Genomic DNA, 72,089 nt, shown 5'->3' with positions numbered 1-72,089 from the left:
TTTTAGTTGGTGCAGAGAGTGAGTTAAACATGATAATTTCACTTCAGAACTGAGTCTGTGGGAATATATTCAATTCACAGACGGCATACAATCATTTTCTTGCTGATGTTCTGCTCTGTTAAGGCGCCTCCAGCAATGTCAAATTTGATAGTGTTCCACTCTCCAAAGCATGGGCAGAGTGATTGGGATAAGACAAGGCAAAGCTCTGAATGTGCTATGGAGACAGACAGAAGTAGAAATAGTTTGGTTTTGGTATAGTCAGGGTGCCTCATTCTGTGGTTCCGACACAGATCGTAACTCAAAAGTGGGATGCAATAGCACTGTGTCAGGGATTATTTTGTTTCGCTGTTGGAAGGCCATTTGTTGATCAAGAGCTTGGTAACTGTAAAGTGAAGCTAATGGTATATTTTTTTTTTAAATTTTTAACCTATAATGAAAAAGCATTTTTCATTTAATGAATACATGCTTAGCAATAATTACCAAATTTTTACATCACTAAAAAATAGACCATTACGTAACTGAAAGTAAAATTCAACATTTGTGACATAGCAATTTTCTGTGTGCACAGAAAATCAGTGCCATTTTGCTAGAAATAGAAAAAAAAAATTAATGATTAGGGCCTTTTACTACATTTCAAGCAGAGCTGAACAGGAAATGTTTGTTGTTTGCTGCCATATGAAAATGCAGTGGCTGCAACTATCTTTTGCTGAGCCTTGCATACGATGTGTATGCGCATGAGTGTGCAATCTTGAAATAACTACAGCCTTTTTCTATTTTTCTTAGTCTAATAGCATGAGAATTTAATGAATTATGCTTCTTTCAGATATTTAAACTATTTCCTGATAGTGTTGATAGCACTGATTATTCACTTAATGAGTTTGAGTGGCACTGTTCATAAAATCATAAAATAGTTTGGGTTGGAAGAGACTTTTAAAGGTCATCTAGTCCAATCTCCCTGCAAGGAGCAGGGACATCTTCAATTAGATCAGGTTCATCCAGCCTGGCCTTGAATATTTCCAGGAATGGGGCATCTACCATCTCTCTGGGCAACCTGTTTCAGTGTTCCATCACCCTCATTGTAAAACATTTTCCTTATGTCCAGTCTGAATCTACCTCCTTCTATTTTAAAACCATTACCCCTCATCCTATCACGGCAGGCCCTACTAAAGAGGGACCTACAACTTCCCTTCAGGTATGTGTAGGAATAAGTATACTCTTTTTTTTTTTTCTTTTTTCTGACTAATTATAATGATAGCTTTGACACATGTAAGGGTAAGTTTAGGAGGGATTGATTCTCCGTGCAGATTCTGGAGTTACAACGTACAGGGACAAGAGTCTTGTAGTATTGTGTATTTGGTTTGAGAAATACCACAGGAGTTAACTGATTACAGGAGAAGTTTAAGAGTATTTTTTTTTTTGTGCAGAAAAGAACAGAAACGAGAAAGAGTGCCTTGACATTTACATAAGAAAAAAAAAAGATGGAGGAATTACCGTCATATAATATCTCAGAACAGAACTGAAGGATGAATGTATTTCCTTTTAGCAGTCTGAGTGCTAAAATGTATTCCTAAATATATACTGACCTTATGAAATCAAAATGTGAAAGTTTACAATTGGGCTGTGTTCTGGGACATGCTATACTGCCTTGAGCTTACTTTACACCTTCACACAGGTTAAATTTGCACTTCCATCCTGTTGTTTATGTCCTGAGCCTTTTACATGGCAGGTCATTTTTATAGCAGCAACAACTTCTCAACTGGTGAACATGCACTGTTTTATATGTATGTACATCATACAGAACTCAGCCAACAAGTGTGATTTTGGCCAAGTAAGGAAAGGACCTCCTTTGACAGTAAAAGTTCTTTGCTGTCATTCCAAGGAATTAGTTCTGTGAGTTTTTTACTCAATTATTTTTCATACTACTTTCATGTAGTATGAAAAATGTACATAGGTCCTCAACTATGTACATATATTGGAGAGTACGCTAATCTGCAGTAGACACTGTAAAGCTTATGGGCAGCAACTTCTCAGTTTTCAGTCACTCCATGGATGTACATGCCAGGGTAATGTGATCAAATAATGAGCCATTCATCATCAGAGACCTTTGGGTCTGTTCATATAATTAAGGTTTTGGAAGTGGGTAACCTTTTCATTTTTCACTGCAAGGAGTTTTTTTCCTAAGTAAGGAGGAAAAAAAAAGAAAATCTTGCCTGTCACGTTTTACATCTATTGGCACACTGTAAAATAAATTTCTTGAAGCAGTGCTGACAGGTATGTTATTGATAAGGTTGCAGTAGTAGTTTGGTAGCACTGATAGACTAGTTTGTTTACATGTTTAGCCTCTGGATTGATTTTCACATGAGTCACACAACTAGAGGATATTTCTTCATAGAAATTGAGAAATTTCAGTTCTGGATACTGGCACGTAGACTACAAGAAAAGTTGCCTTTGTAATGGTGAGTGAAATACTCTCAGAGCTCAATCTGCTGGATTCAAAATTGATGCAAGTTACAAATTTTACACATAAATGGAAGGCATAGTGAGGTATTCAGGAAGTTCAAGCTGCATATCCATCAGCATACAAAACTAATGATGATAAATTCAGTTGAAACACTGTTCTTTGATTTTCTGGAAAATTTGTGGAAAAGGCATTTATATTTACTAAGAATCTTTACTAAATGGTAATGATACTTGCTTTTGTAGATTTACAGTGACAGCATATATTAAAGGAATGTCACACCTACAACTTGACTTTCTAGTCTTTGCAGAATGAGGTTTATCAAACAAAAAGCCCACAATAAGAGAAAGAGCAATGTAACAGATAATAGCCTGGGATTGAATACTATGCCTTCTTCCATGCCAGTTGTGTATAGGTTACTTAAAAGTAGACTGACAAGGACTTGGTAATTTGGATGTGGAATTAGAAGTCCTGAGTACGGTACCTAGTCTCTGTGCACATAACAGACACTAGAAGTTGCCTGCTTTGCTATTAGCATTCAAAAGGAGTACATTTGAAAAGGATGCTTTCTCTGAGGCTGTCAGGACATAGCTACACAAGTTCAGTAGTTAGAACGTTCTACTGTTTGGGTACTTGCATTGTAACCTTTCCTGTAACCTTTCAAGAAAGGAGAAGTGCCATTTTGTTCCCTTAAAAAAAAAAAGGAGAGATTTAAGGCAATATTGATGTCTTCTTAGTCTGGTAGGTCAGCAGTTAGGTTTTGCCAGGAAGTGTAAGATCTGGGTTAAATACTTCCTTTACACTGGAGTTTTTAAACCTGCATGTCTAACTGCACAAGATATTATGTTAGTCAGGCTTGTCAGATGTCTGGTTCCTCTTGTTGCAGCTGCGTTACTGTGGAAAAGAAAGATCACTGAGTCAAAGGAAAGATCCCTGTAATGCAGTGATCAAGATACTTAAGAGTTTCTGTGAGTTACTTCACGGACTGATTGTTAATTTGAAGTTAAATAGTCATCGGATAAAATGCAAAGCCACTCCTCAGAGATATTTATACAGCCATTTCCACTGCTTGCCTATTTCATTGGAAGGGTCCGTGAATCTTTTTATTGAGACTTATCAGGTGCTTGTAAACAAAAAGAGAACTTTATATGGATTAAACTTAAACAACAAAATCAATCTCTTTTTAAAGCCACAAGGCTAAAGGCCAGAGATAAAATAGTTTGTACTACGCATATGTTACATGGAGGTTGCAGTAAGCCAGTCTCTATTAGAAAGAGTATAATTTCAGGGCAAATGTCAACAGAGATTAAGATTCAATGGAACTGAATGGGAAGTTGTTCAGTGGAAGGAATTTTTCTTGGTGGATCCACTTTGTGAGCTTCCCATAGGCAGTTTTATCACACTGTCCTCTCATCAAAATGTTTATGAGGCTTTCTCATCTGCAAATTTAAATTATTTGTTGTGTGTTCCAAAGCTTTATTTTATACCATGCACTAGTATAAAATACAGTGCATTTTTGGCTGTTTTAAGGAAAATATCCTTCTTTTTTCTTTTTCTTTTCTTTAGCATTGGAGATAAAATCAACCAAGTCCTGTATTTAGCTATTGTTGGAAAGTACAGTATTCTCTGAAATACAATTTGAGTTTCTGCATTGGCTAAACAAAGTGTACTGGCAAGACTGAAAGCTCAAAACATGAATCTGTAGTGGCTAAGATCAGAAACAAGTTTCTACTTCACAGTTGTGATATATAAATTTTACTTCTGATTAAGAGGCTCATAGGAACATGTAATGTATTTACTAAGGAACTGTGTATGTAAAGTGTTTGGAAATACTTTCATTCATATTTTCCTTTATGCAAATCCAATTTATTTGATACAAATTAAATATTAGCCTCCAGAGATGTACTACATAAATTCATAGTATTAGTATTCTAACTCGGAAATTTAGAGGAATAAAACATGATAAAAGATAAGCCAATCTGAAATACATTTTTTATTATATACCACACTGAATTTTGAAAGTATGAATTTTCTTACAATAACGGTTAATGATTCACCATGATACTAAAATTGTATGATGCTATGTATTTGTCAATTGAGTGGAAAGTTATACTACATTTCTGATAAATATTAAACTGAGGCTTTGTTAATTGTTTTACATAAGACACAATATTTTAATTCAGGTAACAGTTTGAGAAGAACATTTTTAAAATACGTACATCCCACCCTTTGAGGAACAACACTTATGCATGTATATCAGACACAAACTGTCTTACACATGAAAATTTTCTGAATTTGTGACTTCCTGAATCAGCTATAAATCTGATCTTCATTAGATCAGTATCTTGCACAAAAAGGTCCAGTGATGATGATATTTTTCCCACCAGTTTTTTTCACTCACCACCATTTGAAGAAAACTTGTTGGAGATTAGAAGAGTACAGTTCTTCTTTTATTCATGTGAAAGAACATGCTCAAAAATGTTTGACTTTTTGTAATTCTTTTGAGGGATCATTATTTGGAAATGCCAATTTTCAAAGGTATTTTCCAGGTTATTCTCAAAACAGCTATTGTTCCAAAGCCAGACTTTCCTCTAATTTTTCATACACCAATAAAAAATGCCTATATTCTGAAATAGTTTAGATTTTTGTTTATGAGTCCCTTGAAAATATCAACAGTATTTCAGTGTAAACAAATGTTTCACTTTCATTTTTTTTCTCATCTGGGTGGGTGACAGGGGTGTGGACAAGTGAGCAAGACAGATTAATTTTCTGTGGTTTTGTAATCTATGTCTTGGATCTTTGACCTATGTGCAGTCTAGAAATAGTAATTCCAATTTAATTGGGTACCTACTTCTAAGAAGTACAAAGCAGACAACAAGAAAAAGAACCTTTGTTCCTCAAAAGTAGGGTTTTTACAGTTGTGAAGCTTTTTTTTTTTCTGTTTATTTAGTTCTTCCTTTCTTTGTTCACTGACAAAACACTGCACACAAGATATTTTTGTTATGAAAAATGATTTGAGTATTAGAAGTAATGTTTCCAAGAGAGCTGTAGAATTAGTAGTATATTTAACTAAAAGAATACTAATATAACTAAAACAAAATTAACATAACCATATTGACTTGCAGAGCATGAAGAAGTACATAAGGAGATTGGTAGAATATTAGAAATTTGATCCCTATATGTATATCCATTTTTTAAAAAAGTAAAAAAAAAAAATTAACCATAAATTATCAGTTAGTTTTAAATAAGTCTTTTTTCTTTTTACAATAGAAGACAATAATTTTTGTTTAAGAACTGTAAGGATGCTGTTGTAGATGAAAGAAGAAATGGGCTAAACAGAAACAATCACTTGAAATTTACATTTCTCTAATGAATACCTATTTACTCTTATGAGAATGTTTTATTAGTAAAAATATTTATTACTAATATTATTTATTATTAAAATTAAAAAAAAATCTTTCAAAATGTTGCCAGAATGTTTTATGGCAAAAATTAAGGTCTTAAGATTATGTAGTAGAGAAATATTTACTGAACAGTATTTGTTTATTTGTCTATCCATGTAGAAAATACTTTGAAACGGCTGATTTCTGTAACGTTGTATAAACAATTAGTTTATTTGAAGTACGATGGATTGCTTAAAAACATTGTCCAAGACATTTCAAATGTATTTTGGATTACATGTAACAGAAAGTTATGCTGCCAGGCTCTGCATTTTGATGGTCTGTGTGAAATATCTAGTAAAAACTAGATGCATTTTTAGTATATTATGCAAAAAAAACCCAAACCCACAATGATACAAACTAAAGAAAAACACCCTAACACCCCCCCCCCATCCCCCAAGCTATAATGTAAATAAGAACACAAATATTTCCATACAGAATTTAGAGTGTTCAGGTGTATCAGTCTTCAAATGTGAGTGCGCCACTCAATTCAGTGAACAGAGGAAGTAATGAGCCCTGGGGTTGTATGGCTTTAAATCTCACAGATTAATTTAGTAATCTAAATTTATCAGCCTTTCCTCATTAACTATTCCTTAGTACGACCCTACTTAACAGAGTAGTGTATTCTTGAGATACTAAGACAGAACATCAAAGAAGGCAAATTTAGAAATGGCCTGACAACTAAACAAAATCCCCAATGTGATCATCACTCAGTACTTTTCATTGTCTTAATCGTTAATATGTGGAAAGTATTATTTGAAAGATAGAACTCTATTTCTGAATTAATGTGGAGTTACAGACATTTTCTTAGACTAACCTGAGATACTCACGTGACATTACACTTGTTTTTAACTGAACACAGCAAATAATCCAGACTGATGTGGATATGAAACTGTCTCGGTCCAGTAAACACAAAGAAAGGGTCGTAACACTCCATTTATCATCTATACTTGCTTGAGAGGCTGGATAGTTTTTTTCCTGGTTCTATCTTTCAGGTTAATTAAAAAAATAACAAAGAAAATTCAAAATAGTCAGTCAGCTTTCTAATATAGACCAACTTCAGGTAGTCTGAACTATAAAATTAAAGAAAAATGTTTTGAAATTACAACTATTCTGCATACAAATCTCAGTTACCTATAGGCACTTTGTTCCCATGTGGTAGTATGGAAAGCACTAACTTGCTTAGACATCAAATTCAGTTATCTATTTCTTTGTAACTAATTATTCAAATTCTCCAAAAACATTGCCTCATTTTTTCAACGCTATTCTCTCAGTAGTGAGCTTTTCCCACACTGACAACTTTTTCAAACAGATCAGCTATTTGATATTTTTTTGCTATGAAACTTTATTTAGGGAAATGCCCATCGCAATAAACAGCTACTGAAGCTCCATCTGATGGGTAGATGAGGAGCTCGGGCTTGGCAGACAAGTTCTGGGACAGCCCCATTTTGTGATTTTTTTTTTTCCACAGAACAAAAACTTAAGAACTTGCAGGATCAGTGAAACCTGGTTAACTGTCCTGTAAGAATTCCATTATCCTGACTGTGACCAGAATCATTAAACCTCAGTGCTTATAGGAAGCTTTCATTCAACAGGAGTCATCTGATGGGGAAGGACAGGGAGATGTCTTGCTATGGTGGGGCACACTGATTTTTTTTTTCCCCCAAGATCTGAGGTTATATTATTATTGCTTTGTTTCATTTTCTGAAGGCAAGGAGGAGATGGGAAAAATTCAGATACATAACGTAAATTCTCTTAGAATTTAGAAACTGATTGTAGAAAAAGTTCTGAACTTCCGCTAGTTCTTCTTATTAATCAGTGTCTCAGCAGTGTACTCAAATATGTTTTTCTTTTCTAATTGTTTTTATTTATATTCACTTACTAAATTCAAGCAAAACAATCTCAATTGCATCACAATCACCTACTCAGCACAGTGCTAACATGTTATACAGCAGATACACCATCTCCAGTTACAGTACAGTTATTATCAATAGCTGGTAAATAATAGAGATCTTAATTTTGGATTAATTTCCTTTTTTTTAAGGAGGAATTTAGAGAATGGAGAAATGTCTTCCCTTCTGATTAATTTCTGGCGCCCTACTGGGAAGGGGGAACATTCCGTATAACATTAAAAACCTGTAAATTCATCACACCATATCTGATTGTGGTATTTTTTCTAGGAGACACACGGAGAAGAAGGTCAATGTAGCTTTTTAATAAATGATTATTGAGAAAATAGTACAATAGTCACTTTCCAATCTTCAAAGAGTTTTTTTCTGATCAAGGATACTGTGAATTGGTTGATTTGTTTACCTAGCTCAGTTTCTCTGCTTAGCATGAATACAAAGCTGCTTTGAGTGTTTTGAAAAGCTCTTCAGCATAATTATTATGAACATCATTGATCTGCTAGTCTCCTGGAGTTTCTTGTATTTCACTAGTTTTCCTATATGTAATACTTCAGTGACAGACATGTTTTTGACACCGAAGTTTTAGGTTTTACCCTGACATACATAATTAATAAAACATGAATCAAATTATTGATGTGTCACCCTATAGCCGTCTGTATAGTTGGGTTTTCCTAACAATTAAAAGCTTACTATAACACATAAATTAAAAAAAATCTTAAAGTTTTTCTATGTTATGCTAAATTTTCCTTTTTGTCTGCAGCCAGAGATTTCTACCCTCTTGTTAGTTGTACCTCCTTCCTGTAGTTTTGCAAGTTTACTTATTTTATCTGCAGAGAAACCAGAAATGAATTCAAATCAGTTACTTTCTGCTACAATTGCTTAAGCCATTTCTTGTCTTACTACTGTGTGCTAAGGAGAAAGAAGAGTTCAGCTAGGCAAATATTTTTTACAAACAAAGGGTCTAGTGACCTTCACCAGTTTCTGAAAATGAAGGAAGCAAATGGGTACTTACAGAAGAGGAATGAGCAAGCCCAAGCATCATGTGGGCCATGTCTCCTACTAGAAATTCTTCAGAGTTCAGCTGTTTCAGACATGCACAAATAAAAATCTCAGTTATGGATAACAGTCCAGGATCTAGATAGGTTTGCGAAGCCTGTAGTCCACATTTCCCTGCCTCCCCCTTAATTTATTCTGTGAGCCTATGAAGCTTTTAAAGAAGTAGTTTGGAAGACTAGAGAGAGAGGCAAAAGTGTTCTTTCATAAGTATTAAGAGGATATTTCAAAGAATGAGCATCAATAACAGAAGAATTGTCCACCTCAAAAGGATTAAGTTGTTTTCTTTGGAGTTAGGCTTACTCTTACAATATCACTTTCAGTAGTTACTTCTGAATCTGAGTGTAGATTTCCATTTTCAATAGTAAGATGTATTCAGATCCTGCTGGCTGAAGAGGAAGGGCCATCCATATTTTTACCTATATTTAGCAAACTTGATTAAACTTTAGATTCACAGCTTCATCATCAAAGATGAAAAAAACCCAGTTCAATCAGGTAATTCCTCCTGAAGGGGATAGTGAGTTGTCATACAACAAAACCTGATATCATAGTGAAGATGCTGTTTCCAAGATGTTATTCAAGTATTCCAAAAGCTAATCCTCCCAACAAACAACAACCCACAGTGATTTCTGCTACTTGGGAGGGAGCCAGGTATCAGGAATCACCCATCATCATCATCCCCACATTATATAGTGAGCATGATGTCACCTGGTATGGAATAGCTCTTTGGCCAATTTGGGTAAATTATCCCAGCTATGTACCCCAGACACAGGTGCCACCAGCTGCAGTTCCTCTCCCAGCTCAGGAGAAAAGTAACTCTATCCTAGCCAGAACCAGGACAATCTACTAGAATATTAACAATACTGTCAGCATGACATTATCTATCATAATATTAATGATGCTCTCAGTACTGTAAGTCATTCATAAGATGGAAGAAAAAAGGCAAAAAGAAAGTGGATGAATCCCTAAAGGTACTTTGATGTAAGCAGAATGAGAGAAAATTGGTGGGATAACTCAGATGACTGGAGTGTTAGTTAAAATTATATAAGTAGGACTGGCATAGGTAAGGAGAAGTGCTGTTTCCTTGCCTACTTAAGGTATTCATAGCAGACATGAACCTGAGAATTGAGCAGTCCTTATCTTCTATAGGATCCTTTATATACTTCAAATTTTGAAGCTACATTTATTTTACATATATTTGGACCTCTTTCTCTGAAACTGAGACAGTAGAGTAATTTAGCATAGACTACTTTCTTAAATGTATTTGCATATAAACTTCATCTGTTTTCTTCAGACTTATTTAACCTTTTTTATGATGTTGTACAAGGGGTATTAATAAATAAGAAAAAGAGCAATAATCAAAGCAAAAGAAACTGTATAAACAACTTGGCCTCCATGCTAGTCAGTGAAGAAATACGCAAGAACAATAGCCTGTATCTCCTCCGAACTGTGCTTTATGGTAAAATGTTGCATGGAATTTTATGTTTTTTTCTCCAAGATCTTCAGTTTCTCTATAACGTTTTTACTTTGACAACAACTATGGCACTTCTTAAACTTATTTTGTTTTCAGAGACCATCGTCCAAATTACTTAGAACATCCTGAAGATTTCTCACATTCCAAAATGAAAATGGAGAGGAAATCCCAGAAAACATTAAGTGTTAATATTTGGTAAATGGCATTATCAGTTATTTCTTTTTATAAATTAGACACGAAGACTAGGAATTTTTTACATCCCTTCAAAGCGATGTCCAGGTTTAAGACCAAATGACTGTGCAGAGGCCTAATGGACTCAGATACCAAAACACTTTTATCACAGAAATATGCATGGTTTAGGAAAAAAAAATGGGTAAATGGGCATGCCAGTTTGAGCCATGCAGGGCACGAGGGCCTGTGGAGTCCCTAGAATGTCTCTTGATTCTCTCTCTCCACTGTGGACACCATTAGTTATGGGACTGGGTAGAGAATACCCAGTTCCTGCCTGACCTGTTCAAATTAATTTGGCTCCTAACAGCTGGCACTTGCTGTTGTTGTCGCTGGAGGTCAAATTCTGCCCCTCTTAAAGATTCTCACCATCACAACTTTCACAGTGATTGATTGACAGGTTCTTTATGCTCAAGAAACTCATTTGCTCTTGTAGTTAAACTACTCCTTTATCCAATACAGCTAATTAATATGCTAATACTGTTGTCAGACAGGCCCAACACGTACCAACTGCCACAAGAAATTAATACATTTCAAGACAATTGAGAAAGAAGCTTCAAAATTGTCCATAATAGGTGCTACTCTCTCTATATAAATTCCAATATTTGATTCATTATGGCTGATGCCAGCATCTAGACTTTGAATACTTACTCAAAATACTGTTTATTTGACTAGGGTGATCTTGTAAGATTTTCTTATCCCATAAAATGAATTAGTACAAAGAACATATCTTCTAGTAATATCCTGAAAGTTCTTTCTTAAGACAAGACTAAATATAGTCATGCAAAAATAAACACATTCACCTAATTGCAAACACACAGAGAAATATAAATATAATATTACCTGATAAATGTGGCTTAGGTCTTATCTAGCAGAAGGAGAAGTCGGACTTATTTAATTAATTACTATATTGAAGAAATTATAGAAAATATTAAAAAAAATCTTCCCATTTTTGTAAGATGGAGAAGAAAATCAGTTTGTTTTGTTTTTTGTTTGTTTGTACGTTTGTTTGTTTTTCAGGACTATGACGTGCTTAGAAAGAATTACCTGGTGCTGAACTATGCAGGCAAAGATACAGAAGGTATCATCTCCCTAATTTTTTTTTATTTCACTCCTGTGACAAAATAAATCTAACCCTACAGTGTGAGAGAGCCAATACAGAGCTTGGCTAACTACTACGTCTTTTCTGTAACAGTCCACACAGACAAAGCCTCACTATTGTCAGACCGTACATAATAGATAGAACTTCTTCATTTTAAAAAATTAATCCAATTTGTTTTGTGTCCTATATGACTTTTCTAATTTTTAATACTCTGTGCACTAATCCATCAATACTTTATTTGCAGAGTAGATTGTTATTATTTATCAAGGTTTTATCCAATAGTAAACATACATATTTATTTATTTATGTGGACACATTTAATACACTCTTTTGATCACAATAATGCACTTGCCCACCAGCTTATCTAAGGTCCTGTCTATCTCTGGTAACTAGCTCTTCTGTGGCTAATGTTTGTGAATTGTGACAAGGTTTCTGTTATCTTTGGAAGATGGTTCTGTGTACCAGCAGCATTTGCTTTGGTTCATATTGTGTATCCGCCTTAGATTTCATCACCCGGATTCCTTTCAAATTAAATTAAACATACATAGAATGTATGTTTTGTAAGGGTATGCTGAAGGAGAGTGGCTCCTTCTTTAGGGATATCTGTTCAAGGACTTTTTAAATGAAAAAAAAATAGGATAATATGTGAAGGAGGAAGCTGTGAACAAGAACATACAGGAACACAAACCTGACCAACAAATGGTAAAGGAGGCAGTGAAGAGAATCAAACCTGGTCAGTCACATTAATTGATGAGGATATGTGGGAGAGTCATTTATTCCAGTAAGCCTGTCTGATCAAGGACCTTGTAAATGGGGATTATAAGAAAGGGAGAAATAAAACAACAAAACCCAAAACAAACAAAAAAAGCCTCCCCCTCAGGCCCCCCCCCTTCCACTGATAAAATGAACATGGAGAAAATGACAATAAACAAACCTCACCATTCACAGTAATTGACAGGCTATCAAGAAACTACAGATGTCACTTCCAGAAAGGTCAGCTTGGACTTTGCAACTGGTAAAATCATAAACCAGAGGTAATCCCAGATACCCAGCTGGGAGGGGGTGAGGAAATCAATAGAGCTGTGCAAACCCGTGGATGATGTACAGGAATAAAGAGAGCAGGGAGGAACAAAGGGTAGTAGGCAGAAACAGGTGAAGCGTTCTGGCTCAGCCCTGCATCTGATCACTGCAGTCTGTCCTATCTTCTAATTACATTTTTTCTCAACTATCTCTCTGTGTCATCTCACTCTCTGTCCTGTGTGTTTAAGTGCTGCAAGGACTAAATGCCAGCTACTGATGGGATCTATGTGAGTGGAATTGGTACCAGCTACTGGAGACAAACTAGGGGTGTAGGCACCCCTGGCCTGTCATGTCAGTTAGTGCAGCAAGTACAAGTCTTTGTCACCAGTCACTGGGGCAGGAGCAGTGTATGTCCTGAAAAACAACTACTGGGGGGGACCAGGGTGGATGAGGTAAGTGAGGGGCTCTGCATCAACAGCTGTAGCAGGACCGTGGGTCACAGCTGGCTGGCTGCCTGCTGTGGAGGTGTCCGAATCTCACCCAAATACGCTGTGCATGTGTATTTACTGCAGACCTGGCTGGCTGTACTTAGATTTTATGTGAATCCTCTGTGTAGGTGCTGTTGATGGCAGTGCTTTGTCTGTGGCAGTCCTTGTGACCAGCCATGTCACACAAGGCCTGTGTCTCCATGTATCTCTGGGATACATGCTCAGATTCACTACTAATTGAACCCGCAAACTGGAAAGAAGCAGTTGTGTCCCTCAGCCTAAGCAAAGACCCCAGTCATCAGGGCACTGGGCTGGACTCCAGTGGCTGGGCACAAGGAGTCCTCGCCAGAGCTGCTGGAGGAGGCAGCCCAGCTCTTAACATCCCTTAACATGTTTCATGTTTTCCAGCCGCTAATTGGTGTTTGGTCTATGGAGTAACATGAGAGCTAGCCTGAAATAAATCTGCCAACATCAGCATAGCATGAATCTCATGTCCTTGCACTGAAGATTTCTCTTCATAGGTCTGCTCCCATTGAACTGCATACTTGCTAGTGTTAAAAAAAAAGCCTTAAGTGTACAGCTTTTTCAATTACATATATATTAATATTTGAATAAGATATCAGACAGACCTTTCTCTTGGCTAGATAGATAAGTCTATATCTCTTTATGAAATAGAAAGTCTTACTTTATTGTATAATCTCCTTTAGTTATTTAAAACACATCCACACTGTGATCAAGAATATATTTCTATTTCAGTGTGGTATTTGTTTGCTGTGATGAGAAAATACTGATGAATAGATTGAAAGTCTAACCTAAAGTTAGGCAAAAGTTCTCAATTATTTACTATCCTTCAACTAAATGTTTTCTCCTTTTTTGTGTAAACTGTTGGCCTTAGATCCAACACCTTTCTGCAGAAAAGTGTCACCAGTTGATTCAAAGGTTTGATTCAGTGTGGTTGAATCTAGCATCTAAACTCGATTGGTTATCAAAGTAACTATTCCCTGCATTAGACTGAATTGTAGAAAAATTAAATTCTTATTTAGATATCTTCCTACACAGAAATGTTGCTAAATAATTCTGTTACTTGCATATGGAATGTGTAACAAGCAGTATGCAGACCAAGTTATACTTGTTCTTCTCTCTTTACAGAAGAAAACATACATGACAATAGCACAATTTGCACTACTGTGGAGATATGCCTGCAGAGATAGGTCAAGTAGTAAGATATAAAGTATTTAAACTTGTTAAGAATAATAAAAATAAATACTTCAGCACAGAAAGGAAAAAAAAGGCCTTCAATAAGACAAGAAGAACTATTAGAGGAGCATGGGATAGAAACAAGGGGAGGATTTGAAGCTGGAGAAGAACGATGGTAAAATAAATTGAAGAAATTATTAGACTCTAGAAAATCATAACTGAGGAATGGAAAGTGGGGAGTAATGGAAAAGATACACAAGTATTGCTCTCATAGAAATAAACTAAAAATAGTATGATTAATAAAAAGTAATAAAAAGCAGATGTTTGTTATGCTTCTGTTAGATGCTGTAGGGGTCTAATCTTACACTTTTCTGCAACAAAAGAATGTTAGTATTATTTAATAGGTTATTTACAACTATATAAAGACACAAGGAAATGATGGATCAATACATATGAATAGTTATTATTTCAGTAGTAAATTACAATACGATCTGTATTAAAATAGTTTATACATGTTTTCATTTGTGATATTATGCAGGTGAATTTACTCCTGTTTGTGTGTTACTTAGCTAGAATGTTTAGAAGACCTCCTGAGATTTTCCTTAATTTTCCCTTTATGTTAAAATTTTAATTATAGCAGGTTTCTGGCAGTCTCTTGTGGAAACCTTGTGAATATCTTGTCAATTGAATGCTTTAAGAAATTTAAGTAGCCTAGAAGCTAGCAGGTTTTGTTTTTATTTGTATAGTTTGTTTTCATTATATTTGGCAAAAAATATATTTTATCATGCCAAACTTTGTAGAGAAACACTACTTTGCTTCTTCACTTATTACTTCAGTGAAAGCTATTCTGTCTTTTTATATAGGTAGGTCCTGGGAATAACTATATGATTTGATGCTTACTGTAGCCTCTTCTGTAAAAATTAAGACTTTGATAGCAGCCAGATTCTCTGGAAAACAAGTAATAATTAGGATAGAGAGGGAGATATCTCAATAAAATTTGTTACAAGTTTGGCCTTTATGTATTGCTAAAGATGCTGACAATTTCTTCAGGGAATAATAACACCCCAGAAAGAATGAATTTTTTTGGGTGGGGAAAGTGTTTTAGAGAGCTTTTTACCTACTTGAATATCATGACTGAGGAAGTTTTAAATACAAAAGTTTATCCTTTATAGATAGTATGAAAAACAAAGTAAAGAAAGGGAAAGGGAAAAATATTTAGTAAAAAAAAAAAAAAGAAATTAAAAGTAAGTGGGGAAACAGCAAGAAAGTAAAAAAGGAAAGCAAGGAATGATTGTATTTCAAAGATTAAGGTATTACTGGCCTATCGTGTATATTTTTTTTACTTTGTCCTACATCTAGTAATTTATTCTTTGATATAATGATTTATTGATTCCTATCTTGCTCATTAAACATCTTAATTTTAAACTTCACTATGCTGCAGATGTCTTGCTGAGATATTCTCATCATTATTTAGCCTCCCATTTAAAATGCACAAATTGTTTACAGGATACACTTTTTTATTACTCTCAGTGATTTGGTTGATGGTACACCATTGCTAATTCATGCAAGAAGTCTACAATTATCCAGATATCTTCTCATTTAATACTTAATGATTGATCATAGTCACTTAGAGATTTAGAGCACTGTAAAGCAGCTGAATAGGAGTAATATCCTCCACTTAAGAGAACTTGGGATAAAGAACATAAATACATTGTTGGTATTTGCATATACAGATACAACCATCAATATTTACACACACCTACAGAACTGAGGCAAATTTGTTCAAATCAGTTAATAGTAAAAATAATTCAAATATCTTTGCAGGGTTTTTTTCAGGTTTTTTTTTTTTTTTTTTTTTGAATTCTGCATTATAGAATCATAGAATAGTTAGGATTGGAAGGGACCGTCAAAGGTCATCTAGTCCAATCCCCCTGCAAGGAGCAGGGGCATCCCTGACTAGATCAGGTTGCTCAGAGCCTCATCCAGCCTGGCCTTGAATGTTTCCAGGGATGGGGCATCCACCATCTCTCTGGGCAACCTGTTCCAGTGCTCTACAACCCTCAATGTCAGTCATTGTATTTACAGTGTGCATTTACTTTCTACTTCTGACTAGGATTAGTGTTGTAATAACTTTAACAGTAAAGACTTTCATGTTAAAAACAAAAAAAAATCAGTGAAGTGGGGGAAGAAAGAAGACCAATTTGTCACTTGCATGGTTGGCTTTAGATCTCAAAATGTTTATTTTTGGTATTTCCCTTCTCTACTTTTAAACTCAGTCTAATTCTCAGAAATTATGGAAATCAGATTTTGTTTACTAAACCTTTCAATACAACTAGAAAAGAGTCCCTCTAAGAAAGCATGAGTCTCAATATTTAAGAGTTTCCCAATCTCTTCTTGCAGATGGGTATGATGAACTCTCACTTTGCCTATTTTCTTTTCCTGTGGTCTATACATTACCTCTGTGGCTGCACTTTTGTCACATGGGGAGTATGCTAAAAGAATATCTTACAGACTTGTAGCCTATTTTGTATGTATGTACTTATATCTGTAAAAGTATATATGCTTTTATAATGCATGCTTTATATTTGGTTTTTTTTTACATTTTCTTTATGTCTCTCAGAGCTAGAATAACACATCCACAGGAGTTTAATTCACCAATAGAAGTGCTTTATTCTCCAAGATGTAACATTTCACAGAATCACAGAACGGCTGAGGTTGGAAGGGACTTCTGGAGGTCATCTTGGCCAACATCCCCTGCTCAAGTAGGGTCACCTACAGCCAGTTGCCTAGAATCATGTCCAGACAGCTTTTGAGTGTCTCCAAGGATGGAGACTCCACAAGCTCTGTGAGCAACTTGTGCCAACACTCAGTTACTCTAACAGTAAAAGTGTTTCCTGGCGTTCAGATGAAACCTCTTATGTTTTGTTTGTGCTCACTGGCTCTTGTCCTGTCACTGGGCACCACTGAAAAAAACCTTTAACTCAGTAAATGTGCACTATAATACAATGATGAAGTTTTTATTCTAAAGGTATTTTTCTTGAAGTAAAAGAGAAAGATACACCTTTCTTCTACCTGTAATGTCAATAATCACAGTAGTGAATTCTTGGAAATTAAAGGTATCAATTCAGGAAATCATTCCCATTCAGAAAAGCATTGAAACATAGATTATTTCTCATTGGTACAAATGAGGCTTATGTGCACATTGACACTTAAACAAAAATCTAAGAGCTTTCTTGAGAAGGACATGAATGTAAAGCTATGCTAATGTTTTCCTGAACTATAGGAATGAGTAGAGCCATTATTAACTACTAAATTAGTGCTTAAGAATTTATATGTAACTTTCAGAGTCATCAGAGTTGTTTTAAAAAGAAATTTAAAAAGCTATTTCATACATAGCATAAAAGTAGCTTATATAAATTCTACCATTACAGGTGTAAATTAAAGAGAAAAAGATTCCCACTTTCTGTGACACACCAATTAATAGCAGTTTCTGCTGCTTCAGATCTATGTTCAGCCATAGCTCATATATTCTACTGTCTGTACTAATTCATTAGTAGGAGTGAGTAACGGGGCTATTTCAATAAAAATGCAATATATAAAAAAACAAATAATACTTACCTAACTGCCTACATACAAGTACCCCACAGTGCAGCACGAGACTCATGAAATTAAATTCTATTTAATGAAAAGCTCAGTCAAACAAATCAGTTTTAAATTCATTCAAAAATGGCTGGTTTGTGTCACTGTATTTGATATTAGGATATAATGAAGATGAGATGCATAACAGCTAAATGGCTTAGCACTTAACGAGCTCAATAAGAACTTTTGCATTACTAAAAACTGTTCTCTAGCTTACGATAGTCAACAAGAAGAATGTGCTACTTGGATAATAAGAGCTAAATTGGAAGCAGTGTAGGATTTGCAGTTTCAAAGCACCACTTGCAGTAATTTTTAAAACTTGTGTTGACAATTTAGTCAGACATTTTTGCAAGAATTCATGTCCACAGGCTATTAAATGTAATCAAAGTTTTAGTATAAGTATTTATGGTGAAAAATAGACATTTCTGCAGCCTTTTTCTGTATGAAGTTACTTGATCTGAGGTTAAATAACTGGCTTCATTTTCTGTCATTGAACTGTTTCCCTAACTGTGTTTTGTACACAGAAAATACAGACTGTAATTCTAACTGTATAAAGCTTAAAGAAATGGGCTTGATACTACTTCCCTAGACAGCTCTAGAGCTAGGATCTGCGTTCCAGGTGTGTAGCCTGAGAAAAATCTTCATATCTATGTTTTAATGCAAAATTATAATATATCCTGTTAGCTTTAAGAGTGGTAGCCTAATTTTTTTTTTTTCAAAAATCCTTTTTTTTTTTACCTTGTACAAACTTAGTGAGGCTTACAAACTCTTTCAAGTTACAATCTTTCTAATTGGTCTTTTCTCCAGATACTTGACGGCAGCTCAGCTCATGCTGGTGGGCCCAGCATGAACAGCTCTGTACACTGCCCATAGATTTGAATTTTGAGTTCCGCTTCATCTCTGTCTGACATGTATCTCTCACTTTCTCCTGTATTCCTTGTATTATTTTGGATTTATTGTCAAAACATCTGTCCAGTATGTACTTCCTTTATCTTTCAGTTTGGACTAGATAGCATCGTTTGCTTAGTGAATTTTAATGGCTTTGACAATTCTTAATTCCAGAGTTGTTTGCTTTTCATTATTCTTACTTTAAGTGTCAAGATGCCACCCAGAAGGCAATGTCTTTTAGTAATCTATTACCTCCATTATTTCCAGACTGTCAGACTGGAATTTCAGCTTCTATCATGCCTAAATAGATCAGCAAACTTTCTTTTTTTTTTTACATAATTAACAATATTTGTGTGGTTCTTTGTGCAAGAATTGCTATTCTCATTGCTATAACACCTTTCAGTAATACCCTCTGGTATGAGACAATGGAGATGTCTTTTGACAGCAATATTTTCAGCTTGAAGATACATAGTATAGCGCTACTTAAGTTTCCTTTTCTTGTCCTCCACATTTATGAAGCTTCACTTCTAGTTCATTGTTAGCTAAACAACTCCTAGCAGTCAGAACTTTTTTTTCATTTTCTTTTTTTTTTTTTCTTTCCACTTCATTTTCCTTACCTCTGTCAATTATGTCACTCTGTGTAGATTGATTGAAGTATAACAACTCAAGTCAAAGAAATCTAAGTTTAAAAAGCAAAATGGCAATAGGCAATTTTAAAACAACATTTAAAAAACAACATTTTAAAATTTGTCAGTAAATTATTTAATCTCTAAAAGCCACATATATTGATATTTCTCAATATCATTGTTTTCTCTTTTCCAAATTACTCACCAATAATGTAGTAGCAGATAATAGTATAACTAAGCTGCTAATATGATATTAGTCAAGCTACAGTCTAGGAATCATCTTAAAGTTCTAAATACAAATAGGTCAAAATTGCCATATCAAAACCTAATATAAGGTAGAAATCTCATCTGTGATTACCACAGAAGTTATGCAAAGTGGGAAATAAAAAGTATTTTATTGGAACTATTGAAATGATAAAAAATAATTGCTCAGTTGCTGGTTTAAGAGATTTATGTTACCCTTGATCTAAAAGGGACATTACACCAGCATTGCTATGCTGAGAATAATTTATGAATTTGCGTTGATTTATGAACTTAAATACTACATGCCTGGACTTCCCCCAGAAGTCACATTACAAAACTGAACAGATAAGAAAAAACAAAACACTTTATCTGACCAGCAGTTACATGGCTAACAATTCGCAACAATTTAAATTGAGAAAAGCTGAGGGACCTCAAAAAAAAAAACAAAACAAAACAAACCCAACAAACAAGCACACACTCATCCGTTTCAGGAAATAAGCCTACTTTAGCTGCCTGCTAGTTCTTGGGTTTTGTAGAGTTTTATCTATGTTTTTTCACAGCATGTGGTTTTTTTACTATAAATTTTACAGGAAATTACAAACACTTCAGCAATGAGGGTAAATGAGACCCTGCATATCTGAGACAAAAAAAAAAAAGTTCAGTGTATTGAAAGAGGCTCAAATACTAAAGTGATAGAAAATATACTTGCCCACATAATTGTGCAATTAAAGTGTAGAACTAATATCTACAAGAAGCTGTTGAAACAGACAACACAGTCAAATCTTTTAATTTTTTACTAGTTGGCTATTCAGAATAATTAATTGCATTTTTGGAAGAGGTATTAACTAGCCTTTAAGATATCAATTTTTTTTTGTTGTTCTGTTTTACTATTAAAACAAATCAGCATAACAGTGAGGTTATCAACAGATTTATTTGTTGGAAACAAAGCATTGAATTAGATGAGTACAGAATTTTATCTAGCATGGTAATAACTTTGTTCCTGTTGTTCGTACATGGCTCTTAAGTTTAAGACATACTAAGAATGTTCATAAGGCATAAGACATAAAACTGGCAGAAATAAATCTTTTTCCATCTTAGCTTTCTAACAATGTTGATTTTCCCTGTCTATGTTTAGAGTGAAAAACTCAAGATTACCTCTATTCTCTTAATAGTTTTCAGCAAAAGTAGCTTCTGTCAATTGCTACATGTTTATAATGATTGTGAAATCCTTAATGGTAATTAAGTGACTTTATAACCTCCTAAAAATAAAAATAAGTTTTTTGAGCATTAGGATGTAGGTATCTGTACGCGGTTCGTAGGATTCCTATGCACAAAGTTCACCCAGCATATGATATTTAAAAGCACAACAGTATTTATTGCTCTATTATAGCCTTGCATAAGCAGTTCCGAGCATAAGCAGTTACAGTTCCTAGCATAAGCAGTTAGCAGCGTATTGTTTTCTCTTTATGAGAGTCTTACCACCCCAACTAAGCCAGAGACACCGCTGAGCAGGAGGATGATGATCAGCAGGGTCAGAGCAGAGAAGGGAGGTAGGCGCAGCACCTTCAGGGCGTCCCCTGTTGTTCGTAGAGTGTGCTCTGGGTCCTTTCTCTCTCCCTCTGCTCTGAGCCGCCTCTGTTTATACCCTCAACAGATTCAGTGGCAGAGTACTGACCAGGTGTTGGTGCACACGTGGCCAGCGCATGCAACAAGGCCTGCCAAGTACGTGCGCCGCTGGCTAACAGCAGTTCCCGGATAGCAGCAACATCCTGCTCAATAACAACCCTCCTCGTTCCCCTCTCTGAGATAACAACCCTCCTAGCTCCCCTTTCCAAGGTCGCGTTCTCACAGCTGTGTGCAGCTTGTAATTTCCCACAGTGGCCCTACATGGACCATCACCAAAATCCCTCACACAGTATCTCAGCAGATTCTTGCATATATGCTTCCATGTATATATAGAAACACATACACAGAAGTACATAAGTAAATATACATAGATACAGATGTATATGGAGAGCCAGAGGGACTGAAAATCAGAATATGTGAGCTAGGAGCTCTACTGTAGACCCTCAAAAGCTATCTCTTACCAAATAATTTCATAGATATTTTGCAGTTTTGACATCCAGCAACATAATCTTTGGGGAGGGCGTACTTGATTAGCATAAGTCTCTCAAGTTATGTTAAAATGCAAGAGGAAGATGTTATTCTCTGCTAGGTAGGTCATGTAGCTGGATAAACTTCTCCTGTTGCACGTTTCTTCTACAAAAAGAAAACTGTTATTCAGAACTGAGAATTTCATAGAACAATTCTCATACCAAAATTATTTTAAATACTTCATCTTTCTGAGTGCCAGGACCACGATTATAAAGTTCAGAAACTATGTACAAGAAAGAGCTGTAGCTAAAACTCAAGGGGCATTCTATGGATATTTCCTCTTCTGTTTAGAATCTTTTTCCAATCTAAATTGTCCTCTTCAGATGGCCTGCTCTGTACTCTGGTTTTTACAGACAGCAAATTCTAAACGTCAGGTCATAACTTCTTAACAGGATCACTTCATTTATCAGCTTCCTACTTCAGTATTAGAAAAAGAATGTCTCCTCCTAGTAGGTTCTGAAGTTATGTGCTATATACAGTAAAAGGGCACACAGTATTCAGAGAAATTTTTGTGGGCAGTTTTTGGAAAGTCTGTCATCTTGGTTTGATTTTTATTGTGTGTGGGGTTAATTTCTAAACAGTAATTCACAGCATCAGAGTGCTGTGGAATCAGTGTGATTGTCATATCAATGTCAGTAGCATGAAGCAACATTACTCTGTATATTGGCTATGTGTAGAAGGAAAAATTAGAGATCTGCTTTAGAAAGGAAAAAAAAAGTAAAAAATGTGTATAATCAAACAATCAGTTTAAAAGCTGCCATCATACAGACAACATGCCTGTCATTTGATAGTAAATTAATTTAAATCAAAGCTATTCTAGAGTCAGTAATTTTCAGATCATCAGCTTGACATGATCTGTTTTTAGCATGACAACCCAAAGGCCGGTGATTAAAGGATTAAAGTGGGAATTAATTTATGAACAGCTGAAAAGGAAGACAAAAAAGGATAAAATGGCTTCTTAGTAGTTCTACTTAAAAATCATATGAGACTATAAACTGTTAGCTGTATTCCTAGGTAGGCGTGTGATGGTAGAAGTTGATTTCTGTTTCTATCTGAACCTAATTCAGTTTTACAGTTTTGACTGCATATGGTATTAGACCAACATCTAGCATAGACAGTGGTTTTGGCAGCTGTATTCAATCGATTTTTAAAATATTACTTGATGAATAATGCACATTTCTAGAAGAGTCAATAGCAGAAATAGAAGCTCAAAATAGATTTAATTGCATATAATATAGTGCTTTAATTCCCAAATTCTTAGCAATTCATGTGTTTCGGTTTGCATATAATTGTTACAGAGAACTGAATCATTCATATTAAAACAGATGGGTGAATTTTGTCTTCAATATATAATAGAGTTTAGAGCATAAGATGAAAATGAATAAACAGATGTGAGTGAAATCTGCATGCTACATATTTAATCTTTTTTAAAATTCCTTTTTGCAAGTTTGTTGGAGGTTTGTTTTTTTTTTTTTCAGTGGTTAAATAAAGCCAAGTTCTGTCCTCAATTACAACTCTTAAACCCAGCAGGAAGCATTTTAAAATTTATTTTTTATTACTAATTAAATTATTAGGGAAAAAAAAATTGTTCTCATTCTACTCATGTATTTTTTTCCTTTTTCCAAGAAATGTTTCTACTCCAAAATCAACTTTTTGGTAATTTAGTGTACATTTATGGTAAAAGTTTTGTTATTTTATTTATCATCATCTAGAACGTGCAGCAGCATTTGGTTTCTATAAGTAGACTTTTGATACATGATAGATGTATGTTTACATACACTAAAGACCTCTTTAGTACACTGTCACAGTAATGACATTATTTTAAAAAGGAACCAGCCTCAATTTTTTTCCATTTTTCAGATTTGAAATAAAGTTTGTTTTGATGTTTATGCGCAATATAAAACTACAGAAATTAAACTTTACGGCAATGTTACGCTTTATTCTCTCTATTTCAGCATGATTGTTTTAACTTCTTTTTAGCTTGGGACCAAGAGAAACTTCCTTTCCAGTTCTGAGAGCATCCTGGTTGTGTTTAGTAGGGTGGCCGGGAGGGCTACAATGGCAGCTTGCGCAAGAAGTTGCTAGAAGTTTCCCGTTTGTCTGGTGGACTCGGTCAGGTCTAGGGTGGACCCGCCGCTGGCCAGGGCTGAGCCAATTTGTGACAGTGGTAACACTTCTGTGGTAACGTATTTAAGAAGAGGAAAATAAAAAAAAATTTAAAAGCAGCAGAAGTAGGGGCAGAGAGAGGGAGGCGTGAGCTTTGTGGGCCTTGTGGCCCTCACTGTCTGGCCTCCTGCCAGGCGGCCATCTGGGCCCCACTCAACTCAGCCCAGCCAAGAGAAGTGAAGAGAGATGTGAAGTGAACCTGAGAGGCATCTGCCTGAGCTGATTGCAAAAAATTTCTTGTGAAAGGAACCTCTGTGAATGTCAAGGTCAGTGAAAAAGGAGGAGGAAGAATAAAGTTGCTCCTGACAAGATTCCCCTGCAGCCCGTGGAGGTCCACAGAGGAGCAGAGATCCACCTGCAGCCCATAGAGAATCTCACGTTGGGGCAGGCAGATACCCAAAGGAAGCTCGGGGAGGGCCACACTGGGGCAGCCTGATCCTGAGGGACTGCACCCTGTGGAAAAGGAACTTATGTGTGACCAGTTCACGAAGGACTGTAGCCCGGGGGAGGGACCCCATGCTGGAGCAGGGGAGGAATGTGAGGAGTTTTTCCCCCAAGGAGGAAGGAGCGGTAGAAACTACTGTAATGAACTGACCACAAGTCCCATTCCCTACTCCCCTCCCTGTGCTGCTTGGGGTGGGGAAGGAGATGGACATAATTTGAAATGAAGTTAAGCCTAGGAAGAGGGAGGGATGGGAGGAAGTTATTTTTGTTCTCTCTCATTATACTGCTTTGGTTTTGCTAATAATAAATTGAAATATTTTTCCCCAAGTCGAGTCTGTTTTGCCCAGAACAGTAACTTGAATGATTTCTGCCTCTCCTTATCTCAAACCTTGAGCTTTTTGTTATATTATCTCTCCTCCATTCCCCTGGAGGATGGGGAAAGTGAGTGAAAAACTGCATAGCTTGGTCCTGAGTAGGGGCTAAACTATGACAGAGAGACAGGTATCTTTACCTATATGATAAAGAGAAAATATTATTATTCTTTCATGTAATATCACCTCTCATCCAGTAGATCATGTTCTAGATATAATTTATTTCTTTGATCAAGTACTTTGAAATAGTCAGTTACATATTATGCATTAATTACAGAAAGATCATATAGATAAGACTGTAGCATTTCCCTATGAGATGTTGTAGAGGCAAAAAGGTATGTTTTCTACACTTTGTGACATAGATCAGCTTCTCACCCCCAGTAAAGCTGTCTAAGGATGTACAAGAAAAATATTTATGTTAGACTTTTCCTAGCCTTGTTCTGTTGTGGTTTACACATTGTTACGACAATGGGTAAAGCTGTCACTTTTATTCTAAAATGGTTATACTGAAATTTCAGTTAAAAAGAACTCTGCAACCTGAGTATGCATGATCAGTTTTTCCTGATACAGAGTTTAATGACAGGCCTCTAGACTGCTGTACACCATTAGTGAAAGTACCCCTTTCCTCTAGACAGAGCTGACACACAGTCAGGTGACAAACCTGCCCAGACAAGCTAGCTAAGCAAGTCTAGTAAGTCTGTCTTCAAAATCTGTACAAAGTGCTGAGTGGCTTTGATTAAGAGTTGAAAAACTTTAAATGGGTTCACTAGTCTCTCTCTAGTCAGCAGATATATTTCTGGTTTATCACCATGACATTTGAAATCAGGTAGACCATACTTGTTAAGTGCTCTTCTTTGAAAGTTGAGTGACCAAACCTGTGCTTCTTGTTGCTGGAAACTCACTGCAGGGTACTCTCATGATAGACAGGAATGTTTGGTCTTCAGGGATTGGTTTAGACTCATACATTGTTTCTTACAGATTCTGTAAATAGATCTAAGGTATGTATTTGATCACAATATTCTTTCTTTCACTGAGAGAAATTACTCCTCCTGTCTAAAGGTGGCATTTGCAGCATTGTGGCAGTCAAAAAGAAAAGGGAAATGTGTTATCCTCTGAAGAACTGCTCCTTACTTGTGTCCCTATAAAAGTATGCATGTCTACTGACAATCTCTGATTTGGCAAATTGAAATCTAGCCTTGGAACACTACTGAATTCAGTTTTGACTTCCTACATATAGTTTATGTTTATTTCAACTGGATCATTTTAAGGAGCGTTACTGATAGATCCAGTTCAGATGCCAGTGAAAACTTGTTCTGTGTATCTTTTTCTTTGGATAGTAAACAACAGGTAATTTTACTCTATCCACCTCTGTGGCCACTTCTTAGTGAAAGAATCTAGAGATTATTTTCCTAGCTTGCTTAGGAAAATAGAATGTAAAGAAATGTAAATGTTTTATTACATCCCAGCTATTTTAGCAGTTGCTTCTGTTCTGTTCACAATGCATGTTATCAGATTACAGAGAAAGGGAAAAAAATGTATGCAACTTGTTCTTTTCAGTTCATGGTGATTGTTTTTTTCTTGCAGATACATGCAAATGTTCTAATTTTCTTCAGTATTTCTCTGAGAGCTGAAGGTAATTTGACTGATTTACAAGTCTTACCCTTTTTCATGAAGACCCCAGTTTATCTTTGTCCCGTCTTGCAATATAATAGACTATTAAAGATTACTGTTAGCAAATCTAAGATTGCTACAGCCAGATCTGCCTGTATATAGGTCAGAATTTGTCAGGTTCAGCAGATAACTTTGATGTTTTTATATTGATTGCTTTCACAAAATATTCAGATGATAATCATAAAAAATGCAACCACAGTGGAGTAAGATAAACCCTGAATAAAGAAAGAGCAAGTTAGAGAGTACTTGGCTAAATTGAAGGCTTTTATAAACAATCTCTGACCTTTCTTTTTTCTATCAAAGTTGAGATCTTCTCCTTTGTCTCTAATATTGTGTTAATGCTTCTTTTCTCTAATGTTAATTGCATTAACTCTCTGATTTAAACTGACCTTTTTTTTAAGATTGATGAAGACTTAGATTGCAAAGGAGCATTCAACACTGAGGCCCTTTTCAGACTCATTTTTGCTAGCTTTATGTTGTAGTTCATCCCTGATCAGGACCAGACTACACAGTCTCTCTCTCAGTCCCCCCACCTTCCCAGAGAGCAGGGAGAGAAAATATAAGGAAAAACGGCTCGAAGTTTGAGATAACGACAGGAAAAAATCCTTAAAGTTACCGTCACGGGCAAAACAGACTCGACTTGGGGAAAACTATTCATTTATTACTACAAACAGCAGGATAATGAGACAGAGAACAAGATAACCTCCCTCCACCCCTCCCTCTTCCCAAGCTCAACATTATCTCTACCACCTTTCCCCCGCCCGAGCGGCACAGGGGGGAAGAGGGAATGGGGGTCGCGGTCAGTTCATCACACGTTTTTTCATGCCGCTGCTTCATGGTCAGGGGAAGAACTCCTCACATTCCTCCCCTGCTCCAGCGTGGGGTCCCACCCCTACGCCACAGTCCTTCGTGGAACTGCTCCGGCGTGGGTCATCTCTTCCACACGGAGTGCAGTCCCTCCAGAACAGCTGTCCCAGCGGGCCCTCCACGGGCCACAGCCACCTTCAGGCATCCACCTCCCCCGGTACGGGGTCCTTCATGGGCTCCAAGTGGATCTCTGCTCCTCCGTGGACCTCCATGGGCTGCAGGGGGACAACCTGCTCCACCATGGTCTTCACCACAGGCTGCAGGGGAATCTTGGCCAGGAGCCACATTACTCCTCCCCCTCCTTCTTCACTGACCTTGGCGTCTGCAGCCGTTCCTCACAACAGGCTGGTAGATGTCTCTCAGGATCTTTTTTACATCTTATTCACTTCTCATCTCCCTTCCACTTCTTGCAGCCGGGCTGGAGCGAGTTGGGCCCAGTCGGCTGCCTGGCAAGAGGCCAGAGGGTGAGGCCTGCAAGGCCCATGAGGCCTGCGCCTCCCCCTCTGCGCCTCTGGCCCCGCTCAGCTTCTTCACATCTTCTCTTCTCTCTTTTTTTTTTCTGTTTTCCCATTCTTAAATACGTTATCGCAGAGGCATTATCACGAGACATTCTGCTACCAATCGGCTCGGCCTTGGCCAGCAGTGGGTCCGCTCTAGGCCTGGCCAAGTCCACTGAACAAAGGGGAGCGACTTCTAGCAGTTTCCTACAGAAGCTACCACCTTAGGCCCCCCCTACTAAACAAAACCATGACACTTTACTAGTCCAATAAATAAAGAACCATTACTAATCTTAGTCACTGTTCTATTGCCAATATCAAACATTGATTTGTTAATCTTGATGTCTCTTTATATTTGTGCCTTGGTTGTTTTTTTGGTTTTGTTTTTTTTTTAGTGTTAGGCTTTACAGGCTGTAAAATTTGTGTTCAGTACCTGTAGGTAGATCCTATTTTTTCAATATTTCTTTCCTATCTCATAAAAAAAAAAAGCAGATCTGATTCCATTCTGACGCTGAATGAAGCCTCTGGTTATTCAAATCTAGCACAATTCATATACTTTATGCTGTAACCCTACATTGTTGTATGCATGTGCAAAATAGATAGATCTAGACTATCAATAGTTATGCTAATTCAAAATATGAAGTAACAAATTGGTATTATCAGAAGCTTGGCACATGATCTCAGGGTAAATTCTTTGAAGATAATGAATTTGATACTTTCTAGTTAACTACTTTCAGATTTTAATTACAGATGTAATATGTCCTTATAGAAGTGTAAAAAAATAAAGACTTTAGTACTGTAATTTGTTTTAATATACAACTTGTCTAATTATGCTGCATGTCTATCAATATATGTGTGTTTATACCATGCAGCATGCATTTATGATATGCTTCTTTGGGCAAGAAGTTACACCCTTCTTAGAAGTGAACTTACGTTCTCATAGTCAGGTTGAGATTGAATTACGACTGTTTTTCATGAAAGAGTGAAAAAGGTTATCTCAGTTGTCTAGAACATAGTTATGAATTCCATCTGACTGAACTCCAAGATACTTAAACAAACTCAAAAAGGAAAATAACATTTTATTGTTGTGACAATGCACTATTGGAGTAGTTTTTGGAAAAGAAAAAAGGCTCTTAAAAATGTTCCGCTTCGCTCAAAATTTTTTTGGGAAAATTTTGTTCTTGATTTTGTTTTGGTTTGTTTGTTTGTATTTTCACTATGCAATAACATTTAGAAATTAAACACACTATTCTTTTCTGTTTCTCCTTTACTTCCTCACCTTCTCTTGTTTATTCCTTTCCATTTGAAAATGTGACAGGAATGATGAAAACACTGGAAAATGGTAAAAATGTGATGTTGAATCCTGCTTGAAAAGTAATAACTGGTTTTTAAATTTTAGGATTTTTTCACTCATATCTCACATCAATGTTTTCCATCCATTAACTAATTTATCAAGGAAGTTTTAGCTTCTCCATTGCTCCGAGTCTTATATATAATGTTCCCTTTCTAAAATTGATGCAAAGTTCTATATTCTGTACTATATTAGGACCTACATGCTTTTTAATATCAGGTTTAATTATGAAATCTTGAACAAAATATGTAGGTACTTTGTCAGATTTTTTTTTTAATGGAGCCAATTTTTTTTTTTACAAAATCTATGAAATTTCTATGGGATGCTATAAATAAGCATAGGAATTTCTATTATAATGTTATAATCTATGTATTTTTATATCTTATACATGTTTTACATGTATAAATCCAAGTTAAAACTATGCAACACTGTTAATAATTTGCTTGATAGACAAAATCAAGATTGGATTAATTGGATATGGATTAATGCATTTGTTTTCCAGTAGTGTCAAAGAGCACTGAGCATTAGAGATACATTGTGCCAGTCATGCTAAAAACATTTGTCCTATTTGTTTTTTTCTTTCAGTTGTGACACTTTGCTCTGACAATCAAAATGGAACAGTGAATCAAGAAGCCAACACAGGATAATAAATCAACAAGAAGGAAAGAGAAATTTGTCTTTCCATGGATGGCCTTCTGCACAGACGGAATATAGAAAACTATAAACATCTACTGGAAAATGGAGTTTTGGAATAAGTTGCTTATCATTGGAAGGCTTCCTATTGCATTCTGCAATTACAGATTATCTAGATAAACTGATTAAACAGAAAATAATGTGTTCCTTTCACACCCATGGAAGAAATTGCAAATAATTCTTCTTTACATAATGAAAAACCAGCAAATGAGAAATATATTATTATAAATAATCTATTTTATCACCCACTAGGTGGGAAACACATTATTTTACTATCTTTCAAAATGAGAAGAATAATTATTTGATAAGATCGATCTCCATTATTTATCTCATCCTGTAATTATCATGTATTAGTTTTACAAGTGATTATGGAGAAGTTGGTTAATCTAAGCAAGAAATCAATAATTCAAACCAATAGTTAAATTTCATGAGCTGCTTCCATATTGGTGTGGACACACAGGTAGCGACTTGTTTAGTTTATTTAATATATCATCCAACATAAAGTGTATTCTACAGTAAACACATTATAAATAACATTAGGGCACATGAACAATTGTACAAGTAGAAGACTGGGGGAATACAGAAGGAAATGCATTATTAAAAAAACCATAATGTAGCATCTCTTAACAGACTTAGAGCAAACTCCTTTTCCTGCTGATTTAGAACCACCAAGTATTTTGGCTTAAAGCTCAACAGTGGTTTTCTTTCCTTCCAAGAGGCTTGTTCTTCACATTGAGTCTGTACATTAGAATAACATTAAAGAGTAAATCTATAGAAAAAAAAAAAGAAATTTGAACCTCAAGGCTAGCAGGAAATATTTGCAAATGCAAGATCTCATGAGCAGCTCAAAAAAACAACAACAAACAGAAAAGAAATGTGATCTGCTGATTTGTCTTTTTTTCCCCCCTATTTTTATTTGGAATTTATTTATTTTAATACAACACCAATTTTATCTAGATTAAGAAAAAAAAAATTGAGATTTTGCTTCTATTTCTGTGAAAGCCAGCTGTTACGCAATCTGATCTTCTGTAACTGAGCCAGGATGCTTTATATGTTGCAATATGACCTATGGGGATTAAGCATTTTCTTAGCTCTGGCTTTCATTCAAAGCAATAGGAGTTGGATTCTGACTCATGCTGATTACCCACAAAATACAGCCAGTCTTTTTGATTCAACCTTTTAATAAGCAATTAAGAAAGTTTTTAGCAAAATCTATACATAAAATAAACTTTGAAAAAATTCTTTTCCATTGACAATCAACAATTGACCCTATACTGTTTATAGGGACACAGCGTACAATCTGCTGTAACGTTTTTCATTACTTTCAGTGGCCAATCAACTAGTACTAACATGTGGTAATGTTACAGTTTCTTCAGCATTTTTTTATCTGTTATCTTTTCGGGTATAAATTGGACTATGTGTAAGAGTATGCAGTAAATGAGTGATATCCCATTTAATGTCTTTTTGACAACTCTTACCCTCTGTAGGAACAAATGCTGCACTAGTGCAAATGCTCAACAATTCCGTTTTTCCAAAGTGTGACAAAAGATATTGATATTGGTGATAAACATTTATTACATGGTATTCTATACTAAATATTTCTTTTTTTTTTAGGGAATCTACTGGAAGAAAGAGGGTTGCATGTTCACATAGCACATAACATTTCTTAATAATTAATTTTAATTGTCTTATATATATCTTAAATTGCAGGTGATCTGATGGCATGTGATTAGATGACTTAAGAGAAAGCACAGTATTTTGAAAAGGACAAATATTTGGTGCTTTGCTTGTTTTGTTGTGTTGGTTTTTTTTATCTTAATTAATCTGTATTAAATATATAAATGCATTTCAGAATTCTTTTAAAGTGTTGTCATAGAATGATGTCTAAGGAGTCCTCTGTTCCAAATCAGATTTGTTCTTGTGTAATTACTGCGAGCCATTGTTAGGGCAGAGATTTGAATTCCAGGGAATACAGGACTTTTAGGTGAGGGCTGAGCCCCATCTGTGTTAGATAGCACAAAATCCTTGCTTAAACTAAGGTATCATACCATTACTGTAGAGTGTTCTCTCTGTAGAAAATAGAGTAATATTTGCTTAATGGAAAAAAGTGATTTTTGCAAGAGTCTTTTTAAACAGAAATTTAAAATTTAATCCTTCATTGAAGATTTGCAATATCAATTGTAGTTTTTGTATAGAGTTCCATTTTTACCTTTAAAAGGATTGGTTGAAGTAAAACGTATGACATGATTCTTTTCTTTCTGTTTAAAAGTTTAAGTTTTGCATGTATAAGTATATCAATGTTTGTTCATAATTGTTCTTTCCATGCAATCAATTTGAGTACTTAGACATAAGAGGCCCTTTCCAAAGCCCCTCTAATGCTGATTTATTTGATATCTGGTTTAGAACAATTAAGAAAATGTTGGAAAATCAGTTATGAATAATCGTGGTACATAGTATCCATTTGTTTGCTTTCTGTAAGTCTGTGTTATGTTCCCTTTAGAAGAAGTCACACCGACAGCATGGAAATTGGGGAATAAAATGGATTATTTCTTGTTTGGAGAACTAGTGATCATGGATGAAATAATCCAGAGAAGCTGGAGCTGGGAGAATAGGAGTATTAGATTTATTTAAAGATTAAAATACGTAATTTTTTTTGTGTCCACCTCTGGCATGCATATATTAATATATATCTAAGCTGCCTTTGTAGTCTATGGAGAAGTAATCAATACAGTCAGTGGAACTTCGAGATCTATAAAGTCAACCTATTGGTCAACTGGATAGACCTGTTGCTCAGACTTGGAGTATATTTCAGTGTGAGTTTTTACTCTTTAAGCTCCCTACACTTTAATAGCACTGCTCTCCAAAATGATTCAACGGTTACAAATAGGACCAAGAAGAATGGCAGAGGTAATATTTTAATGCCTGGTAGAATGGTGGTATAAAGAGGAAGGTGTCAGCTTCATCAGAAGCTGCGAATTCCCAGCAAAGAAGCAGCAGCCTGTTTAAGCAATTGTTAGTGAAGTTCTCCACAGAGGATTGCATAGTCAGTCAAGACACAGCTGAGGAACATGTTTCAAAGTGGAAGTCAAGATAATTCTGTATCTTCAGGTGAAAGGTAAAAGTCAGTAGATAGAAATAATCAAACAGACATGGGGTAAATAAATGCATTTAAAAAAAAAAAATTGAGACGGGAAGTGTGGTACACCTGCTTTTATACAAATGTTAGAAGCTTAAGAACTAAGACAAGAATAGTAGTATGTTATGGCCTAAATGAAGGCAATGCTGAAATCAGTAACTTCATGGAAGGAAAATGATAATAATGGAACAGTATAAAATCAGGCTATAAAATATATAGGAATGATAGCATAAAACAGACTGGTGGTGAAGTAGAAGTATATATTTAAGAGTTCTTATAATTAAGCCAAATTAATAAACTTACCACTTCAAGTACCAGAATCTTCCTGAGTTGAAATCCCAGGCATAAACAAGAAGAGTATAATAGTCTGTCTATATTTCCACACAGACAACTAGAGAGGTGAGACTGACTGCTATATCCCAAGAGAGGTTAGAGAGAGTAAGAAATAAATAGGTGACTTTGATTACTCTATGGATAAAGGCCAAATCACAACATGAACCATGGCTTATATTTTTAGGTAATATCAGTAATTGTTTAGTAGAATAGGGGGCTTGCAAACCTACAGGAAGAAAAACAGCCCTTTTTTTGGCTCAGTAAAGTGCAAGATCTGGTTCAAAACCTCATGGAAGCACCATCCATAAGAGCCACCATAAGGTACTTCGATACAGCATCCCTACAGGAGTATCAACAGCCAAAGATTTCACTGCTAAACTTATTAATAAGAACTAGGTGATAATGAGAACTCATCTTAAAGGGAAGCTAAAGAGGACAGCTGCTTTAAAGGATTACATGCTTGCAGGCAGTGCAGAAACTACTGAAGACAACCGTAGTGGTAACGGAGCGTCAGTTCACACCACCTATTATGAAAGACCTGAGAAAGTGTAAAAGGTCAGCATGCGTGGCTAAACACAAAAGGGAAAGGTTATTAGTAGCAAAAAAAACATCTGAACAAAGAAAAAGATAGTGAAATCTGATAGATAAAACTGTAAACATAGTTAGGCCAAAAAAAAAATAATTTTATTAAAAGCTAAGTTGGGGAATCAAAATTAGTTCTAACTTCCTGCAACATGAGGACAAAGAAGTGCACCAGAATCTGTAAACTCTGTGGACAGAGAGCGTAAAATAAATCCCCAGAAAGGATTATGATGCTACAGAGAAGGTAAATTCATTCTTTACTTGAGTATTCACCATAGAGATGGGGAGAGTGCCGTACCAGAACCTTTAATAAAGAGAACTCGGAGAATCTGAAATTGAAGTAACAGATTTAGAAGAGTTAAAAATAAGTAGAATTACCTCTACCCAGACATTAAGAGTGGGTGGCTGTTGTGGGTTGACTCTGGTTGGATGCCAGGTGCCCACCAAAACTCTGTCGCTGCTGCTCCTCAGCTGAAGAGGGGAGAGAAAATATAATGAAAGGCTTGTGGGCTGAGATAAGAACAGGGAGATCACTCACTAATTACTGTCATGGGCAAAACAGACTCAGCTCAGGGAAATTAATTTAATTTATTGCCAATCAAATCAGAGTAAAGTAATGAGAAATAAAACCAAACCTTAAAACACCTTCCCTTCACAACTCTGTTCTTCCTGGGCTCAACTTCACTCTCAGTTTTCTATACCTTGTCCCCTCAAGTGAAGCAGGGGGACAGGGAATGGGGGTTGTGGTCAGTTCATCACATGTTATCTCTGATGCTCCTTCCTCCTCAAGGGCAGGACTCCTCACACCCCTGCTCCAACACGGAGTCCCTCTCACGGGAGACAGTTCTCCATGAACTTCCCCAATGTGGGTCCTTTCCACAGGGTGCAGGCTTTCAGGAACAGACTATTCCAGTGCAGGCCCTCCACAGCATTACAAATCCTACCAGAAAACCTGCTCCAATGTGGGCTCCTCCTGTCAGGAGCCTGCTCCAGTGCAGGCTCTCCACATGGTCACAGCGTCCTTCAGGCATCTGCCTGTTCTCACATGGGGTCCTCCACAGGATGCAGATGGATTTCTGCTCCACTGCTAACGTCCATGGGCTGCAGGAGGACAGCTTGCCTCACCACAGTCTTCATCACAGGCTGCAAGGAAGTCTCTGTTCTGGTGCCTGGGGCACCGCACTCTTCTCCTCTGGCCTTAGTGTCTGCACAGTTGTTTCTCTCACATATCTTCACTCATCTCTCTGGCTGATGTTCTGCAGGATTTTTTTTTCCCCCTTCTTAAATATATTATCACAGATACACTACCACCATCACTGATTGGCTTAGCTTTGACCAGCAGCAGGTCCATCTTGGAACCGCCTGGCATTGGCTCTGTTGGACACAGGTGTAGCTTCTAGCAGCTTCTCACAGAAGCCACTCTTGAAGCACCCCCGCCCCACCCCCCCCAACCAAAACCTTGCCACTTGAACCCAGTGGCATTCACCTGGACAACACAACAGGCTTTCTAGGATTTTTAGGACGAAACAGGTGAATTGCTAACAGTTATATCTAACCTTGGAGTATAATGTTGGTGACTGTCCTTGTGTTCTTCATGTTTGGTGGGGTTTGTACAAGACACCAAACTTTAGAAAAAGGTTCCAGGGACTCTGTATGCCTTGTATCTTCTGTAACTTGTGCAATCCCCTTCAGAACCAGCATAAACTTCTTGCATTTACCACCTTCTCTTAGCAAGGAGTTCAACAGATCTGCTGCCTGTTGTACAGGAAAAAACCAAAACCAAAACCAAAGGCAAAAAAAAAAAAGCCCACCTATTTTTCTTGTTTTAAAGCTTAGTGGAATGAAGTATATGTCCCACCACTATAAAAATATTTCCAAATATAGATATGAACTCTATCCTTTTGAAATTCCAATGAACCACCTCCCCGTCATGTACTGGGCTTTTTTTTTAGTATTTATTTGTTTTGCTTATTAATATGAGAAAAAGACTGAGTAATGTACTGTTTGCAAAGTATACTTTTATTTAAATGGATTCCAATTCAGTTGTACATATTTAATAAAAATAGGAAAGATAGACCTGCAGGAAAAAAGTTTATGAGAAGTATGGTCTCTTTTCAAAGGATGATAAAGACTTTGATGTACAAATATTGTAGCACTTTCATCTTTTTCCTTTTTATTTTTTTAATTAGACATTAACTTTTTTGAAAGTTATATATTGCTGTATGCCAATCTTTTAAAGAATCTAGCCTGATTAAGGGCAATATGCTAAGTCCTACTTGTAAGTGGCATTAAAGACATTGTCTTCCTTTAAGTGTAGTCTTTGTGTTCAGTAAGATGTACAAAATAAGAAAAAAAAAAGTCACATAACTGGAATTTATTAATTGTTTACTTTGACATTCACTTTGATGCATATCACAAAGCTGGAGTAATAATCTAATTTTAATGTAAATTTTGGAAACAGTAGCTCAATACACATACAGTCTACATGTGGTTATATACCAAAGAAAGTGTATGGCATGTGTATCTGTGCATGGAGCACATCATTGGTTGAGATAGGTTTGTACACAGAGCTGTACTATACCAATACTTCTTGAAATACCAGACTAACATGAGTTCTTAGGATATACCTGCAGAACAAATGTGTTTGATATTGTACTTCCATTTCAAATGTGAATGTGTATGTGTATAAAGCTATATAAAAATAAATGTTTTGCAGGAGATCTTTGTCTACTTATAGCTAAAGGCTGCAGCAGTTCTATGTTCATACTATATAATAAAAAGTCTAGTTGCTCAAAGGCTTGCAATGCTGTGGTAAATGGCAAATAATAGCATCATCTGAAGGTGCTTTTAAACTATATATAGGTATTGACACCATATGATTTACAGACTCACCCTTCACGTATTAATCCGTCTGCTAAAGAAACCCAAACTATTCTAAAAATACTTTTTCACTTCCCCCTCTTCCAATGTCATCTTTGTATAATTTATTTGGATGGTGTCTAAGTTTGTTCCACATACAATATTTTTTATTTCCTGTTAACAAAATTGAGAATAATTTATTGGTTTTGACTCAGGTGCCTTTGACCCGTTGCATTGAGACCTCAACTAAACTGAGTTTTTTAATCTGATCCATTGTCTCGCCTGGATTTACTGTATTTTTGGCCGTAGAAGTCACTAAATACGATGGTATCAAGTTTTTGTCTTATTCTATTTTCTGCTGAGAGAGAGGCAGATACAGTTCATAAGGTGTCTTCTGCAGAGCTATAGGGAATGTCCAGTCAAGGTATGGGGTGAAAAGGTAGTATGATGGTAAATGCTTTGTTAATCTCCATCTAAAAATTATGTATTCTGAAAATGTACTTATAGGACTGATTCTTAACAATGTTTTTGTTCCAGTTTCTTCAGAAATATTACCTCAAATAATTACCCTTATTATATTTACTGACACTGAAACTGTTACATATTTCAGAATTTTGGTCTTGTTCCAACTCAATCAAATCCTTTTTTACTATAGTGGTTGGATTTTAGCTATCCTCAAAATTTGAAGTGATGGTTAGAAAAGTAATTTTCAGAGCAGTTTATGTATTTGTAATGTAGTATGTACTTCCTCTTCATGGTTCTCTGTATGCAAAATGATTAATAAAAAATGATAAAGCATCAGCAGTGCTTGAAACAGTAAGTGGGTTTCACAATTTTTGAGCTAGAGAGGTTTGGTTCAGCAATAATTTTTAGGGCAACATTTTTTTGTGCTTTTTGAAGAAATAAAATACAGAAGTTGTGATGATTAATATATGTTCTTTATCTTTATTTTGAAAGTCATTAAATAGATGTTACATATGCATCTTTTACATTATCTTATATTCTAGTATTATTAAATACTGATTTTTTCATATTTTCATTTTAGTTTATTTCTGAGAGAACATTCATCATTGATCACAGTTTCTTATGTTAACTTACTCCTGTGCAAGAGGATTTTTTTTTTTTCACCACAGATTAATGGTTTTAAAACAGAAGGACGTAGATTTAGATTAGAGATTAGGAAAAAAAATTTTACCCTGAGGGTGGTGGAACACTGACACAGGTTGCCCAGAGAAGTGGTGGATGTCCCATCCCTGGAAACATTCAAGGCCAGGTTGGAGTGGGCTCTGAGCAACCTGATCTGGTTGAAGTCGTCCCTGGTCCTTGCAGGGGGGTTGGACTAGATGACCTTTAAAGGTCCCTTCCAACCCTAACAATTCTACAATTGTATGATTGTATGAGTCTATATTTGCAATCAGCTTAGATCATATCATCTTTTAAATCATCAATCATTTTTAAAGTAATGACCACCATCTATTTGGTGATCACACTTCATCAGCTCTGAAATATAGAAGAGAAAGAGAATTATTTTGCTTTGCAGTAAAAGGAAAAACTCTGTATGCTTATTGAAAGCACAATATTTGTTCTCTGTGTCAGGTGGATTTTTAAAAATGTAAAATCTTTATTATCTGAAAAATATTTGGCTATGATTTTCCCTCAAAAGAAACTCTAGAGGATCTGAATCTGTTCTGAAGGAGTAACTAAACTTCAAATGACATTCTTGATGTATTGTATTCACCGCTGTACATATTGAACAAGCTGAGATACTGTAAATTGCAATATGTATTTCACTGTCATTTTTCCATAGAAATTTGTGGCGTATGACACATTTTAAGCTTTCTGTTATTCTCTGAAATAGTAGTCAGCAACAGCATTCTTATCAAGTTCACTGGTTTTAGTACTTCACTTCATCTGTTTACCTTCTATCTCTAGATCAGCTCTTTGACAGATGCTGGAATTTATATATGTCAGTTCAGGAGCAAGAAAGGGAATCACTAGGGAATTTATTTCTAGCTTCGAAAGATGAATCTGTTGAGGTTAAGAACCGGACTCTGATTGCTTAAGTTTTATTTTCTTTCAGTGATTTTTTCCTAAAAAAAAACAGGTATTGATGGATTTTAAGTGAAACACAAAGGTTGCTTTGGATAACTGTAACCCTCACAGTACAGTAAAATCAACCATACAGTATCTTGTCATACTTTATTTTGTTCTTATCTGTATTTGAAGACCATAAAGAGAAGGAAAAGTGAACAAAGGATCTTTTGTAGAACTTTAAAATTAAATCAAAGTGGGTGCTTGGTTGTCATGTATAATCTCTGCTGCTAAAGAAACATCCGTTCAGATTTTTATTTTACAGTGAATCTTCAGTTTCAGAGAGGAAAAATTTTCCAGTCAGAATATCTGCTGAGTAATTGGTGTCAACCAGGCTTACATGAAGCAAATATGTATGATAGGATTTCTTTTTGTGAATCTGTCTGTTCAGATAAGACTTTACTATCCTGCAAGGATTTCTCTTGTAATTAAGGTTCATATACCTAATCCAACAAGATTTGGCATACAGGGAGTGTTGTCACTCAACTAAATGATACTTTCAGAGTGTCATAGAATATATTACATAAAAATGTTATTTTTCACAGTGTTGATTTGATTTTCAGTAGAAGTTATGTGGAAACTCAAAATAGCATTGGCTTACATTTGCTACTTTCTGATCCTTGTTAGTTCATAAATTCTTTTGAATTGTTATGCTATAAATTACTTTCTTTAACTTTTCCTTTCATCTCAGAGGATGGGAAGAATTCTGTACAGGTAAATCAACAGAGTATATACTGATAATGAAACTGCAACAGGAAATAATGAGTCACCATTAAGGTCTTTTGAGAATTAATTCTAAGCAGTACAAATTCAGATACCAGCTTGGTTTGTATTTAGTAAATTGCTTTTCCAACATAATCTAAAACATTCTTTTAAGCCATAACAACCTGAGGAAGAAGGGTTGAACAGATGGCAGTGAGAGGTCATAAATTGAAGTAGTGCCATCAAATATTTTCAGTCTTTCAGCATATCTTTGAGAAACACCTGTTGATACAATTGGTGTTGTTCTCATTAAACCTGTGCATTAATAAGAATGTGTATTTTGGAGGAGTGTTGCAAGGAGTGATACCATTTTTTTAATGCAAGAAGGTGACTTTGCAGAATTAGGAATTTCCTGTGAAGGAATTAAATAATTTCCAATGATCTGCTAGAATGTGTTTCACTTTGCCATCTCTAACGAAACAAGCCCTAACAATTTTTTTCTTTTTTTTTTCTATTTTGCAGATCACACATTATCAGACATTTATGACAATCAAGTATTTTTTTCTTACTCACTATATCCTGATAAAATAGACATGGACAACCTCAAGAAGAATATACAATGTAATAAAAACTTAGATTTGAATGAAAACTACATTTTTTAGCTTTTTTTTAGACTTCACTGCTTTAACATCCACAGATTTCACGTTCGCCTATCAGTATGTTAAGGGTTAAGTTCTAAATCAATGCCAACAACATCAGTTAAACAAACTTTCTCTACCTCCTTCTTACTTCATAGCTAATATCTCTTTCTCCACTGTACTATGTAGAAGCTTTTGCCCAATGTTTAAAAGATTTGGCAAGCAGGTGCAGGCACCCCCAGTCATTCATTGTATCATGGGTTCTGCGCTCTCCAAACTTAGACATGCATCAAAATCCCTCATCTGATGTGTTTTGCATATTCTGTCTGTGTGTTGTATCAGTATTAGTAAAATGTGTTCACTCCAAAGATATGAGATTACCCTTCTCTGTTTGAGGGTAATTTTTTTCAGAGTACTTAACACTCTTGAATGTCTTTTTTTACCTTTCTCTTCTCCTGTGTGAAACTGCAGCTGGAAACTGTATGGAGGAAAGCATATTTGTTTGTAATAAGGAAGATCTTGCTTTAGAAGGTGCCAGTGATTAGAAATACCACAGTTTTCCCATCTTTACATGCATTTTCAGTCCAAAGTTATGCTGTCCTGGGTGCAGATGTAGCGGCGATGCCCAGTGTCCGGGGTGGCCCACAGGGGCGGCGCGGTGCCGGCCACAGCCAGTTCCAGGCGGCTCCAAGGACCCCAGTGCAGGGCATGGCTGAGCCCCTCAGCCCTGGGCGGGCGCTTCGGGGAAAGCCCGGGGAAGGAAGGGCAAAACGCTGCCCAGTAGTCAGGGCTGGGGGCAGCGGGGTGAGAAACAGCCCCGTCAGCCCCAAGGGGAGAGCAGGAGGAGGGCTGGAGGGGCTCCAGATGCCCCGGCAGAGATGCCTCTGCGGCCCTGGGGAGAAGATCCTGGTGATGCCGGTTGTCCCCCTGCACCCCCTGTGAAGGCCCCGGGCTGGGGCTGGGGTGGGGAAAAGTGTGAGGAGGAAGGGGCGGCAGAGAGGAGCTGCGGTGGGCTGACCCCAGCCCCCCATCCCCCTGATCGCTTGAGGGGGGAGAGGGTAGAAGAGTCAGGAATGGAGGAGTGAATTTGAGCATGGGAAGAAGGGAGCTGGATGGAGGGAAGCTGTTTTAATGTTTTTGGCTTTATTTCTTACCATCCAAATCTATTTTTAAAATTACTTAATTTAAAACTATTTAATTTAAAATATTTAATACATTAAATTGATTTTCCCCAGTTGAGTCTGTTTCATCCTTCACAGTGACTGATAAGTGATCTCCCTGTCTTTATGTCAGCTCATGAGCTTTTCCATTTTATTTTCTCCCCGTGTCCTGTTAAAGAGGGGGAGTGAGAGAGTGCCTGGGTGGGGGTCCGGCAGCTGTTCAGGGTCATCATGCTGTGAATGTTAATCTTCTGTGGAATGTGGAAACCACAGGACTTCCTTCTGTAGATGTATTTGGATTGCATATTCTTTGTCTCTTCAACATAGCAAAGGATAGTAGTTTTCATACCAGTACTAGTTTGCTTGGAGAAGGACACTTCAGCATTTAGTTCCTCAACAAGACAGTTGCCAGGACACCATACTTGATTGTCCAGTGAGACTACTGTGCTCAGTAGCCTTTTTTTCTCTGCTGCTGTAGCTGGTGAGAGATTAAAACTAGTTTATCTATTAGTTACCCCACAAGCTTTCCATCTTTTCCCGGCCATTATCTTTGTCTGCATTGAGAATGTTCCTGTTTCTGGGCCTCTGGAGAGAAAGGACGAAACAATGCATTTTGACTCAGTATGTGGTTGGGATTCTTCCATACCACACAGAGGATATCCCCATCAGGAAACTGCTGGCAGGGTGTGCTGCCTTCATGCCAACTCCAATTCAAATTAATTGTATAGCTCAGAAGCAGCTATAAAAGTCACTAGGAAGAACAAATTAATGTTAAAATAAAAAATGTCAGGTGGAAAATTCAGCCCCTTTGAAAACAAAAGCTGACTGATCATGACAATGCTCAGCGATACGAACAGTTTCTGTAGTATAGAGTGCTTGACTGTTAGTTAAGTGTAAATATTGCAGCTACTCTCTTAAAATGATCATAGATTATTTTAAAAACATTTTTCAGATAATTTCTGCTGTCAGCTAATTCCCTGAATACACTATTTTGGCACAAAGATTATTAGTTGTAAAAGGAAAAAAAAATAAGATTGATGAGATTAAATGAAGCAGTTAGTATGCTTCTATCTAAACATTTGTACAGAATGATCAAGTCATTGGTACTGCCATTACACAAAGTATTAAAGCTCTTACCTTACCATTTAACCTAAGGAAATGTTGAGTAATTCTAGACCAAATGAATGGAGAAGATAAAGTGGTTTCCTAGTTTGTTAATGTTGCTTTCAAAAATTATGTAGAGCACTAATCTATAGTGATTCCCCTGCTCCCCAATTTAATTGAAGAAACTGTATGTAGTGATTTAGTCCGGATCACCACACAGTTTTCTTATTCACCCTGCCCCTACCTAGTGGGACAGGGGAGAGAAATTGGGAAGAAAGGAAAACTCGTGGGTTGAGATAAAAACAGTTTACTAAAAATACTAAAAACTACAAAGCTAACAGGATATAAGGATATTAATATATACAAAATATACAAAATGAACAATGTACAATTTCTCACCACCCGATGTCTGAATGACCGACGCAGCCCGTCCTGAGCAGTGATCACAGGAACAACACCGAGCAGCAAGCAAAGGGGGAGAGCAAGCTAGCAAGGTAGAGGGAACGATGCCAGCAAGCAAGAGAGAAGAAAAGAATGCCAAGGGTGCCCAAACGGATACCCGACAAGAAAAGGAATAACTGAAAATGATGCCCCCTCCCATGGGCAACCCCCACTTATATACTGAGCATGACATTTATGGCATGGAATACTCTCTTTGGCCAGTTTGGATCAATTATTCTGTCTGTCTTTTGCCCAGCTTCCCGCATCTGCACGTTAACGCGACCTTAACGAGACTTGGAAAGCCAGACAGTGTCCTTGGTCTCATTAACAACAACTCGTATCATCAGAATGTTTTTATCAACATTCTTCACACACAAAATCCAAAACACACCAGCTACTGAGAAGAAAATTAACTCCATCCCTTCTGAAACCAGGACACTGTACATATTTTAATATATGAGAGATTTAGGGAGGAGACTACCTATTCTTAAAATGCCTTATCTTTACTATTACACTGATCTGCTAATGGATACTATATCCTTTATGAAAATCTAAAAATAAATATCACATATTCTAGGCTTCCATTTAACAAAAGCTTATTGGACAATAACAACCACAGTTAATGTTAACTGTATTTATTTATAAATGATGTTTTGTTTTGTTTCAATGTAAAACATCTGCTACATTTATTTCCACTGTAAAATATTCAGAGAAAAAAATCTGTCCACATTTGCATCCAGATAATGTCTTACAGAAGTTTTTCAGTTTATTTTATGTAACTGGAAAAGAAGTAAAGGTTTTGAGTTTTATGGTGAACTCAAAAGTGTGAGTGAAGCTAAAGGAGAACAGTCTAATCATGGAGAGCAGTTAGAATAAAGGCCTATTATAACTCAGTTAACAGTTTAAGGTGTTATGTTTATAGATTTTGCTATTGGACTTAGAGGAGTATTGGTACATGAGGTTTTAGCAGTGAGAGGCTCTCAGGGGTGTAACACAGGCTACATACGCATTACAAGGAGAGGATCTCGATATCTTCAAGGACCCAATCCTGGAACAGAATGTCCAAAAAAAGAAACTGTTATATTGGCAATACCCTCCACCCCATCTCCACCATGTTCCCGTGTAGTACGTAAATGAAAGATTATTATTCTTCATATACTAAGAAATATCCTTCTGAAGGAGGGGATAGAGATAAATAAAGCAGCAGTCAAGAAGGAAAAGAGAGCTCCACCTGTGGAGCACAAAGCTGCTATGGTCAGAGTCATCTTGAATCTTTCTGTGCAAGGTTGCTTAGGCAATACTGAGAGGCTCAGCTCCTGTGCTCCTGCACAGAAACGTGATACTGTCCTGCTGGTTAGCTGGGAGATCTACTTGTTGTAATTAATGATAGACGCATTTAGAAGAAATATAAGAAAACATAGTCTTCAGAAGAACTTACTGAAACAGTATCTCTTAGGATATAATAGAAGAGTTTGTTTGTACTTGTACAGAAAAAAAATTAAATACAATTAAATATGATGACTATAAGCTCAGTCTTCAAAACCTTGGCTGAAGTTTCTTCAGGAAGAGTTAAAAATGTGTCACTGACAAGATCTGTTATTCTCTTCTCCTTTAGTGTATGTTTCAAAAATGGACCTGCTGAGGCCCCAATTTGGAAAAATAATTCAACATAATCTGAAGTTCCGTTGACTCTAATGTGAAATGTACATGTTGATTATCTAATGGAACCAAATATAGATTCTGATGAGACTTAACATGTTCTTGAGTGCTTTTCTGAACAGAGGTACAATTTTCAATACGCAAAATGTTGCTTGCTAAGCTACTTTAAAGACCTGCTGCAGTCTTGCTGCTATTTTGAAAATGAAAATGTTTGGTTTAGTAGGCCCTAGAATAGAATCAATCAGTATATCAAAGAGAAGGAAACATATGAATATCAGTAATGAAAATTAAATGGCTGTGTAATTTGCAGTACTTATCAAACTATAAATATATTCAGTTAGTTTATAGATTTATCTGTTCATATCCGTTGTCATCTATTCCGTCTACGGAAAATTCACCCTAAAGAAATATTTTTCTTTTATTATCATATAAAACAAGGTGAGGAAGTGACATGAAGATTATTAAACAAAAGCTCTAGGAAATAAAAGGCATAAATATGAGGATTCAGCGTTCCACTCTGGAACACTATGGCATCAAAGCTCCTCTCACAGCTTCCCCACACCAAGCTTTAAAGATTTTTGTACTCAAAAATAAAGCAAGTGAGTGTGGGGGTCTGTGACAGATCATCTATCAGCAGCGACTGAGTGAACCCTAAGGTGAAAGAAGAATGTTATATCTTACTTTAGCACTAACAAAGTAAAAGTGAAAGGACACTTGTCTACTCATGGTATTCAGTGATGTAATGACGTGTTCTGAAAGTTGCAAATGAAGTTGGATCAAACCTTTAAAGACTGCTAGCTAAGCCATAAACCATGATTGCAATTCAGTGGTTAGGAACCAATTAAGTGTATTGCACTTGAGGCAAAGAATGAAAGAATAAGTTACTATCAAATTTCAATGCATAAAACAACCTCACAGTTCGGCACATTTGCTTTCCAATCTTAAAGTAAAACATACCAAAGACAATTAAGAACATTCTGAATGCAACCAGGTGTAAATACACTTGAATGCAATTACCAAAGGAAATTATTTTATATCAGCAAAAGTATGAACAGTCACTTAATCTAAGCCATGCAATCAACCTTTAGGGCTGCTTAATGCTAATAGAGTTGGTAGTCAAATGCCTTTCTCAAAGTAAAATCTTCAGTGCTCAAGGTCTGATCCTGATATCCCCTTGTTATGATAAAATGACTAATCAGTATAATTTTAGAATATGATTTTTGAAAATTAAATATCAATATGAGATTATTCTTGCTAACTATAGAACGGTAGTCACATAGGTTAAATTTTATATGAAATCTATTTGTCCTTAGAGGGAACGGGGAGTCTTAGAACAGTTACAACATGTCGTTTGTTAGAAGTCAGCCTAGCATGTCTGGGGTAATTAAGAAAGGAGGTAAAACAAAGGTAGGCCTCAAACACCAGCTGTGGAGATAGGCCCTGAGCCATCACTTTGGAGCCAGAAAATCAAGGAGCAATGCGATCTGTTCTCAAGACCATATTTGGAGATTTTAAGGAGGGGTTCAACGAGCAAATTTGAGGAGGAGGAGCTCCGACAACCCCCAAGACCACCAGAAGACCCTCGACTCAAAAGACTGAGCCTGCGCAAGTGGGTGGGGAATATTATAATGATTATTACAAAATCTGATGATTATGTATTAGTGTTTCAAAAGTTATTAATGATTATGCATGAAACCACTAAATATATTCTGTCCAGATTTTCAGACCGGCATGCATGCTAGGTGGAGCGATCCCCCGTGCATCTGGCACCACAATAAAGAATGCCTGCTTCTTAACGCTACATTGGTGTTATGGAGTTTGATTCCCGATTTTGGTGACACCCCAAGCACACGAACATTTCGGCACTGACTTCAATTATAAACAAACTCACCTCTTTGATCTTTATGAGTCACTGTTAGAAATACCTAGTAAAGTATAGGATGTTCAGACCCTGGCTGCTAGACTCTACTCTGATGCTCCTGGCTCCAGGGAGCAGCTGGTCCCCACAGCATCCTTGTTTTTAGGATGTTTGTGGCTGCATGGACAGGCAGATAATATTAAAATTTCCTGTGGACTCATGCTCTGAGTTAATAGTTCTTAGCATTAAAGTTCTGCTAAGACAACTTGTTTCTTACAGTTTGACTTTTGTCTTTTCTTTAGTCAATATTCACTAATTAGCAATATGCATTCATTCTGTAACATTATAGTTTTTATTATCTTTTTGGCTTTCTTGTCTTTCTTTCTGATAAATAAATTCAGGATAAATAAGAACCATAGCTAACAATGGCTAACCTAGTTAATTGGGATTCTTCTTCCTCTATCTTCTCTTTTCTCTCTTTATTTCCCTCACCGCCCGCTTTAAGCTCTGCAATCCCACTTTTTAGTACTGTCTCCAATCTGTGAACCAATTGTACTACTTAGAGTCTTCTAGTTGAAAGAAATGAAATTAGAATCAAACTCTGGGGTATCAGTTGTTGTAATATGGAAGCTTCTCTTTAAGAGCCACAGAAGTGATAATTGACGTAAAATATTTCCTTGTAGAGAGGAAATTTTCAATGAGGGAACTAGGTTTCTGTTTAAAGACTTTCCAAGATACTTCTATAACGAACTAGAATTCTAGAATTTGTTTAGGTTTTCTTAGTTTTGTTGGGGTTTTTTTTTTTTGGGTTTTTTTTTTTTTTAGAGGGAGCAACTAAGACATTTTAGAAATGTAGAAATTAAGAGAAATGCAGTCTTGTTTCTCATTTTCCACTTTAACTGTGGGCTCAAATGGGAACATGCAGATCTTCAATAACAGTTACAGATAAAGTATTCTAATGCTTTTTTTGGGGGGCTTCAGGTTCCAGGTCATAGTTCTGCACATCATAAAATTAACTTTATTGGCAAAATCCAGAAGTAAATCTAGATTCAATCTTGCTATTCCAGAATACCAGGATGTGTGGCTTGTGCTCATCATTGAAGCCATTTTTTTCTCTAGTCTAATATTCCACAAATACTGTGACTTTCAGGAATTGTAGCCTCACAAAAAATCTCTGCAATGCCTTTTGAGAGCATGTGCAGTTATATCTCTGCATAAGTTTTCCCTAGTGTGCACTCACTAGGCTGTGCTATTTGTTCAAACTCTTATCTAAAACTTTTTCTTGGTATACTGGAGTTCATCTATTACGCACTCACAGTACTATACAACTTAAAATTATCTTAAATCCCTAGATAAGTCAGTAAGCTTCCCTTTTCCCCTCCATTAGTGCTACTTCAGGATGATTTCCTCTTACTAACAACATAAAAAATAAGGTCCTAGTAGAGAGACAGGTCTGAAATGTAGTACAGGTCTGAGATTATTCTGTTTTGGTTTTCCTTTCCCCTGTCTTACATTGAACAAAATACCTATTTAGTTCTTCTTAAACAACTGCCAGTTGCTTATAAAATAAGCAATTTCTTCTTTTATTTTGATTTTTTTTAGAGAGTTGTGAGACAGATAGAAGCTAAAATCATAAAGCTTGAAAACAGGGTATGCAATATTAATCTCAAGTATTCAAATATAGAGATTTTTTAGTATTTATTTATCAAATTTCAAGTCTCATTTGAGTTTCATTCATTCATGTTTCATATCAGTAGGAAGTGAAAATACAGATTTCTACTACATCACCAATAAAAAAGTCCAGATATTTATGTAAGAACATGACTCCAGGAGTTATGGCTCTGCTAAATCAGGAAAAAGAAAAAGCATTAAGTATTGTGAGGATAAAATCAAGAGAGTAGAAAGTAGTGAATTTTTCAAATGTTATAGGAGATATTTTCTGAATATGCAATTTAGACCTAAACAGGTACTATGCATCTGCTAATGACTTTTCAGATTTGATGCATGCTGGAGGCATTTCAAAGAATATTCAAGCACAGCTTGAGAGAACAGACAGTGAAGGCTGCAAAGTGAAGGCTGCATATAGATCTGGTTCTCTATTTTTTTTGTATAAAGCAGCAATAAAAGCACTAACATTCCTCTGGAGAAAATTTCTGATGTATAAGAGAGAATGGGCGAGTGTAGGAGGTTGTTTCTTGCATAAACTATCACTAAATGATTGTGGAAATGTAACATTTTAAATAGCCCATTTCTTCAAGCAGGAACATAGGATTAACTTCTAGGATGGGAACGGTGGATTGTGCCTGTATAATTATATATGTGTGTGTATGCACATGTGTATATGTATAGATAAAATGTAATGAAGAGAAATAATGGGTTTTACAATAAGTAAGTCAAAATGAATTTGCTCAACTACAGTTTTTTTTTTTTCCAGATGCTTAACATTTGCTATTCTAACAAAACGTTTCATCATTTCAGTAATTTAGGCATTGTCAACTATGAAGCATTTGGTAAATGCTAATTCTGTAGTAGACACACTTAATTTTTGTAAATCCACTATTGATTAATAAATTCCTTAAAATATAATTGGGACAGATGATTATGCTCTCTACCCTGTCAGAATCACTGTTTAGTCTCTCACATAGTAAAATACTGTCAAATGAAATCTAATCCCAAGAAAAACACAGTTAAGGATCACCTAAGTAGACAAAGTGAAACAAAGTGAGATGGGTAAGACTTTGTCCATTCCCTTCCCATATGCAGGAATGCTTCTACTCTATACACCCCACTGTTCCATTGAGTTCTGTTTAGATATCTTGTGTCATGTGGTTTGTGCCAATTTCTTTTTTCCCCTAAATCTTGAAGTTTTTTTCATCATTGCAAGTATCAATATTTTTCAGCTATCATAGCAAATCAAATAATTAATAGTCATTCTTGTGTATCAAGAATTGACTGACAATTTGAAACATTTTATAATTTTTAACAATTTATGACAATATAATCTAGATTTGAGTCTATATCATTGTTTAACTTTACTATGTTATGATTGTACTTGGGAGGTAAGTAGAAGTTCTGCACACTGCCTCTTGATGACTGAAAATGGAAGGTGTGGAACAGAAATGCAATCAAGCAGCAAAGATTAATTACAAAAACCTGCTCACTCAAATAGTCCTCAAAAATTGTGAAACGCTTATTGGTTTCGTGATATGAATACTAAGTAACAGTGTCTGCAGCATTGCAATTTTATATCATTACATTTTGTAAAAGAAACACCAAATAAGAGAGCTCTGTTCAGCAAGTTGTTTTCTGTGAACTTGATCTGAATGCTTTTGCATTCCTTTTTTTTTTCTTTTTCAATACAGTAAGAAAAAATAACACCAATTAATGGAAAATATATAGTGTCTCTACAGAGAACTGTCATGTGGAAGACTGACTCAGAATGTATATCCTATATATACATACACACACATGCTTATACACTTAAATTTTATATACATGCTTATTATTTTAATATATATTTATTAACATAGTAGTAATGCCTTATACTTCTGCACTCCATGTTAAAGGAATTATGTGTTATCCACAAAGCAACCTATATAATTCTTACAGAAAGACATGGCTTTAAGATTCATTATAGAAACATCAGTATTTGTGTTTATCAGGACATAAAACAGGATGGATGTTGGCTGTCTTTTTATTAATACACAGGAAGATTGTAAGTCTCCTTTAAAGATGGATGCTTTACACAAATACCTTATAAACCCCTTAAAAGGACCTGCCACAACTGCACAGGGATGAAGTCTACATTTTAGATACCAGCAACAACTATGGAACAGTCCAGATTCCCTGTAGAGAGGGAACAGGTTGTACTTCACCCCGGTGTGTGTGTGCTAAATTAATCCCAGGTGTACAAAGATTTTTAGATGAAATTGCACTCTGTTGAGAAAAGTCCTTTCACCTTCAAGTTTAAGTCTTTCTTACAGAAAGAACGATGCTTTTATTTTATTGTGATCTACCGCAGTCTTTTCATCATGCCATAAAACTTTGTATTAGATGCTAGTGGTTATTGTGTGTTCTTCCTGTGTCTACCACAAAACGTGAGCAAGGCTGGCAAGCTTAACTGGGAAGTACAAAAACCCTGTGCTCTGTAGTATGGAGTATTGCCTAACTAGCAGTAAGGCATTTGGTCAGCATAAGTAATTTTCTTCTCCCTTTTCATATACAGATTGAGAGACTTGTTAAGCATGATCAGTAAATCATTCACCTGATTCAGGTTTTATACAAAAGATCACCACAATCTTATGTTTCTCCTATTCTTACTGGATATCTTATTTTATTTGTATAAAATTGAACACCATGCTAGGTGAGTTTTGAAACTTGGAGTTGAAATATATAAATTATTTCAGCTAATATGCCATTCATTCAAAAAAGTGAAGCAAGACTCTGTTAAATATCAAAGAATATCAATTACTTGATTAGATATATGTCAGAAATTACTCTTAGATTTTCCATTTTATCTGTATACACCACAGAGATTCATCCAGCTCTTTATCACTTCTTATCTCCCTAAAATATGTTTATACTTGTGAATGTATTTATGTGTGTGTGTATTATGATATTGAGCTTTGACCACTGCTTTCTGTTTCCAGGGTGGGTGAAAGAAGTATCCTTTCTTAGCTTCTGCATATCATGGAAACGAACATCAAGTATCATGTTCTGTTGTGAGAAAAGTAATGTAAACTTAATTGAGTCATGGAAGCATACTGAACATCAGCTGCGGAAAAGTTTGTTGCTGGCCCTTCTTACGCAAGAACTCCTTTGTGTTTTGATTGTTTGTTGCTTTCCATTAGAAAAAAAAATTATGATAGACATCCAAACTCATATTCAACCAAGAATCTTCTCAACTTCGTAATAGTTGTAGTTTTGCCTCAGTTGCAGCCAGACTATGCAGTCTCTCTCTCACTCCCCCCACGCTCCGAGAGAATAGGGGGAGATAATATAAGGAAAAAGGCTCAAGGTTTGAGATAAGGACGAGGAGAAATCCTTAAAGTTACCGTCACGGTCAAAACAGACTCGACTTGGGGAAAACTATTCATTTATTTCTAAAACTAGCAGGAGAATGAGACAGGGAACAAGATAACCTCCCCCACCCCTCCCTCTTCCCAAGCTTAACATTATCTCTACTACCTTCCCCCCCTGAGCAGTACAGGGGGGAAGAGGGAATGGGGATTGCGGTCAGTCCATCACATATTATTTCACGCTGCTGCGTCATCGTCAGGGGAAGAACTCCTCACATTCCTCCCCTGCTCCAGAGTGGGGTCTCTCCCACACAACATGGTCCTTCCTGAAACTGCTCAGGTGTGGGTCATCTCTTCCACAGGGTGCAGTCCCTCCAGAACAGCTGCCCCAGTGGGCCCTCCACAGGCCACAGCCTCCTTCAGGATCCACCTGCTCTGGCGTGGGGTCCTCCACAGGCTGCAGGTGGATCTCTGCTCCTCCATGGACCTCCATGGCCTGCAGGGGGACAACCTGCTCCACCATGGTCATCACCACAGGCTGCAGGGGAATTCTGGCCAGGAGCTGCATTACACTTCCCCCTCCTTCTTCACTTACCTTGGCATCTGCAGCCATTCCTCTCACAAGAAAAATTCTTCACAACAGGCAGGGACGCTTCTCAGGATCTTTTCACATCTCGTTCACTTCTCATCTCCTCTCCACTTTCTTGCAGCCGGGCCGGGCTGAGTCGGACTCAGACAGCCGCCCGCTGGGAGGCCAGAGGGTGAGGCCTGCAAGGCCCACAAGGCTCACACCTCCCCCTCTCTGCCCCTGCTCACCATCTTCACCTCTTCTTCTTTTTTTTTTTTTCTGTTTTCCCCTTCTTAAACACATTATCACAGAGGCCTTATCATGGAACATTCTACTGCCAATTAACTCGTCCTTGGCCAGCAGTGGGTCCGTCCTGGGCCCAGCTGAGTCCACTGAACAAAGGGGAGCGACTTCTAGCAGTTTCCTACAGAAGCTACCACCGCAGCCCCCCTTCAGTAAACAAAACCAGAACAATAATGATACAGAAACACTCACTGTTGTAAAAAAAGGTTGAGTGCAAACCAAGTGATGGCAAGTCTAAGAATACAGTAACATAGACTATTGTTGTAACTGAGCACTATGTGCTCTAGTGGAGCATACACAAATTAATTCACTGGCAGCAGTGTATGTTAGCTCTATTAAACCACCTCCCCTCACCCCAAACTTATCTGCCATACTGACACAGGAGAGAAGTTCAGGAAGAAATGGTGAAGGTATTGCTTTATAGGTGAAAAAAAGCAATGGAGAAGACATTAAGAAATCTTCCCTGAACTGGAAAAAGTTGAAGTATATTGGAAATATCTGAAGATTTTTGCCCATCATGCAAAGCAATGCAAAACAAAAGTGTGAGGTGATAATAAATTCATTGATTTTGGATTTTAACAGAAGACTACTACAGAAGTTATGCAGTTGCAATAGCGGAAATACAGTTACAGTTCACAGCTTTTGTATTCTACATGTATATACAGGGGAAAAAAAAATAGATGTGTAATGCCAATAAAAACAGAGTAAAATGGTTTTTTTTAACAAAATCAAAAGCAGATGCTTATGTAACCACGGTGTTATAGGAAGAATTCAGGTAAAAAATAGTAAATATATATGTAGAGAGAAAGAGGGAGACTTTAATACATTTTTTAGGCTTTAATACTTTTTTTAGGGTTTAATAATTTTTTTTTTCCTGACTTCTCAGATAGGATTTGATAAGCTTTTCCTCTAAATACTTTGGAATAATATAGACATTTGGGTTGATCAAACATACGAGGGTGCAAATATTTTAATTAGGTAAAAAAGGCTGATAAAGTAGACAGTTTAAATTGATTTGAGAATGCATGGAAAGGCTAATAAGGAAAAAAAAATAAAGAAACTATTAACTTCAGCTGAGATAGTTGCCGAGAAGTAAGTCCATCCACTGTATTATATGTTTCAAGAGTATAAAAAACTTAATGAGTGAATTTTGACTCCACTGTTCTAAAGATAATTTCTTTTTGATTTCCATGTTCCCGGAAGTATCTGATATTATATCATACCAAATATTCATTACTCCTTCCTTCTCTCTGCTTTCCTCTATCTCAAATGTTGTGGAAAATCTATATATTACATATAGAATGATTTAAAACCATTCTAGCTCTTAGTTATCAAAAGTCAAGTTAAATGGGGAACTGTCAGCCAGAGGAGATTTGTTCTTAGCCCAGTACAGTTTAATAACTTTATCAGTAGCTTGGAGGGGAAAAAAAGGAAAGTCATTGCTAATAAAGTTTTCATATGACTTACAATCGTTCCAGTGGCATAAAGCAACAGAAATTCAGCAAAAGTCAAAGGCTTTCTACAGGAAAAATTAAAGCTTGTAATAATTATATTGTGAGAAGCTGTGTACTTGGAAGTAATGATGCTGTAATTAACAATGATGAATAACCAGTCAAACTTAATCTTCCAATAATGCATTGTGTGAAAGTCTGTCTTACCTATCTAAGCAGGGGAACAACAGTTTGTATGCATACCGGTAAGAGAGGTTGGTTTCTCACACAAGCATTGTATTCAATTTGAAAAGTTGTATTTTAAATCTACTAAGCTGAAAAATAGCAAAGAAGCTGTAAAACTGATGAAATGAAAAGAGTATCTCAATAAAAGAATGGATCTCAATTAAGTTTGTTAAAGAGAAAGTTTAGTAGACTTTACCATAGTTTACAAATATATAAATGTGAAGGTGATTTCTGGTGATAGGGACTTGTTTAATCTGGCAGACAAGTGCAATTACGGATGAAACTGTTTAAGCGTTGAAAGAAAGTATATGTCTAAATGTAAGGGCAATTAAGCTTTGAAATGGCTTATCAGAAGAAAGGACTGTTAATTCTCTGAAAATATTTTAACCAGCAGTAGGTCTTTTTTGAAGGGGAAATTCTATCTGAACAAAAATGTATGGGATCCTCAAGGAGGAATTCTGTGTCTTGTGTAAGGAAGAACTCAGGCTTGCAAACCTAGCTCAGCCTCACAGGTCTATAATGGGTCTATAATCTAAATAAATAGCTTTATAAATAGCTAGGTTTTCAGGTCCAATGTGTTTAGTTTATAGACCTAGCAGTCCCACTGTTTTCTCTGGGAAGTTTCTGTGATTGTGTTGCTTTTATTTCCCTTAAACAGAGCTCTGCAAAACAGCTGTAAATTTAGTTAGGCTGATTCTGTAGCAGGACCAAAAGTGCATAAACGGAGGTGTATGGGAGTTCACCTAAATGGCCACTTCTCACCATGCCCTCTCTGTCTGTAACAGACTGTGTCTGTTTTACTTGATTCAGTATATTGTGTTCTGTTAAAATATTGTGACTTGACAGCAAGGAGGAATTTGCTTGCTTTGTCCTTTCCAGTCTTTTGAAACGTGGATTGAGTAGAAGTCTTTGCAGGGAGAAGAAATGCTTTCCTCTCAGATGGCCACTGAGCATGCTATTTGGGCAGACAGAGAAAGACTGACGTGGCAAACATGGGAGCCTGCAGTTCAGAAAGCCTGAAAATCCTCGTAAAGGAGAGGGAAGACAGGATTCACAGCTTACAAAATGCCATTTCTTAGAAGGGACTGTGAAAGGTTTCCTGCTGCTGAGGAAGAGACTGAATGGCGCTATACTAAGACTGAAACTGAAGGAGAAGGCTCACGTTACAGTGATAAAGTGAATAGAAAGTGTGAAGACATTAATCTGTTTTGTCTGGTCCACTAAGGTGAGTTTTTTCCCTTTTTAAAAACTTTCATGTTCTATTTTTTTTTGTTCATCTTTTGCATCTTTTTGTTATCCTCGGTTTAAGAAAACGATTGAAGATCTACCTCAAAGATCAGGTTGATGTGTGATCCTGGGATTGATGGGTGTTACTGCAACAAGTACAACGATGGCTGGTCGTTCTATCAACTTTGTTATTCAGCAAATAGCATATCTTTTCTGAGAGGCCAAGCCAATCAATCAGTATTTAGAGGACCAAAAGTAGCATATTTTATAGCTACAACTGGAGAAGTAATTTATTGAGCTTCTGCTGCTGCAGGCAAGCTTTGAACTAAAAATATGAATTTGCCTTCCAGTTAGATGCCAATATGTAGGAGAAGTCATCACCGTCTCCATAAGTCTTAAAAAATAAGTGAGACTCAGTTCTGTTTTCATCTCTGTTTGATACAGGAATAGTGAGAAAGAATAGGAGTTACCTTCTTGTCGGTCAATATCTTCTTTTCAAGTTACACTTCCAGTGTGATGTTTAATTCAGGGATAATGCTATAATTAAATTACTTTTTAATGGCTGCATATAGCAGAGATTTTGAAAGACCTCATAACTGAGAAGAGTATGTTATGCTCAGATAAGAGATGGATCTTCTTCTACATTGATAAATGCAAAAATCAACACGGAGATGAAGGATCAGCAAGCAGCTGTATAGATAATCATGTTATTCCGCCTTCCTGGGATATACATGACACTCACTTTTCCCATCTGGGATACTGATTGTACAGTATGAAAATGTGTAATTTACTCAACTATTCACTTAAAAACTGAACAGCTTGGTGATGTTTGAGGTGGATAACGTAAAATAAAGAGTACAGCTATAGGTGCAAGGCGCCATTGCAGCTTATTAGCAGAATTGCATCCTCAGTCAGCTTGCAAGGATTTTGAGAGAATGACTACTGGCAAGTGAAGCCTTATCATTGAATGAGGAGCCACTCCAATGAATCCAGAAAGGCTATGCTTAGCACAGCCTCTGGTGAGGCTCACATTGATTGAATTGTAAATCAAGCTGGTGTAAAACTGCAATGCATACATACAATGGTGTATTATATATGGTTTTTTAATGTGACCTGGAAATAACAGAAAAAAACCCCAACCAAAACATTTTTATTATTAACCACAGTGAGTTAATTTATTAACACAAAACAGAAGAGATTGTTGTAGTTTCTTTTTAAATATCTTCTAAAAAATTAAAAAATCAGTATTGGAATCACATGTATAGAGACAGTTTATAGATATTTGAACTACATCAGTTTTGAAAGTCACAAGGTGATTTATAAAAGATCTCCAGTGAGTCATTTCGAAGAGCAAATTCTGGATTTGATCTCAGATATGCAAATGTATGTAGGCTTCTAACTCTTACCAATTTTAAAACAGGGATCTAAAACTGTTTGTGGAACCCACCTTTCTTACAGGGGACAACGAATCCTAGCACAGGAGCTGGCGGGGCTTATCGACAGATCTTTAAACTAGCTACGAAGGGGGAAGGGGACAAAACAAGGCCCTCAAGGGAAGAGCCCAGGGGAACGGTGCTCAATCTGGGGCTGAGGCAGCCGTCTCGGCTGAAGTGCATGTACACCAATGCACGCAGCATGAGTAACAAACAGGAGGAGCTGGAAGCGATTGTGCGGCAGGATAACTATGACCTGGTTGCCATTACTGAAACGTGGTGGGACCACTCCCACGACTGGAGTGCTGTGATGGAAGGCTACAAGCTCTTCAGAAGGGATAGACGAGGAAGGAAGGGTGGTGGTGTGGCCCTTTATATTAAAGACTGTTTTGACGTTGAAGAGCTTGGGGTTGGGAATGATACAGTTGAGTGTCTATGGATAAGGATAAGAGGAAAGGCCTGTAGGAGTGACATCGTGGTGGGGGTCTGTTATAGACCGCCTAATCAGGATGAAGAGAAGGACGAGGCGTTCTATGGGCAGCTTGAGCGAGTCGCGCAATCGCCAGCACTCGTTCTTGTGGGAGACTTCAACTTCCCTGATATATGCTGGGAATATCATACAGCGCACAGGAAACAGTCCAAAAGGTTCCTAGAGGGTGTGGAAGATAGTTTCCTTATGCAGCTGGTACGAGAGCCTACCAGGGGTGGTGCCCTGATTGACCTACTCTTTACTAACAGAGAAGGTCTGGTGGGAGACGTGAAGGTTGGGCACTGTCTTGGGCAGAGCGACCATGAAATTGTAGAATTCTCTATTCTTGGAGATGTCAGAAGGATCACTAGCAGAACGGCTATCCTGAACTTCAAGAGGGCGGACTTTGACTTGTTCAGGACACTTGTTGCGAGGGTCCCTTGGGAGTCGCTCCTTAAGGGTAAAGGGGTCCAGGAAGCCTGGACGCTCCTCAAGATGGAGATCTTAAAGGCACAAGAACAGGCTGTTCCTGAATGCTGTAAGGCGAGCCGTAGGGGAAGAAGACCGGTGTGGATGAACCGGGAACTATTGTTGAGGCTCCGGAAGAAAAAGAGAGTCTATGTCCTCTGGAAGAAGGGACAGGCTACTTGGGGAGATTACAAAGAAGTTTCTAAGGTATGCAGGGAGGAAGTTAGGAAGGCAAAAGCTCAGCATGAACTCAGATTGGCCACTGCAGTAAAAGAGAACAAGAAATCCTTTTACAAATATATCAGTGGTAAGAGAAGAAATAAGGAGCATTTACACCCTTTACTTGATGCAGCGGGGAATGTGATCACTGAGGATAAGGAGAAGGCTGAGGTCCTCAACGCCTTCTTTACTTCTGCCTTTAATAGGCAGATCAGTTATCCTCAGGGCACTTTATGCCCTAATCTGGAAGTCTGGGATGCCAGGCCGAGTACACCCCCTGTGGTACAGGTGGAGACAGTTAGAGAGCTCCTTCTCCATCTGGACTGCCACAAGTCCATGGGACCGGACGGGCTCCATCCTAGGGTGCTAAGGGAGTTGGTGGGGGTGATTGCCGAGCCGCTCTCGGCCATCTACCAGCGGTCCTGGTTATCTGGGGAGGTCCCGGAGGACTGGAGGCTTGCCGATGTGACTCCCATCTACAAGAAGGGCCGTAAGGAGGATCCGGGGAACTACAGGCCTGTCAGCCTGACCTCAGTACCTGGGAAAGTTATGGAGCAAATCATCTTGGGTGAGATCACTCGGCATATGAGTGGCATCCAGGGGATCAGGCCCAGCCAGCACGGGTTCACGAAAGGCAGGTCGTGCTTGACCAACCTCATTTCCTTTTACGACTGGGTGACCAGACTGGTGGATGAAGGAAAGGCTGTTGATGTGGTCTACCTGGACTTCAGCAAGGCCTTTGACACGGTCTCTCACAGTATTCTCCTAGGGAAACTGGCTGCCTGTGGACTGGGTAGGTATACCCTTCTTTGGATAAAGAATTGGCTAGGGGGCCGTGCCCAGCGGGTGGTGGTTAATGGAGTCAAGTCCAGCTGGCAGCCTGTTACAAGTGGTGTCCCCCAGGGGTCGGTACTTGGGCCCATCTTGTTCAATATCTTTATTGATGACCTAGACGAGGGGATTGAGTGTACCCTCAGTAAGTTTGCAGATGACACCAAGTTGGGTGGCGGTGTTGATCTGCCTGAGGGTAGGGAGGCCCTTCAGAGGGATCTGGATAGGCTGGATCGCGGGGCTGAGCTGAATGGCATGAGGTTCAACAAGGCCAAGTGTCGGGTCCTGCACTTTGGCCACAATAACCCCATGCAGCGCTATAGGCTCGGAGCTGAGTGGCTGGAGGACTGTGAAGAGGAAAGGGACCTGGGGGTGTTGGTTGATGCTCAGCTGAACATGAGCCGACAGTGTGCCCAGGTGGCCAAGAGGGCCAACGGCATCCTGGCCTGCATTAGAAATAGTGTGGCCAGCAGGAGCAGGGAGGTAATCATCCCCCTGTATTCGGCACTGGTGAGGCCGCACCTTGAGTATTGTGTTCAGTTTTGGGCCCCTCACTACAAGAAAGACATTGAAGCCCTGGAACGTGTCCAGAGAAGGGCAACAAAGCTGGTGAGGGGTCTGGAGCACAAGTCTTATGAGGAGCGGCTGAGAGAGTTGGGATTGTTTAGTCTGAAGAAGAGGAGGCTCAGGGGAGACCTCATTGCACTCTATAGCTTCCTGAAGGCAGGTTGTGATGAGCAGGGGTTTGGCCTCTTCTTCCAGGCAACAAGCAGGACCCGAGGAAATGGCCACAAGTTGTACCAGAGGAGGTTTAGATTGGACTTGAGGAAAAACTTTTTCTCTCAAAGAGTGGTAAGGCACTGGAACGGCCTGCCCAGGGAGGTGGTGGAGTCTCCGTCCCTGGCAGTGTTCAAGAGGCGGCTTGATGAGAAGCTACAGGATATGGTTTAGTAGCTGTGGCAGCAATGGTAGTGGGAAGACGGTTGGACTAGATGATCTTATAGGTCCCATCCAACCATGTGATTCTATGATTCTATGATTCTATGATTCTATGGAAGATGGGTCTGCTCCTTATTTTGCACAGGTGAATCTGGCTGATTAATTCTTCACATACTGTGAAAGTGGAGGAGTCTTTCCCATAGGCTGTGGAATAATAGCAGAACAAACTCTGCTTTTATAGTAGTCCCTGTAATAACTGTAAGTCCTCTTCCAAGGTAGAAGATAAAAGCTCCCTAATTTGCAGAGATGTTTGTACAGTCACAGTCTGTACACTGATCCTCACTTACTTTTGTCTGACCATATCTTACAACAACGTTAGTCTGGGAGATACTTTTTTTTTTTACTATTTATGGATGTTTCTTCAACATTATGTAAGAAGTTATTACACTAAAGAGAATAAAAAAATGTAACAATGTGTGCCTTTTCTATGCTGGCACTATAAAATTCTGTTCAGTTACAATCAAATTAGAATTAACAACAAACAAAGGAGAACGCAAAAGAGATGAGTGCAAAGTGAATATCCTTTAGCCCTATCCGCATAATACTATTATTGTGAAAATTCAACTAGTGTAAAACATGCTTTTTAAAAAAAGTCAAATCAGGACTTTTCTTCTTGTCTTACACATGTCGTTATCTCTTGCTGAAAGCTCTGGGTTTGTTTTGTTTTTTTTTTTAATCAGAACAAAGCAAAAAGGACAGATTCTCAACTTTATACTATCCATTTGGCTTCTTATATGTAGTGTGTGTTCAGGGTTAGAGTTGGAGTAGATATGAGAAACTATGGATTCTAGTTCGGCTCCAGTTGCCGTTATTTCTGCCTTGTGCAGAAAGCTGGGAAGACTCTCATTCTCTCACTCATTTAATCATTCCTAGGGAAATGCTGCTACTGATGAAAAACTTCCCTTCAAAATCCCAAATGCTATTGTTTTATTTATGCTACTAACTTTTAACAAATAAAGAAACAATTTTTTCCTGGGTAAATCTGTTCAAGGCAAGAGCAGAGCTATGCCAAGTGAGTTGAAGTGCATTGGTGTGAAAGCATGCCCCAAATTCAGTTGTTTGAAGTTGACCGTCCTGATGGAGCAAAAAAAAAAACCTCCTGGAAACTACTGAAAACAAACACAACTAAATACATTTTGTTTTCCTTGTTCCTTGTAAGTTGCTGCTGTTATCCAATTTCATACACATAGCTGTCAGACTATCTATCAGATGTCAGTTCAAAACTTCACGCAGACAGCTCTGAGTGTGCAAAGGTTTTTGACAAGTATGCAAACCCCTTGAGTTGCTGTAAGAAGAATTGTATTAAGCAAACTCTTTTCCAGGGAGTTATTTTTCTGAACAGTTCCCTGAGGAAATACTTTATACATGGTCTGGGTGTCCTGCAATAGCTTGTCTAAAGCAGTTGGTTTGATGTGGATGGCACTATTATGGTGATGGTCAGCAATATGTAATAAGAATCTATAGAACTATTGCATTTATGCCACTGTAGACTAAGAAAACCATTTGCTGCATTTGAACCAAAAAGTAAAATGGTGTCTTTGAATTAACTGACCTTACTACAATAGTCATAACTGGAGGATGACACCTTTTCTAACACTTTTGACTTAACATTTTAAAAGCAAATGTCAATTTGTGAATGGTGGCAGATGGACTTTGATGATATTTATCACATACATTTTAAATTTAATTTTTTTCTCAAATGTCTGAATTCAAACTTGCTTTTCTTTGAAAGCAGAGTTACACCTTTTATTTAAATTACAGAAGTGTATACCTTGTAATCCTTTTTATAAATACAATTGCTCCCTAGCAACTAATGCTCCCTGAACAGCAGTTTTGTTAGACATTAAGTGGAAAGAACTCTTGTACTGGAACATACGCAGTAATAGGAGAAAGAGGCAAACTTCAATGTGGAGAGAAGGAGCTACCACATTAAGGATACAGAGCTATTTCAAATTGTCAGTTTGGCAATAATGTTATTCCAACTGGGTTATCTCGAATGATTCACTGTCTAAATTAGAACAGCAATCCGAAATTAGACTTATACTCAATCTAATTGTTTTAATACATTAGAAATTGCAGAGCTTTTAACTGGGTCTTTTGTGTTTAAGGTGCAATTTCATCCTTGGTTTATGCCTATCAGAAGTTGTGCTACCTTTGAGACCAGTCCCACTCCGTCCCGAGCCACATTCCCAGTAATTCACTTGAGTCAGTTCTAGCAACAGTGCAGGCACTGGCTGAGGAACATTGTGTGATTGATCTGACTGAGAATTATACAGAATAATTTATTAGCCCTCAGTCTGATCAGGAAACTGATCTAAATGCTTAGTGACCATACACTTACTAGACGTGACACAGGGGAGAAAAGGGAAGCAGGGAGAAGGAGAGTGAAAGAGAATCATCCTTTTTTGGTACAATTTCAAATCAACTTCCACTCACTATTAACTCTATCTGCAGTTTCTCTATTCAATTAACTGTATCTTTTTAATATATATATCTGTATATAGATGTATAATGTATATATCTGTGTGTATTTATATGTATAATATTGCAGTATTTTAATTCAATATTTTTATTATAAAAACAAATTTATAATTTTTATTTTTTATATAATTTCCATTAAAAATTTTATAATGATCTATAGTAGATTGATTCAGTGGCTTTTTTTTTCTTTGGAAAACCAAAATGAGTTCTTATGCCTGTCATTAGATTATTCTGCATCTGAGTTATTCTGAATTTTTATTGGAAACAGAATATTTCAGAACTCCTGAATCAAAGTATTTTCCTGGAAGAGGGGCCTTCTGTTAGACTTCATAGAAGCTCAATAACTAGGGAATTGTAGTCTAAACCTTTCAGGATCCCATTCTGAAGGAACTCCTCTACTGGAGTTATTCCAAGGCTGAAATAAACCTCTTAAGGCATGGAAGGATTTTTCACTAGCAGGTAAAGATTATTGTGCATCTTAGAACACACATGTTTGGGTCAATAAATTGAAATGGTGAATTTAAGATCAAGAATGGCAAAACAAATATTGTTTGTACAAAAAGCTAATACAAAAATCTCTTGCATTTATCTGTAACTCCATCAAATTTATCAAGACCATTTAATTTCATAAATGTTGATATTTTCATTTTTTTCTCCAGATTTATGACAAAAACAAGTATGAAATATTGTAATAGGCTGTGGGATGGAAGATTTAGATCTTTCTTTCAGCTAGCACTGCTCTTAATATTCTGAATTGCTTTCCTACATCTTTTAATCTCAGTTGAAAGCTTTGACAACACTGCTCTATCTTTCCTGTAGTTTCATCATTTTGAAACTATGCTTCTTTATTTAGTCTTTCCATTTTTATTTACACAACTGAATACTACCAAACTTTATCCCTTCAGTGAAGGTCACTTCTTCAACTAGTATAAATTGGCTTTTGTCCACTGGTATGCGATCTTAGGAACTGCCACAAATAGCTAGAAAATAAATATTATGTAGGTACAGAAAAACAGGAAGATCTGAGTAGAGGCATGCAATTTTCCCCACAAAATTACAGTAGTGTTTAAACTGTGGCCTTTCAATATTGTTTAATTCTGTAAAAGTTCTTCATAGAATCATAGAACGGTTTGGGTTGGAAGTGACCTTTAAAGGTCATCTAGTTCAACCCCCTTGCAAGGAGCAGGGACATCTCCAACTAGATCAGGTTTCTCAGAGCCCACTCCAACCTGGCCTTGAATGTTTCCAGGGATGGGGCATCTACCACCTCTCTGGACAACCTGTTCCAGTGTTCCTCCACCCTCATTGTAAAAAATATTTTCTTTATGTCTAGTCTGAATCTACCCTCTTTTAGTTTAAACCATTACCTCTTGTTCTATCACTACAGGCGCTGCTGAAAAGTTTCTCCCTGTCTTTCTTATAAGCCCCCTTTAGATACTGGAAGGTTGCTATAAGGTCTCCCCATAGCCCCCTTTTCTCGAGGCTGAACAATACCAACTCTCTCAGCCTGACTTCATAGAAGAGGTGCTCCAGCCCTCCTCTGGACCCGCTCCAACAGGCCCACATCCTTCTTATGTTTGGGACTCCAGAGCTGGACACAGTACTCCTGGTGGGGTCTCACGAGAGTGGAGTAGAGGGGCAGAATCATGTCCCTTGACCTGCTGGCCACACTTCTTTTGATGCAACCCAGGATATGACTGGCCTTCTGGGCTGCACATAGACACTAATGGCTCATGTCCAGCTTTTCATCCACCAGTACCCCCAAGTCTTTCTCAGCAGGACTGCACTCAATCCTTTCATCCTTTAGTCTGTATACCCCCTGATACTGAAGGTTGCCTCAACTTGTATGCAGGACCTTGCACTTGGGTCTTACTAAACCTCATGAGATTTGCATGGGCTGACTTCTCAAGCTTGTCCAGGTCCCTCTGGATGACATCCTATCCCTCCAGCATGTTGACCACACTACTCAGCTTGGTGTCATCTGCAAAATTGCTGAGAGTGCACTTGATCTCACTGTCTATGTCATTGATGACGATGTTAAACAGCAGTCATCACAGTGTGGACTCCTGAGGGGTGCCTCTTGTCATCAGTCTCCATCTGGACACTGAGCTGTTGCCGACTACCCTTTGGATGCGACCATGCAACCAACCAATTCTTCATCCGCCTAACAGTCCATCCAGTTAATCCATATCTCTCCAATTTAGAGAGAAGGATGTTGTGGGGGATTGTGTCAAAGGCCGTACAGAAGTCCAGGTAGATGACATCCATAGCTCTTCCCTTGTCCACTGAGGTAGTCACTCCATCATAGAAGGACAATAGGTTTGTCAGGCAGGACTTGGCCTTGGTGAAGCCATGCTGACTGTCTTGAACCACCTCCCTGTCCTCCATATGCTTTAGCATAGCTTCTAGGAGAATCTGTTCCGTGATCTTCCCAGGCACAGAGGTGAGGCTGACAGGTCAGTAGTTCTCAGGAACTTGAATACACAATTCTTGGAAATAGGCTGTCTTGGAAATAGAGATTGCAGTATTTTCACTGAAAATACTATAAATCAGACAGAAATAGAATTGAGAAATAGCTTTTCTTCTTAGCACCTTATGTCCAATGGGACATTTCGAAGTAGAATACTAACAGCGACAAGTGAAGAGATGACTGACTTTTAAGCTATGTACTGCTATGTAAGATTCTACTTCTTTGGCTATTAAAAATCTGTCAATATTATTTCTATTACTTTCCTAGGCAAATAAAGGATGCTCAGTTTATTTGATGTAGAAACTACACTGTGTTAGCTATTGTAAAAGTGAGGTAGGCAAATCAAGAATAGTCACTAATAATAGCCTCAGCTTTGTAAGACAGCAAAATACAATGATGTATCTTATTTAATTTTCTTGTTTCTCTTTATTTTCCTCCTTGCCTTTTACCCTTCTGTTCTTTTTTATCATGAAGGTGGTATTACTTGTACAATTTTTGTCTCCAGAACAGTTTACCTTACCTGAATTTGACCCATAAAGGAAAAGATGATTGATATTTTCTTTTCTGGAAAAGCAATTTTACAAATTCTAGTAAAACACTGCTTTACTCTGGTAATCTAATACATATAGAAGTAGATTTTTTTAGACCAAGTAGTTTTTCTGACATTGCTATGTGAGGAAAAACACAAATTTCCTTATAGGGTGACTTTGTAGTGAGCTAGGTAACTCACTTTTAGATATTCAGTTTATAAAAAGCTCAGCATTGGCCAGCTGGTTAAAAACATAATACTTCATGTTTTTCAAGTCCTTCAGTACAAATATAGCTTTATATTGTGTGATATGGCAGGTAAGGGAACCAAAGTTTTTAGTTGTTGTTGTATATTCCTTGCAGCAAAGATGACTAAATGGGTGTACAAACAGGAGAAAAACATCTATGATGATGCCCCTCTAGGTTCTGCTGTTTCCTGCAGCAAGAGTTTCTGTTTTCTCTTTTGTAAGAACCAGCTGTGGGGTTTTTTGGTTGTTTTTTTTTTTTTTTGTCTTCATAGAGGAAAATGGTGCTACCACTTTGACTGACAAAGAATGGCACCATGGCAAATGTCATCTCTCCTGGATGCACTTTTTGGAGAATTTACTCCATTAATGTCATAACCATCCTTTGATATGTTATGTAGACTGTAATGGATTTCTTTCTCAGTCTTATAAAAATCACTCTTTTTTCAATATAAATACATCTTAATGCTTTCGTGTTCCCTTCAGGCTGTGCAACACACTTGAAATTTATTGCAAAAAAATAGACTGCTCAGCACTTCAACCTCTATGTCTAGCTTTATTCTACTGTCACAAACCGATAAAGGTCCGGTCGTGAGAGGTATGAATTTCTCGGTTACAGAATTAAGACACAACGGTGTCATACGCATATGTTGGTTCTTTATTTCATTCACACACAAAGGGTAATGGGGGGAGAGAAAGTGAAAGAGAGGACAGAGAGGAAAAGAGAAAGAGAGGGGAGAAAATACCACCACGGAGAGTCAGTGTTCTGAAAGTCCGTTGTACAGAGCGGGTGGGGTGGGCACCTCACAAGGATGAAAATGCCACCACAGAGAATCGGCATCCCGAAGATCTGTCTGAGTGGGGTGGAGGTCCACACAGGGGTTCATGCGGCGACCCTTTTTGTAGTCCTTTGTATCAGCCCCTCCTTCTTGATATTTTGGGGGCCTTCACCAGTCCTTCCATCTTAGAAGGTCAGGTGCTTCCTGCCTGTGGTTTAGCTTGTGATTGCTGCATCATGCTGATCTGTCTTCATGGTGGTGGGTGTTAGCTCTCTGCAAATGCAAGGCCCGCTTGTCCTTTGTAAGCCGTGCGGTTATTTGAAGCATGTTGTTACCTAATGTCCAGCAAGACAGTGTCCACAAAGTCATTTTGCATCCCCCAGAGCTGGCCTCCATTGTGCAGTCACTTGGCAATGCCGTGCATGCTTGATATCGTCCAGGGCCTAAGCTCATGCACAGGGTTTGGCTCTATTCTGGGGGAAGGGTACAAAAACAAGATACCCCGTTTTGCAGTTTTTGGAGTTTTTAGACACCTGTTGCTGCTTCAGCTACGAAAACAGGATATCTGTCTAGACATCTGTGGTTCGTCGATGTTCTGCTTGGTTCCTTCCATCGTTTAGCGATGTTGAGACATTAATTAACCTTTTCAGTCTCTGACATCTACATATAGAATTAAAAGAAAAGAGCAGAAAAAACCTAGGATTTCATTTTAGCATATTTTTCTTATTTAGTTTCAGCAACATTTTGTAGAATATAAGATGTGGATTATCCAGCAAAAGTAACAGATTCAATATCATCCCTTATTAACTTTTCCACTTTCCTGGCAGAAATAGTTTCTGTCAATACCTTAATTTCAACTGGGCTGAATAAGAAAAAAGAATGTTTGTTTGTTTTTCACAAATGGAAACTGCATCTGGGATTTGGTCTATAAATGTTACATCCTATAGTTTCCTTCACATAAAGTTTTTGGATCATGATGAAAATCCCAATTCTTTTCAGGTTTTATATTTCTACGCTAACAATGTTGAGCTATACTGGTACTCATGAACTTTAAGGCAAAAGTGTGAAGATAACAAATGTGCTGCCATATAACTCCTTCAGGCATCGATTTTGAGACTAACACAGCAGGACAGATTTGTTCCTAGTTATATGCAGGAAAGAGAAAGGGGAAGTCCATGTTGAATTTTTAATTATTTTCTATAAAATGTATCTCAATACTGAAAACAACGTTCTGAACTTCTACAACATTCATGTACATCAGAGTTGCCTTTTAACTACAATGAGGTTGTTTGGATATAGAGAAGAAGAGAGGCAGGGAACGCAAGATTAATATAAACAAGAAGACTGGTTTCTTTTCATGAAACTTGGCTGACACACCTGCAAGCAAGAAGTGCAACCCCTCCCTTACTAAAGAATCAGAGAGAGCAGGGATTTTTCTTTCAGCAGACTTCAGCCAGGAGAGGAGCCATATGTGGATACCTGACACTGACACTTGCTGTCACTTGGCTACTGCTTGCAGTTAAGGTGACAAGCAGTGCTTCTATATCCCTGTATTTGTACGGCAAGTAGGCTGTGTAAAATAGGCTACAGGAAAAATGCTTGGTGTGGGAGAAACATTAAAGCATAACTCCTTCCTTGCAGGGTCCTGTGAGGGTGTTCCCAAATGGACATAAGTGCAGTGAAGTTGCTGGATACTTTGCCTTGACTTCTTAAATTCATTTATTCCTCAGAAGGTGAGAACTTCAATTACACTGGAGATTCTTAGAATGCAGAAAGTAAGGTGTCTGCTGGATATTGGCACTAGATTAGTCAACATTATCAGGTAGTCTGCCTAACATTTGCACTCAGCACTGCAGTGAGTGTTTTCTTGTGGTGGCTGCAAGGAACTTAGCTATCTTTCAGGTCTTTGCTTTATCTTTCTCTAAAACAGCTTTTTCAGCCTTTTGTACTTTTATAAAGAAACTAAGGCTTAAAGAGCTAATTACTTGGTATATGTGACATAGGTGTTTTAAGATGGTCTGGAAATAGAATCCACATACAAGGGCTTTGTCACCTTTGTTTTTCAACTAAGAAGATGGCTGTATAACACATTGCAGCCCTTTACTGAGATACCAAATTAGTCCTAAGAAGCTAGCCTATGTCAGTCATACCTGAAAGACCATGCTGTCCTTTTATTCAGATATAGTTCAGATATCTGAGCACTGAAAAATCCCCTGACTTCCTCTCTGATTTGGGCCATTTATGACAAACTCTTCCCTCCCCATATCAAATTTTGACACTTGCGATCAATTGCATTTTTGTACAGCAAGTTTTCTCCAGAGTACACATCTTCTTTAAACTTTGCTTTTTTTTTTTTTTTTTTTTTCTTTTGCTATTTGCAAGCTCTTTTTAAAAAATTGTGGTAGACTGGTTCTGTTTCCTTCCTGCCCTCAAGAGTTCAAACCAACTTTGGCTTCTAATTGACATTCTATTATTATTCTTGAGATATTATCCTTGTTGTACATAATCTATAATTAAATCAGCTAATACAGTAGGTGCAGGTATCTATCTTTCATTAATGAGAATTATCTTTCAAGTATTCCTTTGTCAGTTGTACATTTGTTCTGAAATAAGTCACAGATACTTCAGCATTGAGTTACATGACCAAAGAGGTTGGAAATCTTCAGAGACCCTTAACAGAGAAATTATTTTCTTTTTTTTTTTTTTTTTTAATTGGAGAGAGGCTTCACTTGATTAAAGTTTCTCAGTATCCTCCAGAGAGTATAATCGAAGCATTCTGTCCCTGTCCAAGTAGATGACTTCAGTGATCTGTCTTACTATTAATTTTCTCACTGTTTGGTGGCACTGCTAAAGATGACAAGAACAGTCCTCATCATAGAAATAACCTGTTTGCTGTTCTTATGTTTCCCATACAGCTTTGATGAGAACAATATAAAAGCACAAAGTCAGAGAAAATTAATGGTATTTAACTTTTGTTCATGTGACATGGAAGAATTAATCATCTACCATAGATTCATTGCCTGGAATAAACATAGGTCAAAATTAAAATTCTACATCTCTACTGTTTGTGCGGTTATATGTATTGATAGAATGTAAGTGAAGTGCTACTAAACCAAAATGACAGCATGTTGAATTCATTGTAGTGTAATTGTTTACTGGAGGCAGAATATCATGGTGGTAAAGATTCAGATTCTTTCTAGTTTATTTCAGTATATATGACAATTCAGTATGTCTGGATGTAATTACATAGAAAATTCACTCTTCTGATGGAAAAAAAGCCTTCATATTATGTCTGAGGGGAGATGTAGATACACGCTTGCTACCAGTAACTCAAATAAAAATGGATTTAGAAGTGCACACACATATTACTTAATTTATGCTTTGCCTTAATGGAGCATGTTTTCTCTATACTTACAGCTTCAACTTGACTGGTACTGAGCAATGCAGTTTCTCAGTCAAGGTGGTAGGATCAGAATCTGAACAGCATGTTCCTGGAGCTCTGTTGAGAATTTTTCAGATTTAAGTTGTTCATGAGAGTTATAAACTGTGTCCAGCACTCCATGACTAACATTAAAAGCAAAATTAAAATGTTAAATTTTAAATAGGTTGTTGTGGATTTTTTCATGTGCATTTGAGTAACTTCCAGAATCTTTCACCTCTCTGAGGTGAAGTTCCTCTATTTTCACTTCTGGCAATAATGTGTATACCTACATTGTACCTTTAACTCAAACTAGGGGTTTGTGTTCTGAACTACAGCAATACTGTACTCACCCTATTCCTTATTATTTCTGTGCTATTACAGCATGCATTTCTGAACCTAGATAGCTTTACAAATGAGATCTTTCTTTACCTCATCCACAATGAACCTATCAAAATGCTCTAAAACTAAATAAGTAAGACCCTTTATTTTATTCATCAAGTCAGGGATTAAGTAAAAGTTACTACTTTTATATTTAGAAGGTCAAGGAGAACACAAAATTATTTTCTATTTTCCTCTACTCCACTGCCAGTATGTTACAGACACTATAGAAATGTGACAATAAAAATAAATAAATAAATATTTAAAAAAAAACCACACACAAAAAAAATTCAGGAACAAAATGAGTCAGCAATTGCAGCATTACCAATGAAAAGTCAAGTTATGAAATAATTCACATAATGTTATTTTCAGAAAGAATGTAATCCCTTAGAATAGATGATAATGAAACAGAACTTGCAGATACAACAGTGAAACAGAAATTGTCCCTATCAAAGAGGCCCTAACAGGTCCTGAAAATGTGCATCATTCTTTTCTTTTATGAGATTACTAAAATGCTATATAAACTTCATTTATCATCTGACTGTTATATTTGAATTATTGACATGATATTCCAGGTCAAGGAATATACTGCATTTGGACAGATAAGAGCGACAGAGCTTTTTAAATAGATGAAGCCTGTTACTAGCCTTGGATGTATTAACATGATTTGATTCTGATTTGCCAATACAATTAGTGTGTTATGCGTTCTCCCTATGGGGTGAGAGCAGTCATATCCTACATTATGCTCACAGGAGAGTAAAAAACCAATTACCATTGCTTCAAGGACACTAAGCAAAGCAGAAAGCTACTATGCAGGATTGAATGGGAGCATAACCATTATCTTCAGAGTGTGCAAGTTTCATCACTACGTGTATGGACAAAATTTCACATTTCTAACAGATCTTCCTCTCATATCATATCTTTGCACTACATTTGGTTTTCTATTTCTAACTATCAAGAAAATGTAGAGGTTGGCTCTTCTGTTATCTGCCCACACGTGTTATCAAGCACAGAAATTCATTAGTTGATTTTTCAGATGGCTTGTCAAGATTAGTTTTGTCATTCAAACACCAAAGACCTTCCTATTTTGAAGAATTAGAACACATGTAAAAGGTTTACCAGGAATGAAAATGCACAGGTGGGCCCAATAATATCCTGAATTCTGGTCAAAGTGTTGGTAGAGAAAAGCCTGAAAAGAGAGTTCATATAACTGATATTTCCAAATTAATACAATTGGATAGTAACTAACAAATATTTTTCATCTATATTCCGGTTAATAGTTATTGAATCAAGTTGTCCATACAGGTGCTGTTCTATTCTTGATAGTGCTGTCTCTACAGCTGCATGATTAACCTTTGCCCAGATTTGACGCACTGCTCAGGTATTTCTGGCTGTTTTAATCCATTGTGAGGCATAGAGTAAGTCAACAGGAGAGTTAGCATTTTGCAGTCTCTGGGATGAGAACATGTAAAAGTAATGATGCAAGCTGTCAGCAGCGGACACTTCCTATCAAGAAAATTTTATTCCAGTAATTAAATGATCTACAAGAATATTTTTCATTCTAATTACTTATTTCTTATATAGATGTGTTGTTTTAAAGATTTTTGTGAGAGTTGAACAACAGCTGTGTAACTGCATATTTTGTGTGTATGTCAATGAGAGTTATAGTGGAAAGCAATTTTAAAATATCCCCCTGTCCCCAAAAGCATTTTTTCAACTTGTATATGCTGGAAAAGAAAAGGCAAGGTAAATGTTTTCACACTGTAAATATCTTCAAGACAGAAACAACATATTATGGGTAGGCAAATAATTCAGTCTCAGGTGAAAGAGGCATCTTGACCTATCACACCATGAAGCTTGCAGAAAAAAAATACCAGGATACAGGCCTACTGTATTTTATTCCAGAGCAATCTCCTCTACTGTTGACTTAAAAGAATATATATGCTTTCCTGATTCTGTATCATTAGAAATAAAAGTTTGTAGAAATGTCTGATTCACTCAGATAGTATAATGCATTAAACTCTGTAGTTTAATGC

Source organism: Chlamydotis macqueenii, chromosome 2, assembly GCF_036417535.1.
Source record: "Chlamydotis macqueenii isolate bChlMac1 chromosome 2, bChlMac1.mat, whole genome shotgun sequence".
NCBI classification, from domain to species: domain Eukaryota; kingdom Metazoa; phylum Chordata; class Aves; order Otidiformes; family Otididae; genus Chlamydotis; species Chlamydotis macqueenii.
Note: the sequence above shows the minus strand (reverse complement) of the source record.